Source organism: Lissotriton helveticus, chromosome 1_1, assembly GCF_964261635.1.
Source record: "Lissotriton helveticus chromosome 1_1, aLisHel1.1, whole genome shotgun sequence".
NCBI classification, from domain to species: Eukaryota; Metazoa; Chordata; class Amphibia; order Caudata; family Salamandridae; genus Lissotriton; species Lissotriton helveticus.
Window position 1 is genome coordinate 189,344,011 of NC_136057.1, and position 72,089 is coordinate 189,416,099.

The following is a 72,089-nucleotide window of genomic DNA, read 5'->3' on the forward strand; positions in this document are numbered from 1 at the left end:
TTTTATGGAGCCCGTTAAAAATGCTTTGAAGTCGGCCCTCCAGAAGATGTCACTGAAACCTGATCTCATAGACTCCTGCATCTGATTGCTTTGAAGATGAAGGAAATAGCATTTTTTGGAGAGTGAGTTTCTCTGGAGGATCTTACCACTGAGAGAACTTTAACATCTTTAGCCGAAGCTATGCCTGATATGCAAGTTCACAAAAGACAGACCCCAATCTAATCTCTGGATGCTCGTGGTTGTTTAGAGTTTGTGTTTGCAGTTCATACTTGATGTGGTTACACCGCCTCACAGTTTTAACATTGCTCCAGCTGCAATAACCAGTAGCGGACTTTTTTTTTCTTTTGCCTTTCACAGGGACTGTTACATTTTCACATGTGACTGCAATTATTTAATACACTGGTGCTTGTCTTGCCTTCTGCCCCCTGAGTGTGCCGCTTTTCTTGCCTTGTGTGTGTGGCTCCGTGTGTGGCTCTGTCTGTGTGTGTGTGCCTCTGTCTGTGTTTGTCGCTCTGTCTGTGTGTGTGGCTCTGTCGGTGTGTGTGGCTCTGTCGGTGTGTGTGGCTCTGTCTGTGTGTGTGGCTCTGTCTGTGTGGGTCATCAAGGAAAGACTCTGTAGAACAGGGTTGCCTCTATCAGGGAGGCCCCTAAAAGGCAGGGGCACTGGGCCAGAGCCCACTTGGCCCATGCCTTAAAACGTCTGTGTGCATATCTCACCCCCAGGACCATTCTTACAGACCTGACAGAGTGAGTGGCTCGATAAGATAGCAGGGCTCTCCCCGGGCCGGACAGGGCAACACACTGCTGGTAGGGTGCCTTAGAAGCATGCGCACTTGAAATCACGCCATTATTATTTTTGTAGTGCGCTGCCTGCTAGGACATTTGAAGGCTTTTGTTTGCAACAAAATGGGGAAAACGTACATTACCTGCAGGGAGGCGTTAATTCAGAGTGTGAGTGAAGAGTAGAGAGTGCAGAGTAGAGAGTGCAGAGTAGAGAGTGCAGAGTAGAGAGTGCAGAGTAGAGAGTGCAGAGTAGAGAGTGCAGAGTAGAGAGTGTGTGCAGAGTGCAGAGCTGTGAGTGCAGGTGCAGAGTGCAGAGCTGTGAGTGCAGGTGCAGAGTGCAGAGCTGTGAGTGCAGGTGCAGAGCTGTGAATGCAGGTGCAGAGTGCAGAGTGCGAGTGCAGGTGCAGAGTGGTGTGTGCTGTTGAGTGCAGAGTGTGAGCGTGTGCAGAGTGGTGTGTGCTGTTGAGTGCAGAGTGTGAGTGTGTGCAGAGTGGTGTGTGCTATTGAGTGCAGAGTGTGAGTGTGTGCAGAGTGGTGTGTGCTGTAGTGAGTATGTGCAGAGTAGTGAGTGTGTGCAGAGTGCAGAGCTGTGAGTGCAGGTGCAGAGTGCAGAGCTATGAGTGCAGGTACAGAGTGTGAGTGCAGGTGCAGAGTGGTGTGTGCTGTTGAGTGCAGAGTGTGAGTGTGTGCAGAGTGGTGTGTGCTGTTGAGTGCAGAGTGAGTGTGTGCAGAGTGGTGTGTGCTGTTGAGTGCAGAGTGTGAGTGTGTGCAGAATAGTGTGTGGTAGTGAGTGTGTGCGGAGTAGTGAGTGTGTGCAGAGTGCAGAACTGTGAGTGCAGGTGCAGAGTGCAGAGCTATGAGTGCAGGTGCAGAGTGTGAGTGCAGGTGCAGAGTGGTGTGTGCTGTTGAGTGCGAGTGTCTGCAGAGTGGTGTGTGCTGTTGAGTGCAGAGTGCGAGTGTGTGCAGAGTGGTGTGTGCTGTAGTGAGTGTGTGCAGAGTAGTGAGTGTGTGCAGAGTGCAGAGCTGTGAGTGCAGGTGCAGAGTGCAGAGCTGTGAGTGCAGGTGCAGAGTGCAGAGTGCGAGTGCAGGTGCAGAGTGGTGTGTGCTGTTGAGTGCAGAGTGTGAGTGTGTGCAGAGTGGTGTGTGCTGTTGAGTGCAGAGTGAGTGTGTGCAGAGTGGTGTGTGGTAGTGAGTGTGTGCAGAGTAGTGAGTGTGTGCAGAGTGCAGAGCTATGAGTGCAGGTGCAGAGTGCAGAGCTGTGAGTGCAGGTACAGAGTGGTGTGTGCTGTTGAGTGCAGAGTGCGAGTGTGTGCAGAGTGGTGTGTGCTGTTGAGTGCAGAGTGTGAGCAGAGTGGTGTGTGCTGTTGAGTGCAGAGTGTGAGTATGCAGAGTGGTGTGTGCTGTTGAGTGCAGAGTGTGAGTGTGTGCAGAGTGGTGTGTGCTGTTGAGTGCAGAGTGTGAGTGTGTGCAGAGTGGTGTGTGCTGTTGAGTGCAGAGTGCGAGTGTGTGCAGAGTGGAATGTGCTGTTGAGTGCGAGTGTGTGCAGAGTGGTGTGTGCTGTTGAGTGCAGAGTGCGAGTGTGTGCAGAGTGGTGTGTGCTGTTGAGTGCAGAGTGTGTGCAGAGTGGTGTGTGCTGTTGAGTGCAGAGTGTGAGTGTGCAGAGTGGTGTGTGCTGTTGAGTGCAGAGTGTGAGTGTGTGCAGAGTGGTGTGTGCTAGTGAGTGCAGGTGCAGAGTAGTGAGTGCAGGTGCAGAGTAGTGAGTGCAGGTGCAGAGTAGTGAGTGCAGGTGCAGAGTAGTGAGTGCAGGTGCAGAGTAGTGAGTGTGTGCAGAGTAGTGAGTGCAGGTGCAGAGTGGTGTGTGCTGTTGAGTGCAGAGTGCTGTGTATTGGCAATGTAAATGACAATGCCATTTATTTATGATTTAAAGAAAAAAAAGAAATGCAATGAGCAATGCCAATAGCTCTACCTTTAATGATGCCGAGACCATTGCATTGTAAATGCTTGTTCTTACTTATTCCACTATAAGGCTTTGTATTGTGTTTCTTAAAACCTAATAAAAATTTCTTAATCTGAAAAAAAAATGCATACCTACCAATGGATATGTGATACTGAGAAAATTATGTGGACTATGGTAAAAAGTACATGAATATTGGGATAGTCAGAGCCTTATCCTACAAGAATGGAGCAGAGGAAAGAGAGTATGAACCCCTATTTATATATACAAGGCAAAATGTTGGTAAGTAACATTTATGTATGTCAATCTACTCAGTTATTGCATCTAGAACACTGTGATGTTAAGTTTGGCTTACCTATACATTAATCATACTGGGTCCAAGTTAGGATAATGGTGGTACATAAAGCGATCCAAATATGGTTCAGTAGGATGAGAACCCAGATGCTGAAACAACAAACAGACATAAGTGTCTATATAGAGTATATCGGTGACTCATGCAAAAAGTGCATTCCAACTAGTCAATAGTTTTGTACCTTGAAAGCTCAGAAAAAGAGGCTAAACTGGCCTGATGTCATCACAGTTCTGTCGTCATTAGATGTTCTGCAAAGGATAGTGGGAGAAACCGACAAGTACAAGAAAGCTTTAATTTTTAAACCGGCGGATAACTAGAAACAGTGGCAAAAGTTAAACAGAGTAAATATGGTACCTGGTGTATCTACGACATAGATGTAGGGACGAGCTCCTGATCCAGAGTTTTCATAAAACCCCTGCTATATATCTGAAAACAAATGACAGGGTTTGGTGGGTTAGTAACGGTGTTACAATATTGTAGACATGCAAATTAAGCCGTCAAAAACCTCAATATGGCCTAGTAATGTCACGACATATGTTTCAATTGAGAAGGGTTAAGATACGATGCAAGCAGTATTTTGTAAAGGCATAATTCGGTCAAATCTTCATGCACTGGGGGTAATGGATGTATAGAATACCCAGCCGGTATATGTACCAGTGAGCATGCGAATAATGGTTGAAAGCGCGTATGCAAAATCAGGTAGCATGCGCTCAATATGGTCTGCACATATCACGCCTCATGGGGGAAAGGTCGGGTTGGTGATGGATCACAAAAACGCATATAGGAACCACCAGCATGCTGCATGCGTTAACAATTAAAACAAATTGGCATTACATTGCGTATAGAAAATATTAGGCAGTACCTTTCCGATTCGCAAAAAAAGAAGGCACATGACAATTTTGGCCGAAATACGGTTACATGAATACTTAAAAATGTAAGATACGGAAGCTGGAGGGACCATCTTACCAATAAATAACTGTGGAGAGCAGGCAGCTCAACATGATGTACCGATGTGTACCGTATTCACCTTATGAAAATGCGGAATCAGACTCGCGTTTCTCGCGGTCTGTTTTAAAGTTTAACAGCTGGTCACATGAGCCTCATGTGACTGTCAGCTGATGATAGCAACCTAACAGAAGGCAGAACTTAGATACCAATGGATCGGCCATGCCGAAAGTACCGATCTCTCAGTGCCAGTTGGTATGCACAAGCGTGGAGAGCGCCTCATGAACTCTAAGAGATGACACAGACATTTAACGGTGCTTCGTACTGTTATGCTACCGCAATCGAAAGTGGACAAGATGCATACCTGTGAGTGAATAATGATCGGAATCCGCACATACTGCTGAATTTCAAAAATTTCCAAACAGAAGACGTTACCTCGTTCATTGGCAAAGATATTCCGATGCATGCCAGTTGATAATTGAAACCCAAAATTGGATAGCAGATGTTACAATAGACAACTGCCTGGTATACAAGGAAAAGCCCTTTAATGTTTCAAAAGAGGTGCCGGGCGTAAACCATATATGAATGAAATGGAATAATGAAAAACTTTACTGCACAGGTGTCTATAGAATAAAAAACACACAACCTAGCTAGTTACTCAAGGGAAAATGTAAAATTATTAAGTTCTGGCTAGATAAGGGCTAATGATATTTAAAATATATTAGCACAGGGTGCTGGACCTTGTAATGGATGTTACTGAAAAGTTTGAATACACCAACATCTTAGCTGGACAACATAATACGATAATAACAATGGCAGAACTGATGAAAATGAAGGTGTAAATGAATCATTATATCGAATTGCCTCGTCTCAGGGATTTTCAGGATTTAAATCTTTCATATGCGTATCCAAAGAGAAGATCCAAAAAACCTCTCTTCGTTTTCTTACCGATTCTGAATCATGCTCATTCTTACAGTTAATTTTTTCCAAAATTAACCAACGGATCTCACTTTCTTTATGGTGAGCATCTTTGAAATGCCTAACCATGGGTGCCATAAGTTTGTTGGGTTTAATTGCTGATCGATGTTCAGTTAAACGCGATGAGAATTGACGTGCTGTCTCTCCAACGTAACCCTTATCACAGGGACAGAGTAACAAATACACTACATTAGCCGTTTTGCAATTGGTGAAGGATTTTAAGTTGATTTCTATGTGATTGTATGTATATGTATCCATAACAATCGCTCCTTCACAGGCCTTGCAATTGGCACATTTATGATTTCCTGTAATGGGAAACTGGCCACCTATAGTTTTTTGTACCAGTGTGGGTTGGGATTTGATTCTGGAATGAACCATTAGGTCTTTTACATTTTTATTGCGTTTATGAGCAAACATTGGACGAGGTAAAATGGCAGCAGGGTCAGCGTTAATGTTGAGTATATGCCATTGAGCATTAATGGTCTGGCGAATTTTTTCAATAAAAGTTGAGTGTCGAGTGACACAAACTAATTTAGGAGGATCTAATGTTGTTTTGTAGAAGGCGATCACGATCATAAAAGCGGGCTCTTTTATATTCTTCCCTAATCAATCTTCTTGGATAGACACGATTAAAGAACTTTTGTTTCATAATCACTGCTCGTAAATCGAAATCCTTGACATTGGTGCAATTACACGGTGGCGTAAAAATTGTCCTAAAGGGATACTCTCCCTCTGACATTTAGGATGATAGCTGGAAAAGTGTAGAAGAGTATTTCTTGCTGTCGGTTTAATGTAGAGGTCTACTTCCAATGTAGATTCCACATCTTTTATTTCAATGTCCAAGAATTCGATGCTGCGGTCACCAATATTTGCTGTAAAGTGTAAATTGGTGTCACACAAGTTTATCCATTCAAGGAATTCTTGTAATTTGTCAAGGTAATCTTTCCAAATCAACAGAATGTCATCAATATAGCGGGACCACCGATAAACCGACTCGTAAAACGGGGCAACCTCATTATAGATAAAGAGGTGTTCAAAATACGCCATATAAATCTTAGCTACCGTGGGGGGGCACATGATGCCCCCATGCTAACTCCCTTAATCTGCTTAAATAAGTCTCCATTGAATTAAAAGGGTTTTCATCAAGGACAATGGTAAGGAGATCGATGATGAAAGTCAATGGTGTAGGTCAAAATGAACCACTCTGCAGCTTCGAGTGCTTCCAGTTGAGGGATGTTACTATAGGGAGATTCAATATCAAGTGATACCAGAGTATCTCTTTGGTTATTGAAAGGGAGCCCTTCTATCCTCTGAATCATGTCCTTGGTATCTCTGACATGGGATGGTGTTTTGGGGACATGTGGGTGTAAAATCTGATCTATATATTTAAATATATGTTCAGTAACCGATCCTATTGTGGTAACAATAGGTCAGTACGGGGGGTTGTTCCTGTCTTTATGAATTTTCGGAACCCCATAGACACTTGCCATAAGGGGGCCGAAACATTCATGTAGTCACTTTCATGTTGACTGATGATATCCTGTTCAACAGCTTGCTTGGTGAGTGTCCGAATTTTTCAATGAACTCTTGTGGTTGGATCAGAAGAGATTTTCCTGTAATGTGAAGTGTTGTTCAACAGCTTATATATATTGTCAATATATGTATCGGTATCTAAGATCACTATCCCCCCACCCTTATCACAGCTCTTCACTGTGATATTTTTGGATTCCATTAAATTCTTTTAGGTGCAGGTTAGGAGTAGGATTAGGATTGTATTTGGTAATATCTTTAAGTCTGTTCATCACAATTGTTTGATGCCCACCTCTGGCCCCACTTGTTCAAGAGTATGGGTGAAAGTAGAACTTGGTCTAAGACCTGATTTGTTGTCTATGTTAGAATCTATTTCCGGTCTGTTCGCAAAAAATATTTTTGGGCGAATTTTGTAAAAAAGGTAGCAATGTCCTGAAAGATTTCAAATTTGTCAGCTTTTGTAAGCGGGACAAAAGATAAACCTTTAGATAGTAGCGTCATTTCTGGTTCAGAAAGCCCTTTCTTAGATTAAATATTGGGATAGGTTCTACGAGCACCAATACTGGGCATTCCGCGTTACTAAGTATTGGTGATTGTTCTCGTAATTGTAGTTGGTTCTGTACCTGGACTGTTATTGTGGTTTCCACGGGCCCCTGCGGGGGCCACGTCTCCCTAATAAAGAAGGCGGAGGTAAGGAAGACTGGCCTCTTAATTGTTCATGTCCATAACCTTCTCTATCTGAACCTTAATTGAGGTTATGTGGACCAGACTCATTCTCGGAGTCTGATATGTCTGAAAAGGTGGTAATTTTGCATTGTGGTCGGGCCGTTCCATATGTTTCTGATTCTTGGTGTTGGTTGTCAGAATAGAAGTGTTCATTAAGATATGGGTATGCTTTTTCTTTAGTATAGAATCTTATGTCTTTCCTTAACTTATCAGTCTTAGGCTTAAGTAGGTATTCACTATAAGAATCAACTTCCTTATTTAATTCTTCAAGTTTTTTCTTACTTTCTTCTACAGCATTACATTGTTTAATTTCATCGTCCAATTCTGTTATTTCTACCATTAGTACTTGAATCATTTCTTTTGATTATCAAGATCATTAGGTCACGTGGGCACCTATTTGCTATTAATGACCAGTTTTCAAGGAACTCTTTCATTTGGATAAACAGGCCAGGAATATTGCAGACTCTTAGGCCCTGTGGTATTACACCGGCCTTTAAATATTGCAACATAAAGTGTCCATGCATCTCCATTCTTTTTATTTTCTTTTTTAGTTCTAATAGTTTACGAATTTTGTCATTATTAGCAGTTGGGGCAGTAGCATTTCACACTTGTCCAAAGCTACATTGGTCACCGATTAACAGTGCATTCTGCTCATCCGTGAACCCAAAGGTTTTTATGGTGTCCATGATTAGAAGGAAAAAGTGATGAATAAAAATGGGAAGAAGGCAAGAGGGAGAGGCAACCGGACAGAAGGGGGCGAAAAAAGGTATTATTGAAAGGAGGCACCACACCTCTTAGAAGCAGTAACAGCAATAAAAGCAGCAGCAAAACTAAACCCAGAAACGACAATCGAAAAATCCCCAGGAGTGAGATTTAAGGAAGTTAATCTGGAAGTCAATGGTTTGTCAAATAACGATTGTTGATTTTAGACTACACCAAAGTGAATGTTTTTTGTTGTTGATTTTTTTGGGATATTTATATGGCGCACAAATCACTTCCAGGAAGTCTCATGGCGCCTGCAGCAGACTCTGACATCAGAAAACAGTATTAATTTGCAAATAACCAGGTCTTTAATCCTTTGCGAAAACGACCATGGTCAGGGGAGTTACGGAGATGGAGCGGAATTTTGTTCCATGCGGCTGGGGCCAGACACGAGAATGCTCAGCCACCATTTCTGGAGGTACGTACTCTCAGAGGTATTAATAGAAATTCATTCATGGACCTGAGATTTCTTGATGGCTGATACCATCTGAGTTTTTAAGACCAGTATTTAGTAACCTTTCCATACAATTGTCTATGTACCAGACATAGTGTTTTGAAAAGGATACGCTTTTTTACTGGCAACCAGTGTAGGCTCTTTAAACAGGCAGCCGAAGAGGTTTTTCTCGGGAGGTTAAGAACCAGCCGGGCTGCTGTGTTCTGCAGAACCTGGAGCTTCTTCAGATGGTATTCATTTATAGAGAGCAGAAGAGCATTCCCGTAATCCATTCTGCTTATTATAAGGCCTTGGATCAAGGGTTTGTGGGCCTGAATGGGAATCCACTTAAAGATTTTTCTCAGGCTCCGCATTAGTCCAAAACAGGTGCCAACTATGCTGTTTATATGGCTATTCATGGACAATTTGTTATCTAACAAGAAGCCCAAACTGCGGGTGTGATCCTTTGGCACTGGGCATGTGCCCAACTTAGTTGGCCACCAGTCATCTGTCCAATGTTCCGCCGCCTTGCCGAAGAGCATAATCTCTGACTTACTGCCGTTTAGTTGAAGGTGATTGATGATCATCCACTCTTCAACTTGTACCAGGCAGTTTTTGAAACGTTGTTTGGTTTCATTATAGTCAGAATCTAGCGTGACAAGAATCGCGTGTCATCGGCATACGACAGATCATCAAAACCATGATCTCTGATAATATTGGCCAAGGGGGTCATATAGATATTAAAGAGCATTGGGCTCAATATAGAGCCCTGAGGAACGCCCATTTTGACAGGTCTTTTGTGTGCACTATATTCTCCTATTTGGACCATCGTAGTACGGTTGGATGGATAACTAACAAACCAGTTCAGGGCATTTCCTCTGACACCAATCTCCCACAGCCGATGAATTAGAATACGGTAGGAGATGGTGTCAAATGCTGCCGATAAATCCAGCAGTACGATGAAGGCTGATCGGCGCTTATCCAGCGCCAGTCTGACGTTATCGACCACTTCAATCAATGCGGTTTCAGTACTATGCTGTGTCCTAAAACCGGATTGCGAAGGATCCAAATGTCGATGGCTTTCAAGGTGGTTCACAAGCTGCTTGTTCACGAGTGACTCAAGCATTTTCCCAAAGTATGGGAGCAGGGATATGGGCCTATAGTTTATCAGGATGTTAGGGTCAGGGTCAGCCGTGGGTTTTTTCAAAATAGGCCTGACTTTAGCGGCTGTCCATATTGTCGGAAAATCAGCATCTGTAAAAGACTTATTAAAAAGGTCAGTAAGATGTCCAACCAGCACTGGTGCAAGAATAGAGAAAAGTTTAGGGGGGTGAGATCTGTAGGGGTCCCTGACTTAATTTTTTGACAGGCTGACATCACCATCTCATGGTCACATTTAATGAACTCCTCCAAGATGTGGGGGGAATCTAGATAAGGTGTGACCGGAGCAATCAGCTGCAGTTGGTCGTGATGATCGGGAAAGGAGAGATGAATAATGGTAATTTTATCTTCAAAGAACTGAGACACTGCATTTGTCCATTCCAAAGAATTAGGGATTACTAACGCTGCACTTGGGGCGGTAAATTCCTTCACTATTTGGAAGAGTTCCTTGGAGGAATTTTGGGCTCTATCTATTCGCTCCGTGAGGAATGCTCTTTTCCTTAGTTTTATTTTCAGCATATAGCTAGAGTGCAGAAGTTTAAATTTTTTCCTATCTTTCTGGTCTTTACTCCTCCGCCATTTCTTTTCTGCGGTCCTACATTCTAATTTTACAGTTCTTAGTACCTCTGTGAACCAAGGCGCCGTTCTAATTTTATGTTTAATTCTGCTCATAGGAGCGATTTTATTCAATGCTGTTTCTAGTGCTAGATCAAATTGCATTGCTATAGTTCTAGCACTTGAAGAAGGAGTGTGCGGCGGGAACTGAAAATGTTTATGAAAGAGGGGTAGAGTGATCTTTTTCATTGATCTCTGCAACCTTAAACCATTTACTGGTGCTATTTTTGTTTTAACCACTGGAAAGGAGAAATGCACCAGATAGTGGTCAGTCCAGAGTAGTGGAATGGGAGGGGCTACTTCCAGGTCAGAGGAGTTAGTGAAAAGAAGATATAGTGTGTGGCCAGCTTGGTGTGTGGGGCCCATATTCTTCTGTCCTATAGTGCTCATGCTGGACATCAGTTTTCCTGTGTCTAAATCAGTTAGTATGTCAGCATGGTGGTTGAAGTCCCCTACTACAGAAAATTTATCTGATGCAAGGACGTGAGGCGCAATAGTTTCAAGCAAAGGATTTGAAAAATCTCCTTTCGTGCCAGGAGGGAGATATATTGGGGCTCCTTTCCAGATATTGTTTAATTTGTCTTCGATCTGGAATATAATGACTAGTTATAAAGCCTTCCAAATAGAGCATGTTCAGGTTATTTTTAACGGCGATCAATAGTCCCCCTCCTTTAGTTTCTTTCCTGTCAAGGTGAATTAATTTATATTCTGAGGGAAAGGCAATATGTAGGTCAGGGGTGGTATGCTCGTGTAGCCAGGTCTCAGTGATAAAACATATATCAGGGGCTTCTGAGTCAAATAAGGCCCAGATTTCAACAACATGTTTGGGAATTGAACGAGCATTGAAATTTATGGCCTTAAGTATATTAGCAGATTTATCAGTGCCATGGAGAAGGGAATCGGTAAAGGAAGGAGTCTCTGTCCGGTCAGTGGAATATCTGACCCTGGCAATTTGTGGACAGCTAGCTAGGTTGGCTATTAGGGTATCAGTAGGTTTGAGTTGTGTATTATTCAAATCTCTTAGTTGCCTACTTGAATACCTAAATAGGGACATAGTGACCGAAATCGGGATCAGAAATAATAAAGGCAATACCTGATTAAAAAGGACCAGAGTTCTGGGCGCCTGGCGACGGTCAGGCACGGACGGGCGCAGACGGGCTTGCCTTTGGCGCGCCTTCGGCACGCCGCTGCGCGCCTCCGCTCCCTGCTTGGCTCTAAATGGGGTTTGAGCAGTGGGAGGCTAGTGCGCTAAACTACACTTCCGGTGATCCCACCGGAAGTGGACTGAAGGTGCCTGAGATCGACCCTCCGTTCAAGTGGCACAAGCCATGACGGACCGGGGTCAGGTGGCAGTAGGCAGTAAGTTACAAATACAAATACAAATACAACATAATAAGTTTTAAAAACACAGTTACTGGCACAAAATTGTTTTAAAAACACAGCTTTCACAATGATTTCGTAATTAAGCCCCCAGAAAGGATTGTAGATGTAAATGCGAGGAAAAACAGTGTCTACCTCAGTCAGAGGCGCCGCTGCGCGCGTCCGTGGGAAATCAGTTTTCTTCCACGTACAAGCAGTCAATCGCTTCGTACAGCCTCAGTAGAAACACGGACCCTTTTCTGTGCACAATAACTGATAGTGAAACCCCATTTGTAAATATTTGTATTTTATAATTGTGTTTTTCAAAAAATATATTAAATGAGAAAAGTCTCTCAGACTTTGGTGAGACAAATTGGTTCTAAGTGTGGTTTCCTGTACCAATCGACAATTTGGGCTAATTTATTCAATATGTTGTGTTTTATATTAACTACAGTGGATTGAATCAAATGGTGACAAAAGAAAACAAATTTGAGTACATCATTGTTTTGTATATATTGAATGAATGTCTAGGACCAACTTTGAAAAACCTACATGGGAAGTTCTATACAAAAAAACAAAACAAGCGATGGCTTTTGCCTTGTAAACAGAACACATCTGTCCTATGCCAAATGAGCGAGGGTTACCCATTCGTGGCACGATCGCGTAGCCTTTGGTCAAGTTTTTGTGGGGCAGCAGCGTGAACTTCTCTTCTGCTCCACCAAGCACTGTGTAGGGTTCAGGCTGTGCCGGACATGCGAGGCCCAGCCAAGGCAGCCACGGCATCCTCGGTATCCTCGGTGTGCCCCGGAGCAAGTGGCCACAAACATCTCAAACTGGCAGGGAAAGCAGCAGGTCCTGCCAGGCTCCCAGCAGTTCATATTTTCCTGACGTGCAATCTAATGGTTTACCATGTGGCAGGAACAGTCACCCATTTTAAAAAATAAGAAAGAAGTCCCAAAACAATGGATTAAAATATCAGCTGCATATGTTTAGAAGGAGTTGGTCGCTGCTTTCAGGGATGGCTAAATACTGGAAGAGGCATGACTCATGTGTGTCAAGGAAAAATGGGGAAAACAAATAATGTAGCGACTATATAGCCAGGAAATGTGAAGCCTATGGGCGAGCTGTAAGCTCACAAATTAGATACATGCAAAAAGAAAAATTGATGGACAGAATACAGAACAATGTCATACATTCAAACCAGTACAGAGATCCGGGCCTAAATCCATTGTTTTTCTGCTCCCCATACCATTCTAGTTTGAACCCAGCCATATACAAATCAGTCTTGACCCTGCGCCCAATGGTAACAGTCCAGCCCGAACTTCCAGGCCAGGTCCTCCCTGGACTGGAAACAAGCATCCTAGGACCAGTTTTGGGGTTTCACCCCTCATCCGCCAGGATAGCTTGACGCCAGTGGCATAGAGAGCACGGGGCCGACGTCTGGGCATACTGGTCCCAGGATGCTTATTTCTGGCCCAGGGAGGACCTGGCTTGGCAGTTCGGGCTGGACTGTTCCCATAAAGAACAGGGTCATGACTGATTTGGAAATGGCTGGGTCCAAACTGGGATGGTGTGCTGAGCAAAAGAATGATGGATGTAACCCAGGTCTTTGTGACTGGGGTGAATGTTTGCATTGTCCAGCATTCCGTCCATCAATTGTTTCTTTTGCTCAAAGTAGATACAGCATGTCTCTCTTCGAGACAGTGCATGCTCGCGGTCTAGAGCCAAGACCTAATTAATATAGTGGAATACAATTACTAGAGTGAGGCTGACTCATTTGGTAATTTTAGAGAACGAACATATTTGACACAAAGAAATGAGGTATAATAATGATTGTATTTGGTTTTTGAATGGTTAAACCTTTTTATGCCCCTGGATCTCTTTAAAACAGATGTTAGTCAAAATGTTTATATAGCAGGTGTGAGATTAAGGCTAATGCAATAGGTTTACGTTTGGTAGACTGGGACGAGATCGCTTACAGAACTTGGCATTAACACCTTTAGTTGTTGTTAAATGCTAGAAAGAACGTAGCACATCTGTGAAGCCAGAGTTCGGTCCACCTTGGCACGTTTGCGGAGGAAGGTTTTGTGAACGAAAAACATTCAAGTAAAGAAAGGCCGCTTCCTATCGACTTAGCTACTTGCCCTATATGACATAGTGGATATTCCCCAAGAACTGACTTCTCAAACCAAGCTGAGGGCATTGGGGATGTTCCAACTAATTTAAAGGTAGTTTGGTTGAGCAACAAGGTAACAGTCCCTATCTTTCACTGCAATGTACATAATAGCGAGGTCGTCAATTTCTGTGACGTCTAGTTGCTTACACCGAGACAACAGATAAAAGGTTATGTGCTGAGCTACATTTTCAATGTACTAAGGCCCTTAAAATGAAAATACTTTTTTTTAAGAAAGCTAGTCTGAGAATCTAACTTTCCTCCTAACCTCACATGATCTGGATGTTCTGTAGTAATTAGCCAAAAGTATGAAACAAACTGAAAGTAGAGAGTTTTATGTAAACAAAAAGTGACTTCATTAGCCTAAGAATTCCACCCATAGGTTTGAGGATGCTGGTGGTAACATATTTCTGCAGTTTTCCTTTAACTATTGATGTGGACTATGGAATCTTTTTAGTCAGTCTGTGCATCTTTGATTGTTGAGCAAACATTTAATCATTTTTAGATGTAGAATGTATCCCTCTAGAAGTAGTGGCTGAGTTTGACTATCTTGGTATGAAACTTACAAGAAACTTATGCTGGACTCCACAGGTGTAACGGTCACAGTTGTCATTGGTGCAACAAATGGTAATCAAAAATGTATAGGAAAACCATATCCAGAAGGGTGGCTCCCAGGCTAGAGATCTACAATGTTAAAGCTTTAGGAGCGGTTTTATATGGTGCGGTGATTTGGGGCCCCATTAACTCCACTTTATTTAGATTTAGCCCAAAAGAAAATTACCAAAACAATTGCGCTCAGGAAGCTTATGTTCTGGCATCGACTACGGTCTACTACAGCACTGGAGTCTTATAGGGTGGGCCTCGTGACCTAATGTCACCAAAAATTGCAAGCAAGATCTCATGGGTCCACACTGTTACGACTCTTTTATAGAGATTAAGCCTTGACACATATTGGGACTTTCCTGAGTCTTTGTGCCAAATCCAAAAGTCCAGTCTTAAAGCTGTTTATTGGAGTAGTGTTGTAATGGACAATATACAAAATTGTAATGGATCACTCTCTGTTGGCTTATTGATTGTAAACCGACCCCAATATTGGGGGGCGCTAGTGGTGAAAGCTATATTTACAGTTCAGGTATGGATGTCTACCTTTTAAAAGAAAGTGGAACAAAGAAAAGGACATGATGGATGAGAACAGTATTTGTTGCCAAGGAGGACCTGAGATACCATGTTGTATTTTTTTGCTCTCTGTATAGTCAGTCTCGAGCAAAGTGGATAGCTCCACTTTGGAGAAACCTGGGAGTCAGGAAAAACCAGGAGGCATTCAGAATACTGCAGACACACATCTCGTATTATTGTATTCTGCATGGCCAAGTTCCTAATGGCAATGTGGATCAGACATGCCAAGTGTTCTCTTGGTAGTCCCTAAGTTGTCACCCTCGCAAGGGTCCCTACTGTATTGTGCCATTTGGACCAACACTAGCTGACTTATGTTTTTTTGCATTTATAGAAGACGTTTTTTGTATATTACACCTTGTTTTTAAAACAAAAGTATTTCTGTTGAATCTCTGTGGTCTTTTAAACTGAAAATTTCCTTTCTCTGCTGCTGGACAAGCAAAAGAATATTCAAATGTTTTATGTTGTTTCATTTGTGTTTGTAAGTAATTTTTTCTTTGTAGTACTTTTTTGATCTACAGTGATCGTAATAAAGTTTTGTTTTATTGAATACTTTTGATGTACCAGTTCCTTGTTTCCTAGTAGTGTTCATGAATTGATTAGTTTGTTAAAATGCATTTTTGTCATTGACTTATTCTTCTGTACTAATACTGTATTAATTCTGTGAAATGTTCATTAATTCTGAAATAAATCTTGATTGAGTCTTTCACTCACTTTTTGTCAGCTCTTCTGTGTTTCTTTTCTTATTTATTAAGAGGGAATGCTTTAAATGTATGTCTAGGGTCTTCTTCATCTGGGAGTGTGAGGGCCCGATGTAACATTATCAGTTAGTCAAAGCAGGGCACAAACACTCAAAGCCAGAGCATTTCAGTGTCGAACTTGTTTATCAACACTTAATCATAGTCACTGATCACAATACGTGACTGGATCAGTCCTCCTCCTACCATCTCCAGATGGGCTGCTAGCTGGGTATATTCAACACAGGTTTGTAAATCAAGGTTTTGTGATGTAAAACCTGAAAGTAATGGAAACATGTAATCATTACAAAGGAACGGTGGGGGCGATGCCAAGCCCTGTGTGACACTGTTAGTACTGCTAGCAATAGTGTCTACATTTATCTGCCGACAACGCCCCTTTGTGAAACAGGTCAGCCATGCCTTGATTCTCTCCCTGTTCTGACAAGTGAACACTAAACACTGTCCTACAAATCCATCTATTCTACACCATCTCCAGCAGTACCTATAGACTGCTGGTGGGTGAATACTGAGCACTCTCACAGACCCAACCTGTTTTACCCTTTCTCCAGCAGCACCTATAGACGGCTGGTGAGTGAACACTAAACACTCTCTCACATACCCAACCTATTGTACTCCCTCACCAGGATGCTCCTGTAGAAGACTGGTGGTGAACAGTAGACCCATAATAAACCCAACGGGGCAGATTTACAATAAGTGGCACATCCCTGCATATCAGCAGGGATGCGACACTTATTGTGCGCCATGCCTCCGACACCATTGATGCGCCGCATTTAAAATGCGGCGCACCATGGGGCGTGACGCATCGGTGCCGTTAAGGCGGCGCATTGCTGGAGTTGCGTCACAAGCGTGAAGAAGCTCCAGTAATGCTCGGGGTGCCCTATCTTGTTAATGCTGCGTCCATCCTTATGCCTGCTTCAAGTAGGCGGAGGGTTTTGACGCAGCATGGGCCCCAAAGTGACTGAGTGAAATCTTGTAGATGTCACTCAGCCACTTTTAGGAGGCGTTCCTACACCGCAACGCACCCCCCCCCCCTGCGCAGGAACGCTTCCTTCTGGCACAGGGCTTTACAACGTGACGCATCTCCCAGATGCGTCACGTTGTAAATACCCCGCACCATGGCGCATCTTTTGCACCACCGCTGCATCACAAAAGTGACGCAACGGTGGTGTAAAAGAGGCACAAGGGGCTTGTAAATCTGCCCTAACCTATTTTTCCCTTTCCAGCAGGACCTGTAGAAGAGTGAGGGTGAACAATAGACCCATCACAAACCAAACCTATTGTACTCCTTCTCCAGCAGAACCCGTTGACAGCTGGCAAGTGAACGCTGAACACTGTCTCACAAACCCAACCAATTCTAGACTCTCTAGCAGCACCTGTAAGTGAGTGGTGGTGAACAGTAGACCCATCACAAATCCAACCTGTTTTACACTCTTTCCGGCAGCACCTGTAGACGGCTGGGGAGTGAACACTCTCTTACAAACCCAAACCATTTTAAACTCTCTCCAGCTGCACCTGTAGGCGGCTGGTGGTGAACACCAAACACTCTCTCACAAAGTCAACCTATTCTACACTATCTCCAGCAGATATGCTGAGTGTTCACAGAGGACAGGCAGCCCTTGTTACGGAGGAGCATGAGTGTGAGAAGTTGGCCTGATATATGATGCTCACTAGTTCTAGTGATCACCTTGTATCAGTCCATACAACCCTTATGGTGATTGGTTGTAAGTCAACCTTATAGACCAGCTATCCTAATGGTAGCATGGACAAAGCAGTCTTAGGCTAAACTCTTTTGGCATGTGAAGCCAGCTGTTTTACCACAATATAACCCCTTGAATACCAGATGAAAGGACACCACACAGGTTGTTATGAAAATAAACAATATATTTATTAATAACACACACCTCTGAACTCTTTATGAGGTCAGAGGGCTAAGCACATGACAATCTCTTAATAAAAATACGATAAGTTGCACAAAATTACAATGGTGCCCTAAGGGCACGACAAACCATATACTAAGTAAGTGGAATGTGAAAGTCGATAGGTGGAATGGAGCTGTCCAGAGGCTGTAGGATCGCTGGGAGCACGCTACACTAACTCTAGGTAAGTAATAGGAGGCCCATGGAACGCGTGTGCAGAGTGTGAACTCACACGCGAGATGCGTAACAACGTCTATGTACAGTTCAAGTTAAAGGTGAGTACGGACAATCCTGACAAGGTAGGACTAAAACGACTGTGGAACTGGACACTAGGTCAATTAAACTACCCTTGAGCACCGAAATGCTCTTGTTACCTAACCCACGGGCCGCGGGTGCATTGGTGCCAAAGTGTGTCGGGTTCTCGCGTTGAAGTCAATGGAGCCTGAAAGAAAAGATGCTGCAGGCGACCAGGAGGAAGATGTCCGGTGCAATCCAAGGGTGGATCGGTGAAGAAGAGTACCTGAAAGCAGAGAGGACAATGTTCAAAGTCACTAGCCAGTGACTGGAGTGGAACCAGGGAGGAACCAGATGTCGTCGTCGTCGCCATCAGGTGAAGAGTGGACGCTTGACTCTGCAGCCACGTGGACCAGGAGGTGTCTTCGATGACCAGGATGGAGGCACAAGCTGTCCCACGCAGGCTCTCACTGTCGGCAGTGTTGGAGCTGGAATCGGCATCAACAGGCCTTGGCAAAGGCAACCCACGCGGTGAGTAGGAAAAGCGTCTGGTGCGGACTAGGAGAGTCCTAGGTGCCCCTCTTTTGGAAGAGAGCAAGGGTCAGTCTGGAGCAACCAGACCAGCAGCAAAGATTTCAAAGTTTGTCGTCTAGGAGGCCACTAGCCAGCCGGCAAGTGACCAGACAACGCGTCGAGCAGCAAACAAGCATAAGGGCCCCACGCAGATCTCGTGGATGCTGGAGGGCTGATCTTCGGTGCAGGGGCTGCTCGGGGATGGGGCTTCTCAGTCCTCAAAGCACTTGGTTGAGTTTACCTTGGGAGTCGTGCTGGGAGCGAAGTGCAGTTTCTTTCAAGATGGCCGGTCCCACGTGTCTCGTCGCACCCACGGGTCTCAGCTTTGCTGTAGATGTGAGTTGAGGTCGGAGAGGTCTGGGAATCCGGGTCTCGTCGGGCTCTGAAGTCTGGATCCTCGAGGGAAGACGACAAAGGGAAGCCGTTGGACGCTTGATGGTGCCTGCTTGTGCAGGGTGGACACTCCTCGCCCACAAGGGAGATTTCTTCAGTCTTCTGTGGAGCAGAACGTCGAAGTCCAGAGTTTCTTCTTGTAGAGTAGTTCAGGATTAATCTAACTTGGAATGGGACCAGCTCCTACCTTTATCCTGCTAAAGGGGGCTGCACTACTGACTAGGTCCCTCCCCTGGGTGGGACCAGGAAGGGGGGTGGCTACACCCCCTATCCTTTGTCCGGTTTCCCGCCAGAGCTGGGGCAGGGATGCCCCAGGAACTGGTTTGAACTGGTGTATGCACAGGACACCTTGTGTGCCCCGGGCATGTCTCATTCCTTTCAGGCCTATCCTACCCAATACACAAAATCCTGTCTGGGGTGGTGCTAGCACCTCCCAAGGCAGGAAACCCTTTGTCCAAGCTTCCCTCGCTGGAAGGACTCCCAACAGCAGGAGGTCAGACTTGTGTCTGTGGTGGCAGCATCCATTTTGTGATGCCAAGGCTCTAGTTAACTTTAACCCGGGTTCTCAGTTACATACATGTCGTGTCCCTCTAGAAGGGTGGAATGCTACCCCCGTCGCCAGAATTGGCGAGGGGGTAGTATTCCAATTCGTATGACACCTTACTCGACATGTTTTGATAATGTTATACCAGAGTTAGCATTTAACCGCGAGGATTATAATGCACTTAAGAGTATATGGTATAGCGTTATCATGGAACAGCTATTAGGACTTGGTTCCGCAAGCTGCCAACGGGCTCAGCTCATGCCAGAGCACCATCTCACATAATTCCAAGTGCTCTGCCTTCAGGATTGATAAGGCCTTCCATAGGAGTGACTGATAGGAATATATGTGTCCATTTTAGGTTTAGATATAGGTAACTATATCTAAAGCAAAGGGTAATTACACCACCTTGCCCCAGCTCTCTTGCAGCCAGTTGTGTCTATTTTAGATGGCCAGCCAGGGGTGGCATAATACATGCTTCAGCCCCTGGTAGGCCCTGGGTACACCTATGCCCTGGATACCTATGGTATACTGTACAGGGACTGATAAGGTGGCCCAGTACCAATTGGTAAATGCACCTAAGGTATATGGTTGTCAATTTAGAGAGAGAACAGTGAGACTGTGGGTCCGATTAGCAGGCCCACAGCCAGGGAAATTCGTAAACCAGTGAAGCAAAAATCAAAAATCTGGGGTGACCATAGGATTGCAGACCCCACTCTCCTACAATGAGCGTTGAGTGCTTATGACTGGGGGGTTACTCAGCCCTATTAAAATAATTTATTGACAGTACACATCACTAGTACAGTGGCCGGTGTCAAGCTCTTGAAGGGGGAAGGATAACATACCCTAAACTGCTGCAGTTCGAGCTGACCCTAGGAAGTCAACCAAACTTCAGCTGTGATCTGTAGTCTTACCAAATGAACCAACATATCTGATAACAATGGTATGTAAAAGCAAAGTGCAGGAATGGGAAGGTGGTGTCCCTGTGACATGGACCATCTGGTTACAATAAGCATGATGAAGTAAACTTTACACAACAAATTTGTACCCTGTTAGGTCCACACAATAGGGGCGGCCTCCCTAGATACGGGGCAGTTTTATGGGGGCCGGGCCTCGGCCTCGTGAGGGGGCCCAACTGATTCTTCCCATGGCTATATTTTACGCAAACCTTGGACATTGCATGTGACTTTTGTTACACTGTGTGGGGTGCAGGCTCTCCTGACTCCACCTTTACTGCCTCAGTGAGAGCCTTTTTGAAAGCAAGCGGGACGTCTTGGGCTGGAGCAAACCCGGGCCCATGGAGGACTCAGCTGGCCTCACCCACAGGAGTCACGTGGGTTACGTCTGCTCAGAATGCTGGTCTCTTTGAACAACATGTGGGATGGGGGATCTATTGCTTTTAACCCAATAGCTTAGTAGCGGTGAGTAACTCTTTGATGGCCGACAGTGGTCTGGACCTCTCATCTCTGCCTGAGGAGACGCGTGCATCTCACAGCACCTCCCATCTCAGGGACACTGACAGATACGGTTTAAACAGACAGGGCCTCATTTATGAGGCCTTGCGTCAGTTTTGCGCTTCCGATGCGTCACTTATTGTGATGCATCGGCGGCATAAAACATGCCTCCTGTTGCGCACTATTTACAAAGTAAGGCATCTAAGCAGATACGTCACTTTGTAAACCCCTGCTCTACATTATACCTGCGTCAAGTATAATGTTTGCAGAGGGGGGGGCGTTCCCCCGCAAAAAGCCTCGTAGAAGTGACGCAGTGAAATCTATGAGATTTCACTGCATCACTTCTAGGACGCTGTTGCGTCAAAATCTTACGCCTGCCTCACAGCAGGTGTAAGACTGACGCAGGCCCTTTCACATGGGGCTTGCCCCATGTGAAAGGACACATTGCTGGAGTTGCGTCACTTTTGTGACACACTCCAGCAATGCGTCACTTTTGCGCCATACAGATGTGTCAAGAATACTGACGTATCTGTAACTCCTTGCAACCTGATGCGTCATACAGTAAATATGACGCATCAGGTATGTCGCAAGGAGTGCACACTGAGAAGTGACGCATCGCTGCTTTCACGCAGCGATGCGTCATCTCTCATAAGGGAGGCCCCCAGAGTCTAAAGTGGAGCGAGGTGAACTTCATAGCAGCACTAGCCTCGTACTGGACACGACGCTCCACCTCATTATGCCATGATCTAAAACTGCAAAGGACAATCCAGTGATGTCTCCCTGGAGTAAGGCTTCACTGGCGGACCCTGAATCGCTGCCTTCCCCCCCTCCACTGGACCCAGTGGCATAAGCTGCATCATCAGCCCCTGTTACTCTATATGGACCGCTTCTTGCAAGAAATCCACACCGACATGAGCTCACTCAAAGACAAGTTCAAATCCTGCCTCCGTGACATTCGGAGAGATGTCTCTGAAATTGGTGAGCGAGTGGGTGAGCTTGAGCTAGATCTGAGGATCAGTAGATGCTGTGGCAGCAAGTAACAGCCCTGGAGGAGCAGAATATCAACCCATAAACCAAGCAGGAAGTTTTAGAAAATAGAAGCTGCAGCACATTATTTGCATCTGGTGGGTGCCTAGTGGTGCGAAAGGCCCTGATATCATGGGCTTCACGGCAGAACTTTTGCAGGCGATCCATGGGGGCGATGATGCTTCTCCGCCTGATCTTGCTAGTTCCCAATAGGTGACCGCTGCCAATGGACACACAGATGTAGTTCCTGATGTCCTGACCAAAGTACATTTCTTCACAGAGAACAAAGGAATATTGCGAGCATCTAGAGAAAAAAATGAACTCACGTTTCGAGGATATGTTGTACAACTTTACCAGGATCCCTACCCCATAACCTTGAGAAAGTGGCGTGATTCCAAGCCTGTCACTGACAAGCTACGTGCCCTGGGGATCCCCGATCAATGGGGCCACCCCTTTGCCCTTCTGTTCCAATGTGAAGGTTAACTGCGCTCACTAAGATCCCTAACGGAGGCGAAGAATTTGCTGGGACTCACTGATGACTCTCAGAAAGATTATGTCTCCCCAACCTGGGATTCCCCTGGGAGGGAGCTCAAGCTCAAATGGACCTCTGTGAGGCTAAGCGTGATATTATCCGTCATCTCCTTAGCATTGGCGAGGGTGTCTCCCCTGCTCACTCGACCACAGGCTCCCTTTGAGCGCAGGTGCCGCCCTGCACTATCCTGCACCAGTATGTGGGAGTTGACTTCGCTTGGCCCTTTCCTCTTCCTACTGCCAGTGGTGCTGGGCCTCTGGACCTAGGAGGGCCCCACTGTCCCCTGAACGTCTACGCCTTGTTGCCTCATCTGATGGCCGCCCCTATATACTCTCTCTTCTGGAGGGTGACTCCTCTAGCAGGTTTGGAGCATTTTGTTGCCAATCTTCGCAAGATGATTCAAGTTCAAGTTCGGGCATTTATATAGCGCACTACTCACCCAGAGGGTCTCAAGGCGCTTGGGGAAGGTGTTCATTATTTGTCGAATAGCCAGGTTTTGAGTTCTTTTCTGAAGGAGATGTGGTTTTGAGTAAGGCGGAGGTGAGTGGGGAGTGAGTTCCAGGTCTTGGCAGCAAGGAAGGAGAAGGATCTGCCACCCATGGAGGATTTTCGGATGCGCGGGATTGCGGCGAGGGCTTGATTGGACGATCTAAGTTGGCGGGTGGGTTTGTAGAAGGACAGTCGAGTGTTGAGTCATTCGGGTCCTAGATTGTAGAGGGCCTTGTGTGCGTGGGTGAGAAGGCGGAATGTAATTCTTTTGTTGACGGGAAGCCAGTGGAGGTCTCTCAGGTGTCCGGTGATGTGATCTTGGCGAGGGATGTCTAATATGAGTCTCGCTGATGCGTTTTGGATGCCTTGGAGTTTTTTCTGTAATTTTGCTGTGATTCCGGCGTATAGTGTGTTACCATAATCCAGTCGACTCGTGACCAGTGCGTGGGTGACAGACTTTCTTGTCTCGAGGGGGATCCAGCGGAAGATCTTTTTGAGAATGCGAAGTACGTTGAAGCAGGAGGATGAGACCGCGTTGACCTGTCTGGACATCGAGAGAGAAGAGTCTAGGATGAAGCCAAGGTTACGTGCATGGTCTGTGGATGTGGGTGCTGTGCCCAGAGCGGAAGGCCACCAAGAGTCGTCCCAAGCAGAGGGGGAAGATCCTAGGATGAGTACCTCCGTTTTGTCTGAGTTGAGTTTTAGGCGGCTATGTTTCATCCATTCGGCTACTTCTTTCATGCCTTCGTGAAGATTGGTTTTGGCGGTGTTAGGGTCTTTGGTGAGGGAAAGGATTAACTGGGTGTCGTCGGCGTAAGAGATGATTTTAAGGTTGTGTTGACGCGCGATGGAGGCGAGTGGACTCATGTAAACGTTGAAGAGGGTGGGACTGAGTGAAGATCCTTGTGGTACGCCACAGATGACTTCAGTGGCCTCTGAGTTGAATGGGGGGAGTCGGACTCTTTGAGTTCTCCCAGCTAGGAATGAGATGATCCAGTCCAAGGCTTTTCCTTGTATGCCTATGTTGCTGAGGCGTTGTATAAGGGTGCTGTGGCAGACTGTGTCGAAAGCGGCGGAGAGGTAGAGTAGAATGAGGGCCACTGTTTCTCCGTTGTTCAGTAGTGTTCGGATGTCATCAGTCGCTGCAATGAGGGCGGTTTCGGTGCTGTGTTTGGCTCGAAATCCGGATTGAGATGGATCGAGCGAGTTGTTGGATTCAAGGAAGGCGGCGAGCTGGCTGTTGACGGCTTTCTCAATGACTTTAGCCGGGAATGGGAGGAGGGATATGGGTCGGTAGTTTTTAAGTTCAGAGGGGTCTGCTATGGGTTTCTTCAGAAGGGCGCTGAGTTCGGCGTATTTCCAGCTTTCTGGAAAGGTGGCAGAGTTGAACGAGCAGTTGATGACATCTCGGAGATGGGGTGCGATGATGGAGTCAGCTTTGTTGAAGATGTGGTGGGGGCAGGGGTCGGTTGGCGAGCCAAAGTGGATTGAGTTAATTAGGCGGATGGTGTCATCAGTGGTGATTGGGTTCCAGGCGCTAAGGTTGGTAGTTGGCGGAGTAGGATCTGGGGGGTGTGGGGATGGTTGATCGCTGGGAGTATTCTCGAAGCTGTTGTGGATGTCGGCAATTTTGTTGTAGAAAAAGGAGGATAGTGCATCGCAGAGGTCTTGGGAGGGAGTGATGTTGTAAGATGCTGCGGTGGGGTTGGTGAATTCTTTGACGATGTTGAAAAGCTCCTTGCTGTTGTGGGTGTTGTTGTCGAGGCGATCCTTGAATGCTGATTTCTTGGCGGTTCGAATCAGTTGGTGGTGTTTGCGGGTGGCTGACTTGAGGGTGGCCATGTTGTCGGTTGTTGGGTTTTTTCTCCATGTTTTCTCCAGGGTGCGGCATAGCTTCTTGGATTTTTTAAGGTCATCATTGAACCAGGGAGCCTTTTTGCTGGCTGATTTGATCTGGTGCTTTTTCAGGGGTGCTAATTCGTCAGCACTGTGGGTGATCCATTGCTTGAGATTGGTGGCCGCTTGGTTTGGGTCCAATGAGAGGGTGGGAGGGTTTTAGTTGAGTGATGTGAGGAGTTGGTCGGAGGTGATTTTGTTCCAGTTTCTCCGAGGAATAGATTGTGGGCGGTTGTGGGTCAGGGTGGTTTTGTAGCTGAAGTGAACACAGCTGTGGTCCGTCCAATGGAGAGCTGTGGTGCGATCGAAGGAGATGTGCTTGCTGGAGGTGAAGATAGGGTCGAGCGTGTGTCCGGCTACATGGGTGGGGGTGCCAACAAGTTGTTTGAGTCCGAAATTGGCCAGGTTGTCCAGAAGGGTGGTGGTGTTGCTGTCGTGTTTGTTTTCAAGGTGGTAGTTGAGGTCTCCTAAAAGAATGTAGTTCTCGGAGGCGAGGGCATGTGGGCTGACGAAGTCCGTGATGTCATCGCTGAATTGAGTGCGGGTTCCTGGAGGCCTGTAGATGAGGGTGCCTCTAAGTGTGGTCCTAGGGTCGGTGTGGATCTGAAAATGGAGATGTTCGGCGGTTGTAAGGTTAACGTCGGAGCTGGTCATGATTTTGATGGTGTTCCTATGGATGATGGCGATGCCTCCTCCTATTTGATTGGTGCGGTCTTGTCGGATAATCTTGTAAGCGTCCGGTATGGCTATGGCGATGTCGGGTGCTGATGTTGCGTTCATCCAGGTTTCTGTAAGGAAGGCGATGTCCGGTGACGCAGTGTCGAGTAGGTCCCAGAGTTCAGTTGCGTGTCTGTGGACCGAGCGGGTGTTGAGCAGGATGCACTTCAGGCGGTTGGAGTCAGAGCTGTGTATGGAGGGTGTGGATTTGGTGAGGGTCCTGAAGCAGTTGAACTTGCAGGAGAGGCAGGCGAATGGGCCGTGGGTATGTCCTGGGGTGGCTTCGCAGCATTGTGGTGTGCGTCCGGGGTTGAGGGCGAGGAGAGTTGCGGCATCATATGTGGATCTAGTGGGTTGGGGGCGGCAGGGACCAGGGGGACAGGCGCTGGGCGCGGTCCAGGCGCGGACGGGCGTAGACGGGCTTACCTTTGGCGCACCTTCGGTGCGGCCGCAGCGCGTGGACGCTACGCGTAGGTCCATTGGTCATAAATGGAGAGTGGAGGGGGACGGAGCGTGGGAGGGGCAGCTGGGAGGCGGGAGCGAGGTGGAGGGAGGGTCTGGGACGGGCCAACAAGCAGAACAAAATGGCAGTAACAATAACAAATACTGCGAGGGTACAGGAACTATTTTGTCAATTGAGCGCTGTGTTACAAATGATTGTTGGACCCTGTTGGTCTGTTATTACCATTTGTTATGACATGTTTACTCTTACAGGTCGCTTTCCTTTGACAGCGGGTTGGGTGGTTGGTACAGCTGCTGTCCCTGGTCCCAGGGGTGGCCGGTGGGGCGCTGGTGTTGGCCTGATAGCCCACTAGGGGCGCTGTGAAGGGAACTGCTATCAGCTTAAGGGTCTCACTACCTTTTTCCTATTGTCACCTCGTCGGGGGATAGTCTGGGTGGAGATGAATCCCTCCCTAGTTTGCACTATGCGCCCCCATGTAACTCTGCCTCCTCATCTATAGAACACTTTACGCACACTCCCTGGCCCCATATGTATTCTGGGAGAATTTAAGTTGAAATTTCTGAATGTGCGGGGTCTGAACTCCACAATCAAACGTAAACGTGGAGTTATGTAGTACAACACGACCCGTATGTCATCCTGCTACAGGAGACCCACCTGATGGGGACAAGTCACCACCATATGGCACTTGTGAAATACTCTTGGCATCACTAAACATACACAAATCTCAAAACGCTTGGGGTGGGTATCCTGTGCAAGGTGAGTTTCTGCACATCCGTTACTAGCGAGGACCAAAACAAAAAGGGTTGGTGTTTGGTGTTAAACTTTCGTCGGGGGCAGCGTAAACTTACGACACTCAACCTCTATGCTCAGGACACTTCAGAAGATGTTTATATCAGATGTATCCTGCGGGAACAATTAGAGGGGGGTAGACGGCGACATTATAGTGTGCAGGGATTTTAATCTGTATGGGACTCCACTCTAGACCGAAGCAGGGCTACTTTACAGAATACGGCGGCCATGTCCTCACGTTTAAAGCAGGATATAGAGGACCGGGGCCTCAATATTGTTTGCTGCTATAAACATCCGAAAACACTGGGCAATTATTTTACTCACACGTACATACCTCCTACTCCCGCATAATATACTTTCATCACCCCTTCCCTGGTCCATCACTTAAACACAGTAGAGCTCTTTGACGTTTTTATTTCAAACCACTCACATCTGGAGCTGTCATGGGTGACCGGCCTGCCCCCACACCTCCTTTGCGACCCATTGGATGTGGCTAAAATACGTAGAGGGATTACCGACTACTTTAAATTCAACACACTCCCTGAAACCCCCTTCTACACTCTCTGGGATGGGTTTAAGACCACCGTTAGGAGCACAATTACATCCAGAGCCATTGTGCGGGGACGGGAGTCGAGACTGGTGGAATTCAACTTGTCGGTGGAAATTAAGCTGTTAAAGAACTTGGAAAAAAACGCCTCCCCTCTCCCAACGAAGCGGCAGCTGGGCATGCTACGTTGCCAACTGCAAACCCAACAGACAGGTAAGACGGAACGGGGGCTCCTGGCTCCACAACAGCGATACAACAAGGGGGTAGACAAGGTGGGCAGGCTCCTAGTTGGCAGGTTGCGTCATGCATGTGCCAAGACACACATTGTTAAGATACTGACAGGCTACGCGGGATGGGTGACAGTGGAAAGGGACAAACTTGAGGCTTTTTATGCTTACTACCAAATGTTATATTCCCGAGATGATCCACCCTTCATGCTGCTTCACTCCTACTTAGCTGATTGTGAATGGAAACCACTGCACCCGCGCCATGCTGCTCTTCTGGATGAGTCGATCACCACTGAAGATCTGTGTACCATAGTCTCGGCCCTTTCTCTGGTCAAGGTGCCCGGGCCAAATGGACTCCTGGTTCTCTTCTATTGGCTCTTTTTCCCCACTGTCAGGACCACTTATTGTGACTTTCTAATTCCTTCCCACTGGAAACGGGCCTTATGTCCACGGTGGCGGCTGCCAAGATATCTCTTATACTCAAAGCGGGTAAAGACCCAGCCTTTTACTCCTCCAATTGCTATAGCCCTACTCAATATGGATGCTAAGTTTTTCACCAAAATACTAGCCACTTGCCTGGAAACATACCTCCCGGGCCTCATCAGGTCGGATCAGGTGGGCTTCATCCACCATAGGCACGGTGTGGACAAGGTCTGCAGCATAGCACACTTGGTGGAAGTCACATAGTTTTGACATTCCGGCGTGCTTCCTCTCGCTCGATGCGGAGAAGGCCTTTGATAGGGTGCATTGGTCTTACCTCCACGCAGTGCTTATTAAAATAGGGCTGGGGCCGGGTTTAAAGTCTAAAATTGTGGCCTCATAATGTGGTACCCGTGGCTAATGTCCGTGTTAATGGACAAAGTACGAGGCCTGTATCTATCCGTCGGGGCACACAACACGGGTGCCCACTATCGCCATTACCTTTTTTCACTGACAGTTGAACCCCTCGCTATAACAATCTGCCGAGCAGATATGGTGAAAGGCAGATACCCAAGATAAGCCTGTTAGAGGATGATCTCCTCCTCACACTCTCTCAACCTGAGGTGTCTCTACCAAGTGTTGTGGCATGCTTGCAGGCCTGCAAGGCTGTCTCTGGCTCTAAGGTCAAGATGTCTAAGTCAACTGTGCTTAATCTAAGCAGCTCTGCCCATGACATACCACCCTTGCAGCACCTAGTTCCTTTTCAATGGTCTCCGGATGCCATCACATACTTGGGCCTCAATATCACCCACATGCTTACTTCCTGGTCTCAGGCCAAGTGGCCTCCTCTCCGTCGCTTCATCTTGGCTAATTTTCAGAGGTGGAAGCCCCTCCATATCTCCTGGTTGGGGCTTGTAAACGTCATAAAACTCAATGTACTCCGGAGGGTCCTCTACCTGTTTCAGATGCTGGCTGCGTTGATCCTGCAGGAGGATATTCTGCCTCTGCAGCGTGACATTCAAACCTCTATATAGAATGGGTGACAACCCCAAGTAGCCCATTCCTTGCTGATGTAGCTGCAAGATAGGGGCGGCTTAGCATGTCCTAATCTCTTGGAGTACTACTGGGTGGTTCACCTGCAGTATGTTGCTGAGTGAGTGGTTTGGGAAACCGAGAAGCACTGGTTCCATATGGATCGTCCTGTGGTGTGTAGGCCCCTGTGCGACCTAGCCTGGCTGCCCAAGCATGCTTGACTGTGCAGTACATATTTTGCCACCCCTACCAGGATGGTGTTAGAGATCTCAGACAAGGTGGCCATTAAGAGAGGACTAACTACTTTCCCTTCTAACCACAATGTATCGCAACCCGGACTTTCTCCCGGGGCTTGCGCCCATTGCCTTCTGCTGTTGGAGCGAGGGAGACTCTCAGATGCCTTAAGATCTCTTTACGGGGGTTGCCATGAAGACTTTTGATGAATGTAGGGTGGAATTCCAACTCCCAGACAACACACGACTCCAAAACTATCAGCTACGACATTGGGCATGCATTGTATCCGGCGATTATCAGTCCCCATACCCTATTTGAAACGCCAGTGCGGGCCTATGACAATTCACATGGATTAATATCTAACACATATCATATGTTGCAACCCTATATACCAGCGTGCACTCATACATATCACACTGCACATGGCATAACACCACCCAGGAAGAAATAACACCTAAACAATTAGAGACACTGTGGCGGGATATACCCATAACCAACCACAGTCTCTCCCTTTGAGAAACTGCATATAGATTGATGTTCCATAGGTACTATACACCGGCCCATCTTTCCACCATTTATTCTGATGTTTCCCCTCTTTGCTGGCATTGTGTGGAGGTGGAGGGGGACTTTTGCCATATCTGGTGGTCCTGTAGAGTGATTACCACTTACTGGACGGAGATTCTGGGCGATATTAAAGACATCGTTGGTTATCCGCCGCCCTTCTCCTATCCTACGATTGTCCTAGACATATTTAACCCCCCACTCTGGCCGCAATGACCCATGCGGACTGGACACCCATCAGCTACTTACTTTTAGCAGCGTGACAACTCATAACAATCATGTGAAAACAAGTAGCACCACCCTCCATCGCCCAATGGTTCACCTGCGTGTGGCATCTTCTGGCAATTGAACGGATATCCTATAATCTAGCACAGAGACCAAATTCTAGCATCTGTGGAAGCCCTGATCCACTACCTTATGCATATAGAGTTCACCTGTTTTAGCCCCACGAAACTCCAGACACTTCAGTTCTTTGAATGAAGCTGCCTTCAATGCCCTCCCTTAATGTAGGGAAACCTGTCAGGTCAACGGGACCCCTACACTCTTTCCTGCTAAGAGATATTACCACCCCTACCCAGACCCGCTCTTCAACAGATTAAGACATACACTTATTATGTTTTTATTCACTACGTCTCAGTACAGCTATTTTTCTTTGAATCTATGTCCCACACCATGAGAGGTTGTCGGGCAATAAGATTCATATGTATTAGCCTTAGCTATGTTATTGTATAACTCTGATTGTGGATGCTTACATCGCCGCTCTGATTTCCTGTCAGGACCGCCTCTTGTCTCCAATTGTCTTGGCTGACATTGTCATGTACTTTCATTTAGATGAACAATAAAAATTATGTTAGTAAAAAAAGACAATATATGAAAATGTAGCCGAAAACTCTAAAAACTAGTGGTGTAACAATTCAGTACAGGGCAAGTACTCCAAAGGTCGATTCACTGATTTAGCGCTCAGCGAGACAGTACTTTGGACTCATTTTAAAAGGGGAAGGCAGGTTTCATCTTTTTTTTTTTATATATGTTTTTATTAATAGAAGAAAAACAAGAGGGAATAGTACACATATTGGGTATCATACTGTAGGGTACTTTACAATGGTGAGCAGGCGAATAAAGCAATGTGATAAAATCAAGCACGGAATATGAAATGCCAACATGAATAGGTATGCAGAAGAAGAAAAACAGTACGATCAACAACTGACGTCTTCAAGGCCCGTCTACCCACGACTCAGGATAATTTAGACTAGAGTAGACACCCAGAAATGTGATAAAGATCTAATCAGGATAAGCATGCACCTCTCGTATAAAAAAGGGAAAGGAAAGAAAAAGGCCATAGAACTAAACAAAGACAAAACAAATCCCCCCTAAACCCCCCACTAGCAGCGTGCCTGTCGCCCTAAAACTAAGTCCTAAAAGAAGGAAAGAGTGGAGGAGGAGATGTCATACAGGCTCCCGGTCTCCCTTATTCCCCGCCAGAAGCAAGCCACCCCTAAGTATAATCAAAACATTGTATAAGCAGCGATTACAAGCCAAACAAACCGGGGAAGTTTACAAAAACCGCCCGACTCCCGCATCATTATAAGCTGCAAGTCCCGTATCAGATGTAGCCTTTATATCACACCCAGACAATCAAAATCATCCCTGGCCCTTGCGATCTTTCGTGCGAGCTCTCCCCGCTCGAACCGCCATCTTGACTGGAGAAGCAAAACGTTCAAGGAAGTCAAAGCCAATACTGTAGGATCGAGTCCAAAGTTGTAGTACACGAAGCCTCCAAACCAAACGAAGGTATCCGTCCATCAACAATAAGTCACAAAAACGTAGTGGAGCCAACTGGGAGGAGAAGAATGACAAATCAATCCGATAAGCACTGAGGACGTTATCTAGGAGTATAAGATCGGCTGAGTCCCTCTTGGGCGGCATCGCCATTGAGAATGATGAGTTTTTGGTAGTTCCAAGTTCGTAAGCTGTTGTTCGGGAGCTGACAAAAAACACCAGATCAGGGTTCCGTACGGGGCCTTCTGCCTCAGGCGAGATCTGCTTTGCGGGTAACACAGCATGTTTCAAATCTGGCAAGGGGTCGTAGTCCGGTCTCAAGCACATATTTTCAGCTGTTATGACCATTTTGTGGATGGCCGCAGTGATTTGCGAGTGAAGCGCTCCTATGGCGGCCATTACGGTCTGCAGCGACGGGGTACATTCCGCCCGTTCCATCTCCTCTCGCGAAGCGACAAATCAGATCTTTAACCCCGGAGTTCGACTACTCCGGGGTAAAAAGCACAGGCGGGGAAGACGGTAACGGTTGCACCCGTTAAACTCGTAGTCTCAGCACTATCGCCGCCCGCGGGGATCCAAACCCGTCGACCCCGAGGGACCAGCAAGGTCTTCGGGCAATGGATCCCCGTCCACAGCTACCGGTGCTTCTTGCCGCCGTACCCTCGGTATAAATACGACCACAGTACCACCATCCAAACCGGTCAGGATATTCTCCACTCCGGGAGACCGGACGTCGCCCAGGTCCCGCGGCCGATGTTGTTGAACTCCTACCCGGATGGGTCAGAAATCAAGGCCACGGCTTCAACGCTGGGTTAGGCCGAGAATTTCAAACACGGCGTAGCATCACCATTCGGGACGACAAAAAGCTCGGGATTGCAGCTGTAGGCTCAGCAACACTTCAGCCACACGGGAGTCCGGTGCGAATTCAGGATCGATATCAGGATTTATAAGCAACTGGCGGAGGTCGGTGGAGCCGGGAGCTTACGCGGCCATCTTGGTTACTAGCGTAGCTCCTCCCGCAGGAGTCATCTTTTAAAAGCCTTCTTCAGAGATTTGTTTGCCAGAGACGTTTTGCAATTGCTAATGGCTGTAAGTTTTACAATTAAGGAGACCACTGGTTTATCTGCAAGAAAACATCATTGGACGACCATGGTAACCTGGAAAGTAGTTGGGGTTTCTTAACCCATGGGAGATAAGGTTTTAAAGTTTTTCGCTGTGTTACCACATTGCAGACTCTTGTTTGATGAGAGTACCCAATAACTTAGGATGAAGGGTGTGATGACGTCTGCTTTTGTGCTGCCAAAGTTGCTGCATTGTTCCAACAGTCGGCAAACTCTGCTTGGAACCTAAAAGGGAAAGCAAGATACAGAAAGTAAAGTCCAGTCCTTTTACTGCTCAAGACAGGGTCAAGACTGATTTGTATATGGCTAGGTCTAAACTCGGGTAGCATTGTGAGCAAAAGGATTTAAACCAGATCTCTTGACTAGGGTGAATATTTTGATTGGTTATGCATTCCGTCCATCATTTGTGGGTCTTTTGCTTTCTGACTGTAAGTGCGCCGGGTATGCCCAGACATGGATCCCGGGCTCACTGTGCCACTGGAGTCAAGCTAGCCTGGCTGATGAGGGGTGAAACTCCGAAAACGGTCCTAGTATGCTAGTTTCCGGTCAAGGGAGAACTTGGCTAGTCAGTTCGGGCTGGACTGTGCCCATGAGGAACAGGGTCAGGACTGATTTGCATTTGGCTGGTTCTAAACTGGGGTGGCATGGGGGGGCAAGGAAATGATGGATTTAGGCCCAGATCTCTTGACTGGGGTAAATGTTTTGATTTCTTAATCATTCCAACAGAAATAGAAGGTGCACTCTAAAAAAAGTCAATATCCGAAGTCGTTCTTTTTTGTATGGATTCTTCTTTATTCAAATTTCGTACAAAACATCAAAGGCACAGCCAACGCGTTTCGTTCCACTCTTTGCCTATTGGAACTTCGTCAGGGCAATAGAAAATATGCTCGCGATATCAAAGGCAGTACCCTTCAGACTGCCACATGGATCCACGTTTTGCACTGAGTAGGCCGTGGGTGTGTTCTCATATATCAGAATAAGGTTAATGTCCCGTAGCTCCTGGGAAAATCTTGGTCCAGTGCAGGTAATATGAGGAACCCTGTTCCAAAAGGGGTCAGCCTCCGTTCGTTTAGAAGTTGATTACGCTGTCCCAATGTAATATCCCCGACCAAAGTGCTTTGAAATGGTTTGTATGTAGCCAATATATAGCGCACCGAGCCCGTTTTCCACTAGGTGGCCGCTCGTATTTATGTTTCCAGCGTCAAAAGTCCCCAGATTCAAAGCAACAGCCGATTGCTTCATATATCAAGTCAAGGCTTCTTAGTGTAACATACCAAACCTATAGTTGGGTGTCGGCTCTCGGACCTTCGGCGTATGCGGCGTTCAGCTGAACGCCGCATACGCCGAAGGTCCGAGAGCCGACACCCAACTATAGGTTCGGTATGTTACACTAAGAAGCCTTGACTTGATATATGAAGCAATCGGCTGTTGCTTTGAATCTGGGGACTTTTGACGCTGGAAACATAAATACGAGCGGCCACCTAGTGGAAAACGGGCTCGGTGCGCTATATATTGGCTACATACAAACCATTTCAAAGCACTTTGGTCGGGGATATTACATTGGGACAGCGTAATCAACTTCTAAACGAACGGAGGCTGACCCCTTTTGGAACCGGGTTCCTCATATTACCTGCACTGGACCAAGATTTTCCCAGGAGCTACGGGACATTAACCATATTCTGATATATGAGAACACACCCACGGCCTACTCAGTGCAAAACGTGGATCCATGTGGCAGTCTGAAGGGTACTGCCTTTGATATCGCGAGCATATTTTCTATTGCCCTGACGAAGTTCCAATAGGCAAAGAGTGGAACGAAACGCGTTGGCTGTGCCTTTGATGTTTTGTACGAAATTTGAATAAAGAAGAATCCATACAAAAAAGAGCGACTTCGGATATTGACTTTTTTTAGAGTGCACCTTCTATTTCTGTTTGAATATTCGTGTAAATTACGCACCCTACGGCAGCGGGTGTTAGAAGTGGTTGCACCACCATTAATTGTGGAACTAATGAATTGCTGTGCATGACCTGGTCTGCTGCTTTGGTCCTTCTGCTCAAGTTCTTAATCATTCCGTCCATCATTTGTGTGTCTTTTGCTTTCTCACCCAATATGCGTTGGGTATGCCCAGGCATGGATCCCGGGCTCACTGTGCCACTGGATTCAAGCTAGCCTGGCTGATATGGGGGGATAACCCCAAAACCGGTCCTAGGGTGCTTGTTTCAGGTAAAGGGAGGACTTGGCTAGGCAGTTCGGGCTGGACTGTTCCCATGAGTAACAGGGTCAAGACTGATTTACATATGGCTGGATCTAAACTGGGTTGCATGAAGAGCAAGAAAACGATGGATTTAGGCCCAGATCTCTGTACTGGGGTGAATGTATGCCATTGTTCTGCATTCTGTCCATCAATTTTTCTTTTTCATCTATATAGACATACGTGGTGGATGGACAACAACTGCATTGTGTTTGGGGGGAAACGGGGGAGAAAGAGTTGAAAACAAATGCATAGTAAATGGATGGAAACATCTTAAGGAAAACTTTGTTTTCTGGGAGTTTTGAATTGATGAGATTGCCACTATGAAAATAATGAAATGAAAGATTTATATGTGTAGGAAGCTGGCACTCTATATACCATACCAAAGAAAGGTATAATGTGCACAGAGTCCAGAAGATCTGCAGAGGCTTTACAGAGGCTAAAGTAGATAATACTAAAATCTCTCTTTGTGGTTGTGGGGTCGAGGTGTTAGGCTTATCAGAGGGCCATGTTAAGCATTTGTTGTACACACTCAGGCAGGACATTATTATACACACTCAAAGACTGAATTCAGACCAATTGTTTTGTATAAAATTGTATTAATTTGTTATTTTATTTTTAGAACCAAGAAGAACTCAGTTGCTGATAAGTTATAATGTTCAAGAATAACAATACGTTTTAACTACAATATGCATATTGTTGTAGAGGTAATAGAACTACTTTACTGAAGTATAGAAATACTTTTAAGATATCATTCAACAATAGCAAAACCTAGCATAGGTAAGAGATTGACATTTAGTGCAATAGGATAAGAATGCAATGCAAACCTATGGAAGGAAAACAGTACTGCACTATTACAGGTAAATACACAACTTACACTTCCACCCTTCGGGGGTTTAGACCAGCACTGGGTAGGGTTAGTTTAAGGTTGGTACTCCACTACCAGTGGCACATTGCGTCCGGATGCAGAGGTCGCTGAGCCCAATGTTACTCAATGGAAAATGGGGGTACTTCGAAGAGGCGCTGGTTGATACCCGCGGTTTCAGGGCACATGCCCCAAGGATTAAAGCAAGCACAGGGAAGGGGCCACAAGGCAGCATCAACCAAAACCACAGGGGCGGCAGGGTGAAAATTTGGCATTGGGCACCCAATGCTTCTCAATGGGGAATCTCGATCACACAAAAAGGCTGCATGCTCAGACCAGGAGGCTGAATGAAGGTGGCCAACAGCTGGGCAGGTAAATAGAGATGTTGATGGATGCCTGGGCACTGTCTGCAAAGTAGGGGGTGAAGGATGCAGGGGTGCCTTTTTCTTTACCAAAGCCAGTCTCAGTCCCTTCACTTTGAGGCTGCAGGCCTCAAAGTGGGGTCACTCAGCCACTCAGACTGGCCCGGGCCGTTGGTTGCAGAGTGGGCAGGTCTCTCGGTGCCAAAAGGTAAGGGAGTCCTTGATATTGGTTTCTTGTGGACAGGGCTGCTGTCCTCAGGAGATCTGGTCTTTGGTGAAGTGCATGCAATCCTCCACAAGTATCTGGAGGTCATTGGCTGCAGACAGGCGTTGTCTTCTTTGCAGGGTCTTTATAGTTTGAGACAGGCCAGGAGGGCTGAGGTCAAGTCAGTGGACATCTTCAGGCTGTGCTGCACAGCATCTTCTTCATCCTTCATCTTGTCAGAGGAATCTGAGAATCAAGGTTTATTCAGGGGTGCCCCGTAAATATTGAATTTAGGGGGCGTTACGGGTACTGTCAGGTAATAGCCATTGGGCAACTTGCCTTTAGGGTGACTTGCCTTTGTCATCCCCTAACCTAACTGGCTAAAATCCTTCCATCTAAGATGGAAGATTTCCTAAGGAAGGGGTCACTACAGCTCTGGCGACGTTATTGGCGGTCCTGGCTGAGAGGGGACACACCTCTCCTGACTACTAATCTTCCCGCCAACCTTACCGCCAAAAGTTGGGCTTAGTCAGGGGGCAGGCATCGCTACTGGCTAGAGAGACCCTGGCTAGCATTACAAAGGACAGGAAGCCTTTGAGGCTCACCGCCCTGAATGCTGTTACTGCTAGGGGGAAGGTGTGAAGCACCTCTACCCAAGTAGTCTTTGTTCCTGACCCACAAGAGCACAAGGGCTCACACCTCAGGGGGTCAGATGCATGTCTGTGTGTGGCAGGCTGGTGCAGACCAGTCCGCTGTACACTAGTGTGTTGGTCATTTTTCAGGGGGCATCTCTAAGATGACTTGTGAGCGAAGTTTACAATAAATCCACCACCGGCATCAGTGAGGGTTTATTGTGCTGAGAAGTTTGGTACCAAACGTCTTAACTTTCAGTGAAGCCATCATGGAGCTGTGAAATTCGTAAAGACAGACACCCAGCCCATGTACTCAATATGACATCACTGCACTTACAATTTCTAACAATGGGCTTAGACACTGTAGGGGTATATTGCTCATGCAACTATGCCCTCACCTGTGATATAGTGCAACCTGCTTTGAGGCCTGCTAGAGCGGTGACTTACCTATGCCACAGGCAGGGTTTGTAGAGATGGCACACAGGGATGTGTGCCATGTCGACTCTACAATTTTGCCTGCACCAAAACATGCAATCTGCAGTGGCAGTGTGTGTCTGTTTTAGGTGAGTGGTCTATGAATGGGGCAAAAAACATGCTGCTTCCCTTAGAGACTCTCTCTGGTCACAAGGCCCTTGTTACCACTGGTACCTTTTACAAATGACTTATGTGTGCCAGAAGTATGAAGTATTGAGTGTCAGTGATACCAATGCAGTATAAAGACCCTATTAATACTGATACAAAGCTTTTTGTATGTATGAGAATGAGTGGTATGGGGGATGTGTGAAAAAATTAGTAGACGTGTGCTTTTTGAGAGTCCGGCATTCAAAGTTATTTTGGCTTGTTTCATAAACTGTAGAAATGTATGGTTTGCTATTTAAATGTTAATTTATCAATCATGTATTGAATACATAAAATACCTAAATTAAGACAGACTCGTCCTGAGCCTTGGTTGTAGGAAGCTGGCTCTCTATATAGTGTACCAAAAAGAGGTGCTCTGTGCTATACCTTACTAGTTCACTGGGGCATGCTTTAACAATCCTAAAGTGCTCTATTTTGTGGCAGTGTGGTCGAGCAGCCTTAGGCTAATCAGAGGGGAGTGTTAGGCATTTGTTCCACACACAGTCAATAAATGACTCTACACCACTCAACTCTACTCTATTCAACTTTATCCCACTCCACTCTACGGCATTCTACTGTGGGCTATTCCACTGTAGGCTACCCCACTATACTGCACTCCCTCCTTCTGTCTACGCCACTCCACTGTACACAACTCAACTGTACGTTATTTCAGTTTATGCTACTATACTGAATGATATTCCACTGTCTGCCACTCCCCTCTCCACCTCTCCGCTGTACACTATTCAACTCTATCCCACTCCATGACCCTCCATGCTGTGCCAGTCCACTCTACGCCACTCCCCTGTATGCTACTGTACTTTACAGTATCCCACTGTACGCACTCCACTGTAGAGCTCTCTGCTGTTCACTGTTCCTCTTTACACCACCATATGAAACTCCTATACACCACTCGACTCTATGCCCTTCCACTATATGCTATTGCACTTTACACCACTCCACATCTCTCCTCTGTCTGCCGCTTTATGCCGTTCCACTCTATGGCACTCTAGTGTACGCTTCACCACTGTATGCCACTCCACTGTACGTTATTCAATGTATGCCACTATACTGTACTCTATTCCACTGTATGCCACTCCACTCTATGCCACTGCCCTTTACAGCATTCAATGCAATTCCTCTGTACTCCACTCTACCCCACTCCAAACCACGCATTTCTGTGCCAATCCCCTGTACAAGACTCTAATGTATGCTACTCCACTCTACCTCTCTCCACCATTCTACTGTATGCAATTCCATTCTACAACCCTACATTAGCCTTTTGCACTCTATGCGACTATACTCAATGCCACTTCTGTGTACAACAGTGGAGTGCACGCTATTACAACGTATGTCACTCCACTCTATAACACTCCATTGTACGCCACTCCACAGTATGCTATTACTCTGTATGCCACTATAGTATATCCCACTACACTGTAAAGCACTCTACTCTAGGGTATTCCACTCTACGTCACTACTCTGTGCGCCACACCACTCAATACCACTCCAATCTACATTATTCCACACTACATCACTATACTGTACCCCACTCCACTCTACTGTACTCCCATGTACACTATTCCACTACGTGCCACTCTACGCTACTCCACTCCATGGTGTTCCACTCTACCCCACTCCACCCTATGCCACTACCCTCTACTGAGTGTACACTATTCCAATGTATGCTACTCCATTCTACTCCACTGTACGCTTTTTCAGTGTACGCAACTATACTGTAAGCTATTCCACTGTATGCCGCTCCCCTCTACACCACTCCACTGTACACTACCCAACGCTACCCCATTGCATTTAGCGCAACTCTACTGTATTCCACTACACACTAGAATACTGTACTCTATGCTGTACCATAACATAATATGTGAATTTGTAAAGCTCACGTTCCCCCAGAGGCCTCTTGGTGCTAAATAACAGATGTTTATTCTTACCCATCTCAAGGGTACTTATTTTGTTGGCTCTTCTGACGCCTTGAGCTTCTCTAAATTTGAAACAGTCTCTAATGAGAAGATCACCACTCTTATTCAGCAGGCTAAATCAGGTTCCCCCCCCCATTACCCTCTTCCTCCTAACGTCTTCAAGCAAGCTCCCAAGATGCTGGATCCCTGTCTTGCCAACATTTTTAATGCTATCTTTTCGCTGGGTCTTTTCCCTAATATATGGAAAAAGGCATCCATATTGCCACGACTGAAAAAACCCAACATTGATCCTGCTCAACCTAATAATTACAGGCCAATGTCTCGTCTTCCTCTACCTGCCAAACTGGTGGAGAAAGTCATGAATGAACAGCTGACAGACTATTTACAAAAACATAACTATCTAGATAAAACACAGTTTGGTTTCAGAACAGAACATTGTACGGAATCTGCTTTAATCAAAGCCACAGACGAAATCAGAGCAACTCTGTATATAGGGGGAGCTGCTGTTCTGATATTGGTCGATTTATCAGTAGCGTTCGACACTTTCAACCATGATCTTCTGCTTAATCGTCTAAATTTCCTCGGCGTTTCTGAGAAAACACACTGTTTTCATCTTTTTTGTCAGGCAGAATACAATTAGTAGCCCTGGGAAGCTATGAATCTACTCCTTTCATCTTCCCCTGTGGAGTCCTTCAGGGCTCATCCTTGAGCCCCACACTTTTTAACATTTATGTATCAGATCTTTCGGACCGCTGGCATCCTATGCAGATGATACACAAATTGTACTGTCTGTATCAAAAAACTCCGCACCACCAATGCAAAACTTCAAGAATTGCATGCTGGCTCCTGGGTGAACTCTCATTGTCTGAGATTGAACCTAGATAAAACAAAAGTAATCACTTTCTGCAACTTTTTGACTAACTGGTCACAGAACTGGTGGCCTGACGAACGTGGATTGGCACCTATCCCAGCTACCAAGACAAAGAACCTTGGTGTGATCATTGAAAACAAACTGAATTTTAACTACAGGTTAAGGCCCTCTTTTCATCAAGCTTTTTCTTGATGAAAACTATTAAATAAATACTACTTTTTATACTGACGGATTGCAGGAAAACAGTGGTTTCTTCTCTGATTCTTGCAAGGCTTGACTATTGTAATGGTCTCTATATTGGCTTGCCTGAAAAACAACTCAATAAGTTGTAAATTATCCAAAATGTGGCTGCAAGGCTTCTGCTGGGTATCCCTAGGCACTTATCAGTTTGAAAGCATCTGTATAAGCTGCACTTGCTCCCAGTCAAGAACCGCATCATCTTTAAAGCCCTTTGCATTAGCTATAGAGCACTTCACGATACTGGCCCCATGTTTCTGAGACGCCTACTCTACTGGTATATCCCAAAAAGGCATTTGCGCTCCGAAGGAGCTAAACTGCTAGCAATTCTGAGAGTCTTTAAAGCCAGTTAAGGTGGTAGTATGTTCAGGGCAACTGGAATGCACTCCCTCTCTCCATCAGAACACTTCCAACTTTTTTTGCTTTTAGGAAGGCCTTGAAAACCCGGCTATTTGAGAAATAGAGATTTACGTTTGTTTTACAGATACTTGCTTAATCCACTGTTCAGGGCCAAGACACCTCCAGGTATTTGCGCGCTTAATGAATATATTAACATAACATTTTATCGACCTCAGATGGATGAAAGGCTGAGTAGACACACCAGGATTAGAACCTGTGACCATGAGGTCGCACAAAGGGTCATATAGTGGACGCATTAGTCCACTGAGCCACCAGACCCGGCTTACCGCTGTACGTAACTCCACTCTACGGCACTCCGTATATGCGATTCTACTGTATGCTACTCCACGCCACTACACTGTATGCTATTGCAATGTATGCCACACTATACTCCACTGTATAACACAACACTGTAATTCAATGCACTTCTCTCAATGCCGCCATACAGCACTGTAATTCATGGTATAGCACTTTACAACATTGTACGCAACTCCCTCTACTCTGCTCCACCACAGTTAGTATACTCTATTCTGAGACACTACTGCACTGTACTCCACTCTAAGCTACTCTAATTTATTCTACTCTATGCCACTCAATTCTATGACACTCTATCCCAATCCATTCTACCACCCTGTATTGCACTGCACTTTACTATACAACACTCTACAACACACCAGTCCTCTCCATTGTACCGAACACTTCTCCACTCTACAACACTTTACTCCACCTTATACTACGCCACTAACTGTATGCAAATCAATGCCACTGTGTTCTAGAATATACTACTCCACTCTGTGCTGGACCACGCCACTGGACTCCATTACACTGTACTCCACTGAACTCGATTACACTCAACTCCACTGGACTCAATTACACTCAACTCCATTGCACAACATTTTACCTCAAACTATAGCACTGTACAGCACTCCATTCTACACCAGTCCTCTGTATCACACACTACTCCACTCTATGCAAGACTCAACAACACTCTGTGCCACTATACCACAGTGCACTCGACTGTACAACCCTCTGTTCCACTGCATGCCCCTACAGCAAGTTTACAACACTCTAATACACACCACTATACCGTAGGAAATGTCACTACAATTTTTAACAATTTAACTCTACACTATGCCTTTCCACTCTAGTGTACTCTACACCACTGTACTATATGCATGCCACTATACTACATAACAATTTACCCCACTGTACGCTATGCAAGTCCACTCTACTGTTTGATACTCCATTCTATCCCACTCCAATGACCACTACTCCACCCTATTTCACTGTGAGCCGTTCCACTGTACCACATTCCACTCTACTCCACGACACTACATGCCAGTTAACTGTACAACACTCTCCTCCACTCTACCACACTCCACTTACTAACACTTCACTCCAGAACAGTAAACTGTATGATTTGAAACACATTTCTTGGTACAAATAAATCATCATTGAAATTCATTGAAAAAAAGAAACAGTAAACCTTTTTTCATAGTTAGGAAAGCTTTAGTCATTCTATACAAATCAAACTTAAAATGCACAAACATTACAAAGTCTTAAGTTATAGATATACCTTACACTTATAATTTATGCATCACCTTTAAATTAATATACATTTATTTATTCTGTATCTACACACCAAACTTAAACTACAAATTTATATTTCTAAACATATACCTTTAATTTATATTTTACATAACAACTTCAAATTACTAAAACTAGTACACCTCCATAGACAGTTTATTCAGCTCAGTAAACACACTAAAGTAACAATAACTTGTGTCTTCTCCATGCAGTACGTCTACTGTTTTATATTATCTAACTGATATTATCTAAAACATTAGTATTTACAAGAACAGTTACGACATTGCAAATCACATCTTTTGTGAGAACAAAGTGCATGGTAGAGTGGCAAGTCATAGTTAGAGTAGTGTGGCTACCGCATACACCCTGTATGGAGGTGCACGAGTTATAATAATTTGTTATATATTTTGTTTATAATAATGTTCTCTAGTTAGGGTTTATTTCTCCCAGACGCAAGTCCCTTGAACAATTAACCATAGTGTCTTTTGCTTTTTAAGTCTAGCTTGAGGGTGCTGCTGTTTGTTTACCTGTTCTCAAGTTGTGCATAGATTGAGCTTTGACTCCACCCAGAAGAGAATTACCCTCTTACCTCATGCTATTGACTCTTTGGTGTACTACGTGTTCAGGGAAAATTAGTGCGCCCATTTTATTTAACATATATTTTGAAAATGCAAGGACGCTTTTACTTAACTAGGTTTCGTCTTGGAACCTTACACTTCCTTTTTGCTTTCCCAGAGCAGGGGGGTTGGAAGGTGACTCTACCCTGTTGTCCCTGTAATAATAAAGTGTCACAAAACACTCTACATCTAATTTTATTTTGTACCTTGTACAAAGATCCAAGAAATTCCTTTATTAAACCACTATTATTATCCCTTGGAACACCTTATTACAAAGAAGGCTATGAATATTTGTTATCATTATCTACGGAAAAGATCTGTAATGCTGTATTAAGCTTCATTAGAGCTGCACTTGCCATCAGAAACCGTTATTGATTTGTATCGTGTAAATCAGAATTGTGTATCAATGTATTATGATGTCTTCTTCTTTTTTGGAAATGTATTATGATTTAATGTTGTTATATTTTAACTTGCATACTTTTATGATTTCCTTTGAGAAATCGAAATAAAGTTATTTGAACGAACGACTCTTTGGTGTTATTATTCTTCCTCCAATGGAATATTTGCTTTCCAATGCATGATGGACTATTTCACATCTGAAAAGTATACTGAATTATCACAATATTTTTTTTTAATCTCATAATGCATTGTTTACAGAAAGCAATCATTTTTTATTTTTCTTTGCCCTCCTGCAGGATTTTCTTTAATGTGTTACCCAGGAAACAAAATGCAAGTGTGACCTATGTACATTGATTAAGCCGCTAGGCCCATCTTATATTACAGAAATCTTCTTAATATTGTTGTAAATGTACAAAATAAACATTGTTATAAATGTCTAAACAAATCAGTGCTAAGTAGATTATGTTAAATATCACAACCAAAACATTTTGAAATAGCCCAATGCATTTCGGGTAGATCCCTTCTTCAGGGGCACTGTGGAGAAATGAAAGTAGAAAACAACTAAGAAAACCTTGTGCTGTATGACTAAACTCGTATATACAACTATTACAAATAACGAAAATTCCAACCGATGGTAGCTCAATCACCAACCATAAGTAAAAATAGCAGTATCACATGAACAAGATGCCTCATGCATTGTCTGACGGTCAAGGAAAGAAAAGCTTCCACCAAGTGTTTTAACATGGATTGTGCTAATAAATGAAAAACCAAATTAAGGTGCACTATGTGTTCTCTAACTATCAGTGAAAAGCAAAAACATGAGTGCTTACACAAAAGCTTCCACCAAGTGTATAGACATCTAGAGTGCTGTTGGAAATTCTGCACGAAAACCACTTAGATAATGAAACAATCGGCTGCCCACAACTATTTCTAATTGTGAGCAAACTTACTGCGTAAGTCGGTTGCGTTGAAACAAGTTTCCTAGGAAAACCTCGAGGGAATGACGCTCGGTTTCTCTGTATGTACACGGAACTAAAAATTATGGGATCTCTTAAACACTGAAATCACCAAAACCTGAGACGACTGTGAATGACTACTTTTGCTTCACCAAGAAATAACCACTTACTGTATCAAGTAGTAGTTGCAGAAACCTTGAAGCGCGAATCCGCTAAGCAAACTGCTGCGTTACCAGATACTGTCTTCTTTCCTACTCTGAGTTGCACCTAAAACAACAGTGTGGCCCCCCTTAGTGAGAATGTCGAACAATCTAATGACACCAAAACAATAATGAACATTCTGTTTTTCGAAATGGGCAACTCACCGTGTAGAATTGCATTAGGTAAGCCCATCAGTGAAGTTAATGAGCAGTCAGGAAGGGGTTCAAAGTCTCAATGAGTTCAATGGTCTGAAATATAATAAAGGTAACCTTCAGCGTGAGCCTGCACCAACTGATGTGAAACTTGCGTTCTATCTTCCTAAATTAAGACTCGTAAACAATAGAATGAACTACTCACCAACATTAAAGAGGAACCTGTATATATAATCGTAACACTTCCCCAAAGCGATGGTTAAGTACAACTGTACGCCGGAGAGATTGATAACCAAAATGGATTAACGACCAGCAGAGATATTCACCAGTGCGCAGTCTGTAACAAAATGAACATAACCTTAAGCATGAGCCTGCACGTACTCTAATAAGCCATGCAATCTCTCATCTTTCAAAATAAGCATTCGAGGCTGTAAGCAAACTCACCAAACGCTGGTGTTGGACAGGCCACATGAAGGGCCGCTCTCCCCCGGCCCAACCAGGCCCGAACCAGCCACGCAAGTACCACACACCACCATTGCACGTCCACCGTCCCCGCAGGGACCCCTACACTCGAACCTGTTGACCCCGTAGGCCGACCCACTACCGGCCTGCGCGCCCATCCTGGGCGCCATCTTGGACACTCCACCACGAGGCCGCCTGGCCCCCGATCGACCTCAACCCTGGGCCTGGCCAGGCCTCAGACATTCCGGCACCAACATCCACCCAGGAGGTGAGCGGGCTACTTGGTCAGTCAATGGGAGCAGGAGGTGTCGATGGCTCTCACCCGCCAAGTGCCGCTCGCCCATCGCCTCCCCGGACGCTGGCTCCACCCCCCTGCTGGGTGTCTGAACCCCCTCATCCCGGACCTCCCGACCTCCAAGTGCGAGGGTCCGGACATCAAAGCACACCAGCCCTATAACTGGGGCAGCTCCAGAGCAGGACGGGAGTTGTATCTTGGAGTCGAGAGACGCAAAGAAGAACTCATCCTTGACGGACTACTGGCGCTGCCGTAGCTCTGTCTTGTGCACCCTCGTCTTGCCTGCTGGCGCTGCCGCGGCTTTGGGAACCACCCTATCCTTCATCATCGTCGGGACCTGCTGGCGTAGCCGCGGACCGTTTGTAACCACCACCCTCATCGGGACCTGCTGGCTCTGCCGCGGACCGTCGTCTGCCTTCATCCATCTCGGGACCTGCTGGCTCCGCCGCGGCCCGTTCATCTACACCACCGAGCTCGAGGATTGAGAGCTATTTTCCATCGTTTTGGTAACAAGACTGTCCCGCTACCCTCTTCCCGAACAGAGACCAGAATAGAGGGGACCCCTGAGTCCAGACCTCCTTGTACCATTCTACCGTACTTGAAGAATTGTCTATAAAGTATCGTTGAACTTTATCATTGTGTGGTGTCCGTCTGTGGGGGGGAAGTTACTTGTCTGTACGATTCACTGGAGACGGCTCTCCCCGGAGACCTCTCCCCGTATCCTCGGCCGACCCTCCCGGTCCGTCTAACATTGGTGGCCAGCGACGGGATCCGAATCACCGCATAAACCGTACAGAGAGTAGCTCACCCCACGGCGAATCACGATGTCAACTAAAGAAAGCGGATCAACGGAGAAATTCCAGATGGAGAAATTGGGCGAGTACAGCCATCGTGAACTTAAACAGTTCTGTATCGAATTAGGTATCGCTACCACCGGACTAAATACCAAAGATGACTTTAAGCAGGCCCTGGAATCTTGGGCAGAAACCGGGGCTGCCGGAACCCCCGATCAAGACATCACAGCACAAACCCCCATGGGCCCTGAAGAGCGAAGAACGGGTCTCTCGCCAGGCGAGATCCAGGAACGAGAAAGAACCCGACTACACGAGCTGGAAATGGCCCGGCTCAAAATGGACGTTGAACTAAAGTTGGCCGAACAGAAAATCAACTTAGAGCACCTGCGTCTCCGAGAAGAAAGAGAGGAGAAACAGAGACAAAGGGAGCTCGAGGAAAAGAAACTGGCATATGAACATGAACGGAAATTAGCTGAAATCGACCTACGCAAACAGAATAAAGAAACAGGGGTGCCCGAGCAACCCCACACTCCAGGGGCAACAGAGAAGAAGGTACACATCCCCAAGGATGTCGTTCGAGAATACTTCCGAGAGGACGACATCCAGCAATGGTTTAAGGCCTATGAAATCGCTATGACTGCACACCGGATCGATAGAAGCGATTGGGGGGCCGGTCTGTGGGGGAGATTCCTCAATGAGGGTCGCGACGCCCTGCTGCAACTCCCGGACCAGCAGATGACCTCCTATGACCATATGAAAGCGGCACTCCTCACCCGCTATGGCCTCACACCCGAGATGTACCGTCAGAGGTTCCGAGACTGCACCCGCATCCCAGGTACAACTTGGGTGGACTATGTCAATTACTTTAGCCGAGCCTTCGAGGGCTGGATCAAAGGAAGCAAGGTCACAACCTACGAACAACTGTTCAATCTTATGGTATGGGAGCATCTGTCGAACAATTGCTTCATTGAACTTCGCCAGCACCTCCTCGACAGCAAGTTAACGGATCCCCGGCAGCTCGCAGCCGAAGCTGACCGGTGGGAGATCACCAGAGTGAGTCGAAATGGGTCCTCCGAACAGAACCGGAACAACAATGGTCAGCACCGTCCCCGAGGAGGTGGAGGCCAAGGACGCGGAAGAAGCAACGCTCCGGTCACCCCCACTATCAGCCCCACCCCCCCGTCCAACCGGGGCAGCACCCCAGCGCGACCGGGACCTCGAGCCAATGTTACCTGCCATCGATGTCAACGAGTCGGACACTATGCAAACGACCCAAACTGCCCCCAGTACCAGAGCCCAAGACCCCGCCAAGTAGCCGCTGCTGCTCTGGGGGAGGAACGGATCTCAGAGGAACAAGAAGAATATGAACAGGAACACCCAGAATGGGAGCCAGCCGCCATGGCTCTCGCCTGCCTAGGGGGGAGAGACATGGTCCCGCGGGTCCCCCTACCCGCTAATACCCAGAAGTACAGCCAATGGGTGGGCATCAATGGACGCCGGGCGGAAGCCCTTCGTGACACTGGGGCCAGTGTAACAGCCGTCCGCTGTCACCTGGTGACCCCCGAACAATACTTACCAAACGTTCTCTGCCCTGTACGTTCAGCCGATAACTCAGAAAGTCTGTGTCGGATGGCCTGCGTCCCCTTCGAATGGGGAGGGGTCTCCGGCATGTTGAAGGTGACGGTCCGAGATGATGCCCCCGTAGACTGCCTCCTGGGTAATGACCTGGAAAGCTCTCCATGGGCAGCAGTCGAACGAAAAGAGCACCTGGGGATGCTGGGCGTCCCGGACTGGGCGTGCGTCACCACCCGGTCCATGACCGCCCGTGCCAACACCCGCCCAGAGGAACTCGAATGGCCGGCGCCACCGCCTCCGGTCGCCCCCGCCGAAACCACCGACCGTGACGTCCCCCCCGAACCAGCTCAACCTCCAGACCTCGCTAACCTCGACCAGTGGCCTCAAGAGGGGGGGCCCACGCAAGAACAATTTCGCCAAGAACAAAGGACCTGTCAGTCCCTCGAGGGACTCCGCCAGCAAGCGCTAGCCCAAAGCGCAGGGGATACCTCCGGAACTCACTGGGTCTACTGGGACAATGATCTGCTGTACAGTGAGCAAAGAATCGCGGAGCTGGGGGCCAGCCGAGTCCTAGTGGTACCCCTCCGTTTTAGAGACTTTCTGCTAAACCTGGCCCACGATGTCCCCCTGGCAGGACACTTGGGTCAAGACAAAACCTATAGCCGCCTGGTGACCCACTTCTTCTGGCCCAAAATGAGGGACAATGTACACCAGCATTGCCGATCTTGCCCCACGTGCCAAGCCAGTGGGAAGAGCGGCCGCAAACTGAAAGCCCCCCTGCAACCTTTTCCCGTGGTCACCACCCCGTTCGAGAGGGTCGGAATCGATATCGTAGGGCCCCTGGACCCGCGCACAAAACAAGGCCATCGATTCATCCTGGTGCTAGTGGACCACGCCACCCGCTACCCGGAGGCTGTTCCCCTGCGGACTGTGACAGCCCCGGTAGTCGGCCGGGCTCTGATGGGGATCTTCTCCCGGGTGGGCTTCCCCCGGGAGGTCGTCAGTGACAGGGGCACGAACTTTATTTCGAAATACATGAAATCTCTCTGGCAACAGTGCGGGGTTACCTACCGGTTCACGACCCCCTATCACCCTCAAGGAAACGGACTCGTTGAGCGGTTCAACCGCACGCTCAAAGGGATGATCGGGGGGTTGGAAGAGCCCCTCCGTCGCCAGTGGGATGTACTGTTGCCGTGCCTTCTCTTCGCATATCGAGAGGTTCCCCAGAAGTCCCTGGGCTTCAGCCCATTTGAACTGCTGTATGGACACCCCGTGCGCGGGCCGCTCAGCCTAGTTAAGGAAGGCTGGGAGATGCCCCCTCTAAAGAACCCACCAGATGTGTTCCGCTACCTCCTAACACTCCGCAACCAGACCCGGCGATTCCGAGAACTAGCAAAAGCCAACCTAGAGGCCAGTCAGGAGGACATGAAAAGGTGGTATGACCGGAATGCCTCCTCCATCGAGTTTGAACCTGGGCAACAGGTATGGGTGATGTCCCCCACCGAACCCTGCGCCCTACAAGACAAGTGGACAGGGCCCTTCAAGGTGGTCGAGCGCAAGGGTCCGGCTACCTATCTCATCGACTTGGAATCTTCCCGGAACCCCCTCCGGGTCCTCCACGCTAACAGACTGAAACCGCACTTTGTACGGACAGAACTCAGCCTCCTGATGGCCACAGACAATGGGGCTGAAGAGGACTCCGAGCCCCTCCCGGACCTCCTACGAACGCGGGAGAAAGACGGTTCCGTAGATGGGGTCCGACTCTCAGAGACCCTCACCCGAGAGCAACACCAGGAGTGCCAAGTTCTCCTATCACAATTCGCCAGCCTGTTCTCCCTCACCCCAGGTGTCACTTCCTGGTGTACGCACGATGTGGACACGGGGGACAGCCCCCCTATCCGCCACCGGGCCTACCGCGTGCCAGATCGGGTACGGGCCTGCATCCAGGAGGAAGTAGCCAAAATGCTCACGCTCGGGGTCATCGAGCCCTCAGACAGCCCCTGGGCCAGCCCTGTAGTACTGGTCCCCAAGGCAGCTGCCCCCGGCACCACACCAGAACTCCGGTTCTGCGTCGACTACCGGGGCTTGAATGCGGTCACCAGGACAGACGCACATCCCATCCCCCGGGCAGATGAACTAATCGACCGCATGGGAGCTGCCCGCTACCTGAAAGACTATGGTACTATCGTGAGGCCCCTCACAGAGCTCACGTCAAAAAATCAGCCCCAGAAAGTCAACTGGACCCCAGAGTGTCAAGCTGCATTTGAACAATTGAAAGCCGCCATGTGCCCCGCCCCTGTGCTCCAGGCCCCCGACTACAGCCGGGAGTTCATCGTCCAGACGGATGCCTCCGACCATGGCATTGGGGCAGTCCTGTCCCAAGTGAACACCGAAGGCCATGACCAGCCGGTGGCCTTCATCAGCCGGCGACTCCTACCACGGGAACAACGCTGGAGCACCATAGAGAGGGAGGCCTTCGCGGTGGTATGGGCCCTCAAGAAGCTCCGGCCCTACCTTTTTGGCACACCCTTTCGGGTACAGACCGACCACCGACCCCTGCAGTGGCTGATGCAGATGCGGGGGGAAAACCCGAAGTTACTACGCTGGTCCATCTCCCTACAAGGGATGGACTTCACAGTTGAACATCGGCCTGGGCCCGATCACGCCAACGCAGATGGCCTGTCCCGGTTCTTCCGCCTCGACGCGAAGAGTCCCCAAGAGAACGGGTAACTCTCCCCGCCTTCAGCTGGGGGGGACGCATGTTGGACAGGCCACATGAAGGGCCGCTCTCCCCCGGCCCAACCAGGCCCGAACCAGCCACGCAAGTACCACACACCACCATTGCACGTCCACCGTCCCCGCAGGGACCCCTACACTCGAACCTGTTGACCCCGTAGGCCGACCCACTACCGGCCTGCGCGCCCATCCTGGGCGCCATCTTGGACACTCCACCACGAGGCCGCCTGGCCCCCGATCGACCTCAACCCTGGGCCTGGCCAGGCCTCAGACATTCCGGCACCAACATCCACCCAGGAGGTGAGCGGGCTACTTGGTCAGTCAATGGGAGCAGGAGGTGTCGATGGCTCTCACCCGCCAAGTGCCGCTCGCCCATCGCCTCCCCGGACGCTGGCTCCACCCCCCTGCTGGGTGTCTGAACCCCCTCATCCCGGACCTCCCGACCTCCAAGTGCGAGGGTCCGGACATCAAAGCACACCAGCCCTATAACTGGGGCAGCTCCAGAGCAGGACGGGAGTTGTATCTTGGAGTCGAGAGACGCAAAGAAGAACTCATCCTTGACGGACTACTGGCGCTGCCGTAGCTCTGTCTTGTGCACCCTCGTCTTGCCTGCTGGCGCTGCCGCGGCTTTGGGAACCACCCTATCCTTCATCATCGTCGGGACCTGCTGGCGTAGCCGCGGACCGTTTGTAACCACCACCCTCATCGGGACCTGCTGGCTCTGCCGCGGACCGTCGTCTGCCTTCATCCATCTCGGGACCTGCTGGCTCCGCCGCGGCCCGTTCATCTACACCACCGAGCTCGAGGATTGAGAGCTATTTTCCATCGTTTTGGTAACAAGACTGTCCCGCTACCCTCTTCCCGAACAGAGACCAGAATAGAGGGGACCCCTGAGTCCAGACCTCCTTGTACCATTCTACCGTACTTGAAGAATTGTCTATAAAGTATCGTTGAACTTTATCATTGTGTGGTGTCCGTCTGTGGGGGGGAAGTTACTTGTCTGTACGATTCACTGGAGACGGCTCTCCCCGGAGACCTCTCCCCGTATCCTCGGCCGACCCTCCCGGTCCGTCTAACAGCTGGCTTCCGTGAAACTTCCCAGGGATGAGAATTGAAATGCTCCTGAACGCCGAGCGAATAAGAATGGCGAAAATCTGCTGAACAACAAAATGGGACTGGGGAGTTCCGCCATATTGAAATGGGGACAAATGCGTACATGAAAGCTTTGCTGACTGAGCAGCCTCAGTAACGCTATGTGTATCACGAATCCCAAAGTAAACTACTTACTGTGCTTCCAGTAAAAATGATAACTATGAGACTATGAAATACTGGCAATCGGCTCGGTGTGATGAAAAAGCAGATGGGAATAAATGTGTAGTAACGCATTCTGTGATTGGTGTTCCACAGACCTGACCAATCTTCTTGAAATGCCTAAATGACAATGCCAAAAATCTTGAGAAACAACAACCCCAAGACCGCGAGGGGTAGATCAACGTCATAGTTAGCCACTATTAATAATGTGTCCTGATATGGTCCTAAGGACTATGCCAAAGCGAGAAACACAAGATAATATCATGTCACTGGTACTGCTAAGCTGTCAGATGAAACTGGGTAATCGTGGAGGAAACTCACTAACCTACTGGATACTCTAGTAGGTGTATACCAGATCTAGCAAATAAAAAATAAATATGAATGAAAACTGGCCACATCCTCATTGAGAATAAACCAAAGGTGAATCAGAGAAGAATGCCGTGAAAATAATTCTGTGAGAGAAAAAAAGGGGTGAAGAAAAGAAAAAACGCAAAACAAAACAGTAGGTGATAGTGATTAGATTATTCACCAAAAATGTGTACTCGCATGAAGTACCATGTGCGAATTGGCCGAAAGAAAACACATTAACAACACTGTATACAGTTGGAAGAATCACAGAAAACATTGAAGTTCAATCCTATCATTAAGCCCGCCAGGTACCAAAGTTTGCAAATGCTTTATCCACCAAGCTTCTCTCTGTGCGAGTAATGTGTTTTGATTCTGATCAGAGCGTAAAGTTAGGACTTTGAGGATGGTAAATCGCAATTGTGCATTGGTATGTTGATGTTCTAACCAATGTGAAGAAAAGTATGATTTGGTTGATTTTGTGCGAAAGGTGCTTTTGTGTTCAGTTGTGCGTATTTTTATTTTTATTGAAGTTTTACCTACGTATAGTAGTCCGCAGGGACATTTTATCGCATAAATTACATCTGAGGAATTACAATCCCCATTGTGTCTCAATAAGATTTCTTTTCCCGAGTGAGGATGGTGTAGTGTATTGCCAAGTAATACATCGTTGCAATGCACACAATTAAAACATTTCCGCATACCACGAAATTGTTGTTCAGTTTCCACTTTAGTTGCCAGAATTTCTTTGATATTTTTACTCCGGGTGTATGCAAACAATGGTTCCTCTTCAAAAAGACCTTGAAAATCTGGTTCTTGTCTCAGCAATTCCCATCTCGATTTGATAATGCCTTGGATTGCGAGTGATCTGGTGGAGTACTTTGAAACAAAGACATGACGTTTAGAGGGACCTTTAATCTTGGATATGAGAAGAGAATTCCGTTCTTTAGTTCGCGTTTTATTCAATGCTTCTGTCAAAATGTCTGGGGGATAACCCCGCTCACTAAACTTGGCCTGCTGTTTTTCTAAAGCATCTGAGAGAGTAATGTTGTTAGAAGTTATGCGTTTAACTCTCAGCATCTGCGAATATGGGAGATTTCTGATGAGTGAAGGTGGATGAAAACTTGAGTGTAGCAGAAGGTTGTTTCGGTCTGTTGGTTTCGTAAACACAGATGTTTCTAGCTTGTTGTTTTGTTTGGTGATCAAAACTTTGAGGTAATTAATACTTTCTTGACTTATAGCATGCGTGAACTTGATCTGTTCATGTTTGTTGTTCAGTTCGCGGATGGCCTGTTCCAATGTGTCATTCGTGTTGTTCCATATTAGAAAAATATCATCAATAAATCGGACATAAAATACCAAATTTTTATTCCATGATTCCTGTTTATAAATGTTATCATTTTCAAATTGTGCCATGAACGTATTGGTGTATACTGGAGCCCCCGAAAAACCCATGGAGGTTCCACTTACTTGTAAGTAAAAATCTTCTTGCCATTTCATATAACTGTGTTGTAGACAGAAGATCAGTAACTCCAATAGTAAAACTTTGTTTACTGCTAATTCTGGCAATTGTAATAGGGCCCACTCGCAGGCCTCAACCCCCTCTTTAAGTGGAATGGATGTGTATAATGACGTGACGTCTAATGTACACAACAACCAAGATGGGTTACAATCATTTTGCACCTGTTGTAACAAGGTTAGAAAGTGCGTGGTGTCTTTGACATAGCTCCGCCACGATTGATCATTTCCTTCAGAAATTTGTGCAATGAGTTGTCCTGCTGGTGCGAAAATAGACTCACAGCCAGATACTATTGGCCGAAATGGAGGATTAGTAAGGCTTTTGTGCACCTTCGGGAGCATGTACAATTTAGGCCTTTTCGGGTATTGCACTGTCAGGAAGTTCTGTAGATGTGATGTAATCCAAGACATTTGTTGTGCTTTGTCAAGTATTTGGTTAAGAGTATCCATGAATCTAGTCGGTGGGTCCTCATCCTATTTGATGTATGTAGTAGTGTCTGCTAGATGTTCAGTTACTTTGTTGACATAAAAGCTTGTGTCCATAATAACTAGGGCACCACCCTTATCCGCCATTTGGAAAGTTATTAGTTGATCAATGCTTAAATGTCGTAAAATGACCATTTCATCTTTCCTCAAGTTGGGTGTGACTCAAGGACGTAAATTCAATTTAGAAAGATCATGTCGTACCAATGACTCAAAGGTGTCAAGAATTTTATGCGATACTGGCGGCATGAATATACTTTTGGGTTTAAAAGCTCTTAATTCAGGGTCTTCTGGATCGGAATCCAATGTAGATGTTTCCATGGACGGTACAACGTTTGTGAAAAGGTGTTTTAACCTCAAATTTCTCAAAAACCCGAAAGTGGATACTTCAACCAGTAATTTGTTCGTGTGGTATACTGGTACAAATGAGGTTCCTTTGTTTAATACAAGTTCTTGTGCCTTAGTTAGTTGTTTCGACGATATATTGATTACGAGGGTTTGCCCTCGCTTCTTAAGCTCCATGCCTCCGCTTCCCGTTCCTTGGCTTCCTTTTCCTTGGCTTCCTTCTCTTTGTCTTTTGCCCCTCCTTGTTTTCTTATGTCTGGAGGTCTGCCTCCACCCTGACCTTTCTCTAAAAAAGTCGGTGCAAAAGTTGTAGATGTCGGTTGAATCGATAAACTGGCGCCATTTTTTGTACCTGATGTTGTTGGCTCATGTTCAACCACAACTGGACGTCTGGAAGGATCCAGGTCGGTGTCTGATACTATTGACTCTTGGGAAGATGTTGTTGGCTTCTGGTAGGGACGACGTTTAGCATACACCTCTGCCCAGGTGTAAACTTCGTTCAATTTATAATCTATAGTATCCCTACGGAATTTACGGAATTTTCTTTCCTGAATATCTTTCCCATAAGTGTCCAATTTTGTGTTGAGGTCCTCTAGAGTTGTTTTAAAAAATTCAGCGTCGCAGCGACTCGATAAATCAGATTTGATGATATGTATCTCTTCTTCCAATTCTTTAATCGTTTTGGAAAGTTCTTCTATAAGAAGTAGAATTATATCCAGTGAACATTTGTTTAACACTGCTTGCCATTTTTCCATAAATCTTTTGTTATACTGAAATTTATACAGTAGTGGTTTAATTGGTAGACGTAATCCTCGAGGAATCCTTTGTACCTTATGGTACTGTATCAATGTTGAGGCATGCAAACGCTGGCTCAGTGCTCTCCGTGTAATGAATTCCAGCTGCTTTAATTGTTGTGTGATTGAGCTACCTGGAGCATTAAATGAAGGTGCATCATCGATAAGAGAGTAAATCTCTTGGAATTGTGTCTCAGTGTATGTTATAGTATCTGCCCTATTATCAGTGAGATTAGAGATGCTGTCGAACGACATCTTAGAATGTGTAGAAGTGTCGGGGTGCCACGGGTAAAACTGTGTGGCGAACTGTAAGACAAACAAGGTGTTAACCTGTGCACACCCTAATGAACGCGATATTCAGTGCTTCAAACTGTTTAACTAAGTATGCGTGCAATCTGGTGGGAGGGCAGCCAGCCCAATTGAATGAACAGCAGCTAGTGGAACAACCACTGGTTTACCAGACGCACAGCAGGGTATAAAATATTGCAATGTTTCACATTAAATCAAATGTATAGCACTGATGAGAATCAATCTAGAATACAATTTTACAACCAAAAAAGTTTAGTTTATGAATTCATTTTCATTGTCATAACTCTCATGTACATTGATTAAGCCGCTAGGCCCATCTTATATTACAGAAATCTTCTTAATATTGTTGTAAATGTACAAAATAAACATTGTTATAAATGTCTAAACAAATCAGTGATAAGTAGATTATGTTAAATATCACAACCAAAACATTTTGAAATAGCCCAATGCATTTCGGGTAGATCCCTTCTTCAGGGGCGCTGTGGAGAAATGAAAGTAGAAAACAACTAAGAAAACCTTGTGCTGTATGACTAAGACTCGTATATACAACTATTACAAATAACGAAAATTCCAACCGATGGTAGTTCAATCACCAACCATAAGTAAAAATAGCAGTATCACATGAACAAGATGCCTCATGCATTGTCTGACGGTCAAGGAAAGAAAAGCTTCCACCAAGTGTTTTAACATGGATTGTGCTAATAAATGAAAAACCAAATTAAGGTGCTCTATGTGTTCTCTAACTATCAGTGAAAAGCAAAAACATGAGTGCTTACACAAAAGCTTTCCACCAAGTGTATAGACATCTAGAGTGCTGTTGGAAATTGTGCACGAAAACCACTTAGATAATGAAACAATCGGCTGCCCACAACTATTTCTGATTGTGAGCAAACTTACTGCGTAAGTCGGTTGTGTTGAAACAAGTTTCCTAGGAAAACCTCGAGGGAATGACGCTCGGTTTCTCTGTATATACACGGAACTAAAAATGATGGGATCTCTTAAACACTGAAATCACCAAAACCTGAGACGACTGTGAATGACTACTCTTGCTTCACCAAGAAATAACCACTTACTGTATCAAGTAGTAGTTGCAGAAACCTTGAAGCGCGAATCCGCTAAGCAAACTGCTGCGTTACCAGATACTGTCTTCTTTCCTACTCTGAGTTGCACCTAAAACAACAGTGTGGCTCCCCTTAGTGAGAATGTCGAACAATCTAATGGCATCAAAACAATAATGAACATTCTGTTTTTCGAAATGGGCAACTCACCGTGTAGAATTGCATTAGGTAAGCCCATCAGTGAAGTTAATGAGCAGTCAGGAAGGGGTTCAAAGTCTCAATGAGTTCAATGGTCTGAAATATAATAAAGGTAACCTTCAGCGTGAGCCTGCACCAACTGATGTGAAACTTGCGTTCTATCTTCCTAAATCAAGACTCGTAAACAATAGAATGAACTACTCACCAACATTAAAGAGGAAGGGCGCTAGGTGGCGCTAAACCAAGATGGCCGCACTGCAGTGAGGCTCTCGCCAGATCGAGCCTTTGAAATATCCTTCTGACCATCCTGACCGGGAAAAACTGCCCAGACACCTCGCCATCGTGTCTGCGCCAATCCAAGGGTCACAGCGGTGCTTAATCAGTCGAAATCGGCCTACCGGAGGTGGAGATATTCACCAAAATCCCTGGGAGCGGACTGAGGTAAAGGTCCGAGACCTGCCTATCTGCGGGACCCGCCTGCTGGGAAACTCCGAGGCTCTGCGGCCTCATCGGAGCCACACCGTCACTGAACGGAAGAAGACACAGACACTGTCGAGGAAAAGGAGCCGGCGACATTGTGGTACGGAAACCTGCATGACAGTACAGTGAGCCCTGCTGAAAGAAGAAGAGAAGCGAAAAGCGCGAACTTCAAAATCATTGGCGGGAAAGGCCTGCTGACTCAACGGACCCGGCGGCTGTAAGTAGCTGCGACCGGCGCCTCACCACACACTGCATGATCGGCTGGAACGGTGCAAGCGGAGCCAGGGACAGCGTAATTGCAGAGCGCTACATAACACTCTGCAGCGGCGGGCGAACGGACCCGCCCGATCACCAGCGACGACCTCCCCACGGCCTGCTAATCGCCAGAAGCGACCCGCAATTATCCCTAAGGCTTGGAGGCCAAGACCTGGTGCCAGCGTGGCCGGTCACACAGTAAGTGACATTGCGCGAACAAACACACTGCACTGCCGCGGACGCCGACAGAGCCTAACCGCTCCCACGCTGCGACCTCCCTGCTGCCTATTAATGACCTGCAGAGGGCTGTAAATTTACCCCGAGGCTTAGAGGCCTATACTTGCCAGGAAGTCTTGCACACCGGGGGATCCGATAGAAGATTGGAGCAGGGAGAGTATAATAAGCACAGCGGACTACCCCCCAGGTACTTAATCTGCCCCTCGTACTACCCTCCCAGGCGATGCTATAGCCCAATAACTCCGCTGGCCCCTAAGTACCCTGACCGGTAAACACTGCTGGCAGCTCACGGTCTGACTGCTCGCCTTGTGGGGACTGCCTGCCTAACACGAAGGGACGTCGCTTCTCCCCCCAACTGCAAACACTAGCGAGCTTCCTCTCAAAGAGAGCACTTAAATCCCTATCAAATAAGGAAGCTGCCGCTGGAACGTGAAGTGAAGGAAGGTGCCTTGGGACCGATATCGGTCTATACCTGCGCCACACAAAGTCGCTTGGTGGCTCAACATATAGACACACCAGTCACAATTCAGTCATTGGTCAGTGGCTCCATAGGGCTGTAGAATAACACATCCCTCATCACAGTTAGTCCCTACCAGATGTGACACTGCTTCCCCTGGTGCTCACCTGCTGTTATCTGGACATTGTGGACAGAGACGCTACATGAAGCACTTTGTCCTGTAACCATCTCCAGCCCAAATTGTGGATATAAGGAACGCACTGCCGGGCCCACTGTCTCCATCTACGTCTCGCCGCACGGGAAGATAAACTGCGCCAAGGAAGACGCCACAGGTCGGAAATACGCCCCGTGCGCCACTCACGGCCGTAACCTTCACCTCAACTCACGGAAGGCATACTGTTCACAGACCCACTCTGCCCCGACTACTCCCGGACTACCGGACAGGGACCCAGCTCACTGCGCGCTGGCTGCCGCTGCCAAGCCGGCCCCGCGAACGCCAAGACGCGACATGGGCCGAAGCGATGCCAAACAATCTAAAATACCATTTGAAGCTAAAAAGAACCCCAAGGGGGCACTGGAGCCGGAGGATAGCCCTGCCGCCCGAGGTCCCCCGGATGAGGACTGGAAAACCTTGCTGATAAGCATGCAACAAAGCTTATCTAACATACAGCCTGATTCATGTACATGCCGTTTTGCGTGGCCCTAATAGCGAATCATAGCGACTCGCTATTGAGGACACGCAAAACGGCATTCATGTAGGAATTGCTAATAAAATAGCGATTCCTACATGTTCTTTATTTGCGAGTAGCAAATTGCTACTCGCAAAAACGCCCTGTAGCACCCCTAAAATGCACATTTGAACAGGTGTTGCGCACACACATGTCCAAAGGACATGTGTGTGTGCAACATGCAACTTAGAAAAATGCTTTTAAAAGCATTTTTCTGATTTTTTGCTATTTACCGACAGGTCTGACCTCTCGGTAAATAGCGGCCCCAAAAGTGCAAAATCGCTATTTCTTGATGTGTCATGAATAGCATTTGAGGAATCTCTATTAGAGATTCCTTAAATGCCATTCCTCGCAAATATGCGAATTCTTAAATAGCGATTTTTGCATTTGGGATTGTGAATACCAAATGCAAAAATCGCACTCGCAAAGGGCCAGATTCTCAGAATCTGGCCCTTTTGCGAGCGCTATTGCCTACATGAATCAGGCTGATAGACTCCAAAATTGACACAATGAACACTCGCATGGACAGTGTTGTTACAAAACTGGAACAACATGACACCAGAATCAAAGGGTATACAACCTTTACCACGCAACTTTTACCACGACCTACCTTTACCACGCAACTTTTACAACGCAGGACCCTTTACCACGCATACCATTACAACGCTGGTATTTACAACACAGGTACCTTTACAACGCATACCATTACAACGTAAGTATTGGTAAGTATATAATTTTATTTAAAATATTTTAGGTTTGGGTTTTGGGTAAAGGGGTATTTTTAGGGTTCAGGGTCAGTTTTCAGTTTTTGGGTGCAGGGGTATTTTTAGGGTTCAGGGTCAGTTTTCAGTTTTTGGGGTACAGGGGTATTTTTAGGGTTCAGGGTCAGTTTTCAGTTTTTGGGGTGCAGGGGTATTTTTAGGGTTCAGGGTCAGTTTTCAGTTTTTGGGGTACAGGGGTATTTTTAGGGTTCAGGGTCAGTTTTCAGTTTTTGGGGTACAGGGGTATTTTTAGGGTTCAGGGTCAGTTTTCAGTTTTTGGGGTGCAGGGGTATTTTTAGGGTTCAGGGTCAGTTTTCAGTTTTTGGGGTACAGGGGTATTTTTAGGGTTCAGGGCTGGGTTTGGGTTTTGGGGTTCAGGGGTATTTTTAGGTTTTAGGGCTGGGTTTGGGTTTTGGGGTACAGGGGTATTTTTAACATATATATTTAAAAATTAATAAATAAATATTAATATAAATAATTAAAATATTAAATATTAAAATAATAATGTATTAATTAAAAAAATATTAATAATTAAATTATTTTACCATATTATTTACTTACCTATAATTACGTTGTAATAGTACCTGCGTTGTAAATACCAGCGTTGTAATGGTCTGCGTGGTAAAGGATCCTGCGTTGTAAAAAATGCGTGGTAATGGTCTGTGTGGTAAAAGACAGCGTGGTAACGTCATTTATCCGAATCAAAGATTCGGAGGAAAGAATCTCAACACTAGAAGATGGCGCCACCTCCAATAGCAGACAAGTGACCCAAATGGACAGGCTCCTAAAAATCATTGCTGAAAAGAACGAAGATTTAGAAGCGAGGTCCCGGCGCAACAACATTCGCATTTTGGGCCTTGCGGAATCCACCAACATGGGGAAAATGGAGGTATTCATGGAAAATCTGGTCATTGAACTATTTGGCAAAGAATCATTCTCCCCGCACCTAATAGTAGAACGGGCCCACAGATCCTTGGCCGCACGCCCACCACCAGGGGCCCAGCCGCGCCCCATCATCGCGAGATTCCTAAATTACAGAGACCGAGACGCTGTGCTAAGAAGAGCAAGAGAGGTCGGTGCGGTGGGATATTGTAATACTACGCTCTCCTTCTTCCCTGACTTCACCCCGGCGGTACAGGAAGCCAGGAGGAAATTCTCAGGAGTGAAGAAGAAACTTCAAGAGCAAGAAATGACTTACGCCATGTTGTATCCGGCAAAATTGAAAATATCCTACCAAGGCAAGCAATATTTCTTCCAAAACCCACAGCAGGTGGAGGACTTCCTCAAACAACACAAAAAAAGAGACAACACCAGAGGAAGTGCTGAAAGACATCGCTCCAGATCCCCCTCGCCCATGAACCAGCAGGAATAACATGCGGCCATAACGACTGCTACACCTAAGCTGAGTATTTACGATCAAGACTCCAATAATCTGGTGAGGTACACTTTACCATACTTTTGCATGAACCGGATTATATTGCTGATTGGGCTCGATCACCCACCTCCGTCCCACGCAGAGAGACCGGGTACTTACCTGGCTCCTAGTGGGTGCAAGTAGGGAGGTGGATGGCAGGTTGGGCGCCCCTAGAACTGATCCCCGATCGGCGAGCCCCAATACCCCCCCTCTGCAAGAAGAGTAGGGGAATCTGTATTGTTACTTCTGTTTCTACGTTGGGGAGAGGGTGGGAGGGCTAGTGGTGGGTGGGTTCCAAATTCCCGGCGGGTTGGGGTTGCCAGAGTGGGAGGGAAAGTGTCCCAATACGATGCATGCATGAAAGTACTACTTGTCATTTATTCAAGTTATTGGACATGCCAGAAAGGAAGTTGGGGATCATGTTACGAATCTGATGCCAAATGCTATAAAGAAATAGATGTTGTAGACCTGTGTTTGACATACTTTCTAATGTGCACATGGGGGACGTAGCTAGATCGCAACCTGCCTCGCAGTTACAGATTGCCTCCTGGAATATACGAGGGTTAAATAACCCGAGGAAGAAAAGACAGATTCTGGGGTATCTAGACAGGCCAGGGATCTACATTGCTATGCTGCAAGAGACACACATAACTCCAAATGGATCCCCCTCATTCGCTTCAAAATGGGCAACGAGCAGGGTGTTCTCATCTTATTCTAATTATGCTAGAGGGGTGGTAATTCTTGTACGCCGAGGGACGAATTTTACTCCGGCTAGAACCGAGATAGACTCCGAGGGACGTTACTGTATGATCTGGGGGAAACTACATGCACATACAATATTGTTTGCATGTTATTATGGCCCTAACACTGATGACCCGACTGCCCTTCTTACATTGTGGGGGAAAATACAGACCCTAGGGATTGCTCACGTGGTACTGGGGGGTGACTTCAACACGACTCTAATACCCGGGTCGGACAGATCGTGTCCGCAAGCCTCTCATTACACGAACACTCAACGATCACTATGGGGAATAGTGAATGAACACCACCTGGTTGATTCATGGCGACACCAACATCCCACCGCCAGGCAAGGCACCCACCACTCCACTTTCCACTCCACATGGGCCCGACTAGACTATATATTCTTGTCAGCAGGACTGTCCCCATGGTTATCCAAGGCACGCCACCTGGCGCGCACTTTCTCTGACCACTCACCAGTCCTAATTTCCCTGCAGATTCCCCTCAGCGTGGCCCCTTACCTGAATTGGCGACTGAACCCCGCACACCTTACAGATACGGTCTTCACTGCTGAATTAGAACAAGACATCACGGAATTCTTCGAACGGAATGTCAATTCAGTCGCTAGTCTCACTACTGTGTGGGAGGCCTTCAAAGTGACAATAAGAGGGAGTTGTATAGCCAAGAGAGGGGGAGTTCTGAGAACACTACGAGATGACATACGCAGGTTAGAAATCGAGCTCAGACAGCTAGAACGAGAGATAGCTCAGGAAGACGGAGGCCGCGTAGCCCAGGCCCAGCTCCGGGAAAAACTGAACGAATACTCTGAACTGGCAGATAAGGAATGCAAATTCCTGGGGAAGCCCTTCATTGCTCGATTATATGGAGAGGGTGACAGGCCAGGTAAAGCGCTTGCTTCTGCAGTTAGAGTCCCTAGATACCAAAATTATGTCTCCACTCTACTAGACAAACACGACATACCACAACGAGATCTCACAGAGCAGCTCCGAGTGCTAACCGAACACTACACCTCGCTTTACACCTCACATAGAACTGACAAACTCGACTTGCAGGAATACCTGGAAGACACTGCATTAGCCTGGTTAGGACCGTCCCAACAAAAATTCCTCCACCATGAGCTTGAACTGGATGAGGTCAAGGACGCAATTATGTCCATGAAGTCCGGGAAAGCGCCAGGATCGGATGGCCTACCGATTGACTTTTATAAAACCTTCATACATGTGCTAGCACCCATACTGAAGCAGGTCTTTTATGACGCGTTAGAGGAAGGCTCACTCCCGCCTACAATGCGAGAAGCACTAATAACATCATTACTGAAACCTGGAAAACCACCAGAACACTGCGATTCATACAGACCTCTCTCATTGCTAAATACAGACAGCAAGATCTTAGCAAAAGTTCTCGCCACGCGCCTCAACCTCCTTATGGAGCGGCTCGTTCTCCCAGACCAGGCAGGGTTTGTCCCGAATCGCGCTACATCCCATAACTTGCGTACTCTCCAAACGGTGCTGCAGGATATTAATCCTAAATGTGAAGCAGCTGCTGTATTTCTTGACGCCACAAAAGCGTTCGACTCCCTGGAATGGGATTACCTCCTTGCACTGCTCGAAAGGATGGGAGTCCCCTATAATTTCATAGACTGGATTCGACTACTATATTGTAAACCCCAAGCTACGGTGTTGCTCAACGGGGCCCGCTCTGCTCCGTTTGAGATTCAGAGAGGAACCCGACAGGGCTGCCCATTATCCCCAATACTTTTTGCGATCGCCATTGAGCCCCTAGCCGCTAAACTCCGACAGCACCATAACCACCGCTCCCTCATTTACCCGGAACGGCAACTCCTGATCGCGTTATACGCAGATGACATGACCCTCTATGTGGACAAACCACAAGAAAATCTAAATCCTTTGCTACGGGAGATAACCAAATTTGGTGCAATAGCGGGGATACAGATAAACTGGGCAAAATTGGCCATACTCCCTCTAACTGAAAAGACCGAGGAATTTCCTCTAGATTACCCCCTAGTGTGGGAATCGGAAGAAATAAAATATTTAGGAATCATAATCACACGAAACCGGGAAACCCTTATCAGAGCCAATTACGGAACTGCACTAGACAAACTGACGGACAAAGTAACCAAATGGATACACCTTCCTCTATCCATGGCAGGCCGCATTTCCCTTGTTAAAATGGTGGTCCTTCCCAAACTGTTGTACCTTTTCACTAATATTCCCTATAACCCCGGCTCATGTTTCTTTCGCGCCCTCGACTCTCAGTTGTCGCGACTGATCTGGGGAGGCAAGCAGGCCAGACTCAGCCTGAAGACGCTAATGCTCCCCTACCACCAAGGGGGGTTTGAAGTCCCGGACTTCCGAAAATACTACGACTGCGCCCAAGGACATTTCGCTGCATACTGGTTCCACCCCCCCCCATTCATGGCCCACCTGGCGGTGGAAGATGGATACATGAGACCGGTACGACCTTCGGGATATCTCTATACAGCAGTCAGTATGAAGGATAGAGACCCCACTACAGTAGACTGTACTATCAGGGCTTGGACACGTATCGCAGAACATATGGAAGTGCATTTCTTTTACTCACCTCTGATGGGACTGGCAAACGATCCTAGAATGAGTATCGCATGTGAGGAAATTGGACGCAAGTTCCTCGCAAAACTCGCTATTTACACCTGGGGAGATCTTTACCTCCAAGGTACTTTTCGCACGGCAGCACAGTTCTTTGGAGACAGATCCCCCACGATGATGGATACTTTCCTGTACGTTCGGCTCCGGCAAAACATTAAAACCATCACACCCAACTTCCCTGATGAGCCGGAAACCATGACACCTCTGCATTCCATACTCCAGGCAGACACCCCAAAGCATGTGGTCTCTATGTTGTACAAACACGTCCAGATAGTCCCATCTCCGCCCCCCCTCGGAGCTAGACAGGATTGGGACAATGACCTGGGCGATCCCATGACGGACGAGCAATGGGAGCTGAGCTGCTCTCACACACACGCCGTGACAGGTAATGCACGCCTCAGATTGGTACACTATAAATTCTTGCACCGGCGGGGCAAGATGGCCGCTATGCGGGGCAAGATGGCCGCTATGCTGCTGTAGAGAGCAGTCGCATCTACTCCTTCTCCTGGACCCATGGATTATGAGGCTGGATGTATGAGTAAAGTATGCTGAGTTTTCGAAGATTTTTCTGCGCTGAAGGGGATACTAAAGGAGCTACTGGTATCAAGGTTTTGCAGAAGGCTATTACAACCCTGAGATTCTATCTTGGTGAACACCTCAAGAAAGTGATTGCTCATGGTATCACTATAGGGTGTAGAATGGCGCAACGCACTGGGGCAATCCCAAAATCCACGTTGAGCAAACGAGCTACAGCAGCTACTATACCAAGCAACGCTGCCCAAAAGATGTTGGCTAAAAAAGGAGAGAAACCTACGAAAGACAAGGAAAAGGCCGAGCTTAAGGCCGAGTCTAAAGCAGCGTTACAAGCGGCTCAAGCGGGAAGTCCTGGAGCCAAAGGACAGACACAACAACAGAGGCGCTCTCATTCAGATAGCGGAGCGCCAAAACATACGAACTCTGTACCTGCTTCTAGTAGAGATCTGCGGCAGTCCACTGTCACGGAGGCATTTGCGGGAAGAAGCCAACCCTCAATTGTGGTCACTGGATGCACCTCAGAACCAGAACCAGAACCAAACACGAAGGTAAACGCGGAAACCGATCTCGCTGACCGCGAGGACGCAAGCACGGTGGTTGCTAGGCAACCGGAGCCGCAGACGTGTACGCCTCAAGCAGGAGCAGTGCAGAGCGAGGAGATCACCGCGAAGGCTGGCGAGGACGCGAACAGAGGCGGAGGTGTTGATACAGAGATGAGGAACAGTATCGGTAAGCTTATTAATGGGCAGTTAAAGGAGCTGGTTGTATCGGCGAATACCAACAATGCTCAAATGCTTGAAGCGCTGATGGAAGTAAATGTAGCGCCCACACCAGTCGATAAGAAAGTCGATAAGAAAGTCTTGGCACAGTCTAATTGGGGTAGTTTGAAAAGTTTAGAGAGCTGCACCGCAAGGGGGGTCAAAGGAAGAAGAGCATGCTCCCCGGAGGTAGAAAAATTCTACTCAGTGACTGAGGGCTCAGACTCTTCTCTGCTGGGGTCAGAGGCGGAGGGGACTACCACGGATCTCTCATCTGAGACTGAGTCAGAAGGATCCCTCTCTAGCGAACATAGAAGCAAGGAAACTCAAAAGAAAAGAAGAAGAACTATGATAAGACGAGAAAGAGATATAGACAGAGCAGCGTCAAGCACAAATAGGAAGCTGCTCTGGGACTATGGGAGCACCGCCAAAATGTATCAGGAACAAGAATTGGGTGATGCATCTGAGAACTACCTCCTAACTGATTCTCAAGACGCAACTGATATTCCACCTCAAGCAACTTTGGATGGAATGTTTTCCATGCTGAAACAAATGCAACTAGAGGCTCGCTTAGAAAGCAGGAGAGCGAGACAAGATACTAAGAAGATACAAGCAAGCATTAGGAAAATGAACAAAAAATATGTGGAGGTGGAAGGCAGGGTGGAGCCAGTCGAGGAAAGAACTGGTAGACTGGAGGACGAATTCGCAGACTGGCAGAATGTAAGAGCAGAGCAAGGAAAGGTGATCGAGGACTTACAGTGGAAGCTGGAAGATTTTGAGAATCGCCAGCGGCGCAACAACTTACGTTTTTTGGGCCTAGAGGAAGGACTGGAAGGGAAGGACCCAAGGGGGTTTATGATTAAACTGCTAAAGGATGCTTATCCAGAGGCGCAGTGGAAGTGGGAGCTTGAAGTACAGAGAGCGCACAGATTCCCACTGACACAGAAGGGAGGAAGAGGCACTAACCAGAATGGCTTACCTAGGGCAATGTTAGTCTTCTTTGGTAATTTTTTGGCTAGACAGGAAATTATGGAGACTGCTAGACCAGATAGGAAAAAGTCAGTCGAAGGGATCACATTTTTTACTAGGCCAGATTTCTGTCACACTACCGTGGAAAGGAGATGGAAACTCAGGCAGCTTATCACCCCTTTCCAGCGCCAGGGCTCCGAAGCTTACTTGATGTATCCATCCAAGCTAAAAGTTGTAACAGGGGGGCGCGTGAGAATGTTCTTTTCGGAAATAAAGGCAGGTGAATATCTGGCAGAGATTACAGAAACTCAGAAAAGTAGGAAAAGTAGGGAAACTGAACCAGCTTAAGATGCATGTATTATATGGGCAAGCTGGGTGGGAGAAGGAGGCGACACTACAGTAGAGAGCAGCCACACATAGGTCAAGATTGACCTATTTGCCTGTAACGGGGGGGGGTTAGCAAGGGGAGGGGGGGCAAGGGGGGGTTGAGGGAGGGGGGGGTGGGGAGGTGGAGGCGAAGAATTAAGGGTTTGTACAGCACAAGTAAAGAAGATATGTAGGCACAATCAGGTGACAGTAAAAAAACCAGAGGTAAACGATTGTGGGCTTTTTTTCAAAATCAGATGGCGATAAGACTTGCTAGCATTAACATTTGCGGATTGAACGATGGCGGGAAGAGGCAAAAAGTAGCGGCCATGTGTAGGCTATTAAAACTGGATGTTATATGCCTGCAGGAGACACATGTGAGAGGAAAGGATAAATATCTTATGGATCAGTTAGGGTATGAAGTTTTAGCATACACGCAGCAAGATGTTAAAACAAAAGGAGTGGCCATACTTGCAAAAAAAGGATTTATGTTAGTAAAGAGAAAGAAGGAAGATGTTGAAGGTAGATGGGTGATGGTGGAAGGAGAAATAGCTGGAGGTCGATATACAATTGTCTCTGTATATGGATCCAATGAAGACGAACCTGAGTTATTTGAATTCCTAGATACCGAATTGGCATTATGGTCAGAACCAGTAATATTTTGCGGGGATTTTAACATCAATGGGCTAACAGGGTTGGGTATGTTGGGAGGGGGGATGAAGGGAGATCGCAAGAAAAAAACACGAAGGGCTATTGCTAATCTAATGGATAATAACGCATTGGTAGACGTTTGGATGGCATATAACCCTGCGGGGACAGGCAGTACTTTTTACTCAGCTCCCCATAAAACTATAGCCAGACTGGATTTTTTTTTAGTTTCTAGCCCTTTAGTACCAGAAGTGAAAATAGAAATACTACCCCGGGTTTCCTCAGACCACAACCCACTGGTATTGACTATCTCCCATAACTGCAATGCTAGTTACAAAGAATACAATTGGACATTCGAAAGGGGGTTACTCAAAGAAGCTGACTATGTCAGTAGAATGAAGACGTGGATTAGACAATTCTGGGAGGTAAACAGAGGCACGGCAGCTGCAGGAATGGTATGGGACGCATTCAAGGCAGGTATAAGGGGGGAAACACTGGCTTACACTCTATATAGGAGCAAGAAAGAGAAATTGGAATTAACTAGCAGGATACAGGATCTAACGAATTTAGAACAACAGCTTATTCAATCGGTCATAAACCAAGAACCTCTTGAGCAGATTCTATTAGAAATAGAGTTGAAAAAGGGAGAGATTGGCGAAAGACTGGCAAACAAAGCAGCGAGTAACTACCTGGCTAAAAAGGAAAAATGTTATGAATTTAATGAGCGGGTTGGGCATATGTTAGCAGTCCGTATCAGACAAGATCTGGCAGCTGGTGAAATTAAAGAAATCAAGAATAAAGGGGGGAAGATTGTGAGCAAGGTGGAAGATGTGAGGGAGGTGTTCAGGGAGTTCTACTCAGATCTTTATGATCAAGATTTAAAAATCGGGGAGGGGGAAATAGAGGACTACTTGGCTGATATTCCTCACAAAGAATTGATCTTGGAGGATAAAGAGTCTCTGGAGTTACCACTAGCATTGGGTGAGATACATAACGCAGTAATGAAACTCCCCCCGGGGAAGGCCGCAGGGCCCGACCAAATACCGGTGGAATTTTATAGGACTTTCTGGGACAGTTTGGGAATTGATATGTTAGAAACTTTAAGGCATGCACAGAAGGGGGAAAACATACCACAATCATGGGCCGGTGCAAGTATTATAGTTATCTTGAAAAAGAATAAATCACATCTGGATCCTGGCTCATATAGGCCAATTACGCTCTTAAATGCAGATGCAAAAATATACTCCAAGGCTCTCTCACAAAGGCTTAGAAGGGTAATCGAGGGGCTGGTATACACAACACAGCATGGCTTTATACCGGGTAAAGGGACTACGGAACACACAAGGAGGATGGTTACCATATTGGATGCTACGGGAGCCGCAGGAGACCCTGCCTCGGCCATCTTTTTGGATGCAGAGAAGGCCTTTGACAGGGTCTCCTGGGGCTACTTGTGGAAAGTCTTGGAGTGGTATGGAATAGGAACAGGCTATGTAAAGGCCATAAAGGCGTTATACCTAAATCCAACAGCCAAGGTGAGGATAAATAGAGGGTATACTGAGGGTATACAGATTAAGCGCGGTACGAGACAGGGTTGTCCGGCCTCACCATTGTTATTTGCTTTATATCTAGATCCTCTTCTGCGAAGACTAGAAGGGAATCCAAACATCCTCCCGATCAGACTATTTACACATGGGTATAAGACACTTGCATACGCGGATGACGTGGCAGTGGTTACACCAGAACCAGGGTCGGCTATTATAGAAATCGAACAGGAGGCCGCACTCTTTGGTACAATCGCAGGTTATTCACTAAATAAAGGAAAAACACAAATAATACAAAACAATTGGGTAAATTATCAGGATGTAAGAATAGCATCCGAAGTTACATACTTAGGGGTGAAGATGACAGCTGAGTTAGAGAGGCTAGTAGAAATTAATATGAGCCCGCTGTTGGACAAAATTAAAATAAACACAGAAAGAATGAATAACTTGCACCTAACCCTAATGGGTCGAATTAATGTTATCAAAATGGTAACATTCCCGAAAGTTCTGTATTTATTTAGATCGATACCCTTATTTTTTTATAACATATGGTTCAACAAGTTGGAAGCGATTCTGAACAAATTTATCTGGGTTAAAGGGAAAACAAGAAGAGCCTATAGACACTTAACGGTAGATAGAGAAAAAGGAGGTTGGGGAGCACCGGATTTCAGGCTCTATTACTGGGCTGCTGTATTACAATACAGCAGGATGCTAATAGGTGGGGGAGGCTCAGAATATACAACGGAACCCGAGGTAGGATTAGCCAATGTTTATACTACAATACTGGGAGAGGAGGCTGAGAATGTGTTTTTAAACACGACTGAATTCACTTATTTTAAACACACGAGATTTAAGACCTTGGAAGCTGCATACAGGGTGTGGAAAGGGGTGGCTAAAAAATTTGGTTTAGGTAGATTCAATAACTACACGAGACTGTATACAAGCTGCTCACTGCCAAGGGACATCTTTAAGGATGCCACTATGCATGATTGGTACAAGAAGGGCATAGCGAAAATAGGGAATCTGCTGGACAGTCAGGGCAACATGTTACAGTTTGGGACACTCAAAATGAAATTTGGAATAGAGCAAAATAGTTTCTACAAATATCTTCAAGCCAGGAGTTTTCTAACACAAAAACAAGGTGGCCCGGCTGGGATGGGGCAATGCAAAATCATGGAATACATAGAAACAACTAGTAAATGTACGATAAGACAACTATATGCCGAATTGAAAGAAAACAAATCAGATGAAAGGGCGAAATACTCCCAAAAATGGATAGAAAAACTGGGATCAAGTTCAGAAACTTTTCAGGAGTCATTGGATTTGGGCAGAACAGTGTTATGCTCGGCAACCCTCCAATCACAGCATTTTAAAACAGTCTTTTCACTTTATCATACCCCGGCTAGAATTGCCCAGTGGGGTGGTACGGCGGGAATAACATGCCCACGATGTAATGCGAACGGGGCAGACATTGTACATATGTTCTCGCAGTGCCCACAATTGTTTACTTTGAAAATGGCCATAGAAGAGTTTTTTGACAAAACACTTAGGTTTAAGATTAAACTTATAGATGAACTAATTATTCTAGGGGTGGTAGACACGGCAGAAGCCACGTCAGTAGAGTTTATTTTTGTTTCAATGGTAGTGTATCGCATCTGCATAGCAAGGAACTGGCTGAACAAGGCTCCCCCACTATTTGCAGATTGGATTGCTAGCCTTCTCACTATATACAATCTAGAAAAAGCAATATATGAGAGGAAAGGCAGAAGGGCTAAGGCATTAGGGAAAAGAATTTGGCAACCTATTCTGAGGTGGAAAAACAGCAGGATAAACCTTGAATAATATAAGGAAAAGTGTGATATAACATGTATTCCATATTCGTTTGTTGATTCAATTCTTTTCGTTATAATGATATGAAATGTATATACAATTACCTGAGAAATTGGAATGTGCTGTAAACATATGATGGAATATTAGGAAAATTCTTGGAAATTTAATAAATATATAAAAAAAAAAAAAAAAAATTCTTGCACCGGCTCTACTTCACGCCTGCTAAGCTGCACCGACTAGGTCTTAGAGACAACGATCGATGTCTTAGATGTGGCAGGCCTGGTGCTGACTTCATACACCTAGCATGGAAATGCCGAGCAGTGGCCACGTACTGGATAGAAGTGTTTGAGGCTTTATCGGAAATGATCGGAATATCCACTGACCCTTGCCCTAAAATAGCCTTACTCGGACACAGCAAACCGGCATTAAAAACACACCGAAAATTCTTTGCACTAAGCCTCCTATTGGCTAAAAGGCAAGTGGCGTGCAGATGGGGTAGGGGAAGGGCGCCTAAATTTAAGGACTGGCTTAGTACTATGGCTACGTGGCAG